This window comes from Zea mays, chromosome 7 (assembly GCF_902167145.1).
Source record: "Zea mays cultivar B73 chromosome 7, Zm-B73-REFERENCE-NAM-5.0, whole genome shotgun sequence".
Lineage (NCBI taxonomy): Eukaryota > Viridiplantae > Streptophyta > Magnoliopsida > Poales > Poaceae > Zea > Zea mays.
Window position 1 is genome coordinate 88,700,946 of NC_050102.1, and position 72,089 is coordinate 88,773,034.

General features: G+C 45.5%; 1 protein-coding gene, 1 non-coding gene and 2 pseudogenes across 2 annotated transcripts; 1 reads left to right on the forward strand and 3 right to left on the reverse strand.

Moving 5' to 3' along the window:
• Window positions 1-22,635: 22,635 nt before the first annotated feature.
• Window positions 22,636-24,607, reverse strand: LOC103633989 (cyclin-B1-3). The gene is made up of 6 exons (XM_020541595.1): window positions 24,146-24,607; window positions 23,920-24,046; window positions 23,558-23,809; window positions 23,317-23,475; window positions 23,057-23,235; window positions 22,636-22,822 (listed from the first exon to the last, which is right to left on the reverse strand). The coding sequence occupies exons 1-6, from the start codon at window positions 24,583-24,585 to the stop codon at window positions 22,636-22,638; spliced, it is 1,344 nt and encodes a 447-aa protein (XP_020397184.1). The 5' UTR covers window positions 24,586-24,607.
• A 2,934-nt stretch (window positions 24,608-27,541) lies between these two features.
• Window positions 27,542-28,945, forward strand: LOC103633990 (uncharacterized; annotated as a pseudogene).
• Window positions 28,946-29,657: 712 nt separating this feature from the next.
• LOC103633991 (40S ribosomal protein S8-like) lies at window positions 29,658-32,541 on the reverse strand (annotated as a pseudogene).
• On the reverse strand, window positions 31,482-31,575 carry LOC111589847 (small nucleolar RNA snoR31/Z110/Z27). The gene has a single exon (XR_004851679.1). It is a non-coding gene; the product is annotated as a small nucleolar RNA snoR31/Z110/Z27 (small nucleolar RNA).
• Window positions 32,542-72,089: the final 39,548 nt, after the last annotated feature.

The window sequence follows — 72,089 nt, forward strand, 5'->3', positions numbered from 1 at the left end:
TTTCAAAGATACTCGGTTCGTTTATGATTGACTTGCATTCTTACTTAACTCGGGGTGACCACTATGCCCTACAAACGGAGCAATCGACTTAAGTCGGCAACGACTTAAGGCGGTGCAACATGCTCACGCTTACTTAACTCGGGGTGACCACTATGCCCTACAAACGGAGCAATCGACTTAAGTCGGCAACGACTTAAGGCGGTGCAACATGCTCACGCTTACTTAACTCGGGGTGACCACTATGCCCTACAAACGGAGCAATCGACTTAAGTCGGCAACGACTTAAGGCGGTGCAACATGCTCACGCTTACTTAACTCGGGGTGACCACTATGCCCTACAAACGGAGCAATCGACTTAAGTCGGCAACGACTTAAGGCAGTGCAACATGCTCACGCTTACTTAACTCGGGGTGACCACTATGCCCTACAAACGGAGCAATCGACTTAAGTCGGCAACGACTTAAGGCGGTGCAACATGCTCACGCTTACTTAACTCGGGGTGACCACTATGCCCTACAAACGAAGCAATCGACTTAAGTCGGCAACGACTTAAGGCGGCGCAACATGCTCACGCTTACTTTACCTAGGGGGACCACTATACCCTACTAACGGAGTTATCGGCTAAAAGTCATTTACGGCTTAAACCGGTATAGCATACTCGCGCTTATGCAGTTCAGGGGATGATTTCCATATCCCACAAACAAACTTCATAATCATCATGTAGCGTTACCACAAATTCGAAATTCGGATACAATAAGAAAATGATGATGTCATTTGAATGATAAGCCGATAACCTCTAGCGAGTACTTGATCATGCTAACTGCGCGCTCAGAGCACGCGAACTGTTTCTTTATTTTCCAATGTCTTTCTCAGGAACGACTGACGAAGAAGGGCGATTCGAGGAGTCAGGGGCAGCATTCACATCGGCTCTTATATCTTCAGGGACAACCACGCCGGGTCTTCTCATCAAGATTCGTCCCGCCCGAATGGCCTTGTCCAAGGCCTTATCGCGCTGAGCTTTGAAAGTGGCAGCAGTTTCTTCGGCAACTTTAACAGCCTGCTGGGCAGTTTCTAACTCTTGAGCAATGGATTTCTTAGAAGCTCGGAGTCCCTTGATGATGGTATCCTTTGCTGATAGCAACTGTGTAAGGCGGGTCACTTCGTCCGAGGATTCTTGCAGCTGACGACGCTGATTGTCCAGCTCCTCCATCGTAAAGCGGTGGCTCCTCTCCAAGATGGTCAGCGAGTTGCTGGAATCTTGGTACAATCTGTCGAGGTTGTCGCGAGAAGCAGCAAGGATGCGTTTTTCTTCCTACAAGCAAAAAATCAACTCATTCAGAATCCAAGAGCATGATAAGGCGAAGCACGGGTTCGTAAGCTACCTTCTCAGAGTCAAGCTGAGCATGAAGAGAAGAACTCAGAGCGTTGGCATCATCCAAAGCCGCAGATACTTGACTCAACTCGATCTGACTCTGAGAATACTTCTCCTCGAAGCCAGCGCACCGTTGAGCCATTTTAGCTTGATCTTGGGAATGTTTTTCTTCAAGAACTGCAATCTGCCGAGTCATTCCTATCAAAGGGGAATCAAACGAAATAAGGTCAGAAGGTAAAACAATCCACGAGCAAAGGCAAAGAAGAAGAAGGAAAAGAACACCGACCAGCATTTGTTGCCTCCAACTCAGACACACGACGTTGAAGCGACACTGGATTCCAGCATGCAAGAGACGAAGCCACTTCCGGGACAGAAGCACCATGCAATCTCAGCTGGCTGGCCATCCCATTCACTAAAGCCTGATGAGAAGAACAGATGAGTAGAATGGCAACAGTTCATACAATGAAGAGATCAAGCTACAATACAGCACAATTACCTGGAGGTTGGAGAAGAACGAAGATATTCCCAAATCAGGAGAGATCAGTGGATAATCAGGTGTAAGACCACCACCCGAAGCAGCTTGCAGCAGACCAGCAGGAACGAGCTCAGTACATTCAGCAGAGCCTAACGCCAGACCAGTGGGGATGCTGCCCTCTAAAGCGACCCCCTGATCTGGAGTTTGAGCCACCACCATGCCGCCAGAGTGTGGAGGTGAACCCGCGTGAACGTCCATAGAAGTGCAGGAAGGAGACCCTGCTCGGGCACCCTCGGGGGCTGGGTCACAGTCGGCACTGCCCACCTGAGCCGGATCATCCCCGGCAACACCCTCGGGGGCTGGGCAGTGGCCTACACTCTTCGCCCGAGCTAAGTCACTCCCGACGACATCCTCGGGGGCTGGGCATATATCAGCGCCATTCTTGGGACCCAGGCTCTCTGCCGTGACCACCTCTAAGGTTGACGGGCCTTCAACTACTTCCATGGGATCAGAACGATCCAGGTCGGCATCCCGACCCTCGGGATCATGCTCTAAGGTCGACGAGGCACGGGATGACCTCAACCCAGCATCTGGCACGGCTGCACAAGTTTCTGTCGCATCAGCATCTGCAGGTTCCAACAACAAGTTCTCAGGGACCATATCCTCTAGAGCTTGATCAAAATTGGCCATGGACAGTTCTTGCAGACCAATAAGGGCAGACAAGGCGGGAGAAGGAACTCCACTACTTCCACCGCTAGCAACGAACCGCCGACTGTTTTTCCGAGTTAATGGAATTTCATTTTCTTCCTCCTCATCCTCCACAGTAACAGCACAAACAACATCCTCATTGGGGTCAGCAGCAGGCGGAGCACACCCATTGGGATCAATGTCAGCAAGGCCAGTTGCAGTCATTTCTTCGGCAGCAGGAGCTAAGGTACTGGCATCCTCGTCAAAGCTGGACACTCGCCGGAGGCGTCTTCTCTTCTTTTTCTGCTCATCAGCAGAAGGCTCGGGCTGACTGGTTCGGCTAGGGCGCCTCGGGCGAGTACTGACAGGTTTTGGGACATCCAAGGTCGCATCAACCTCTGGAAGGGGCACCACTGCCAGTGTACCATCAGGAGCAACATCGGATGAATCCTCAGCTAGCAGATCGAGCATATCATTTATGTCAGCATCACTGGGGTTCAGAGGCACTTCGAAATAAACCTGCCGTTCATCATCAGGAATTGCCCCGAGCGAAGCAACCAAAGCACTGACTTCCTCGGCAGAAGGTCGCACTCTAAGACCCAAATTGCTATCAGTCACGGGTGGATTGGACACAAAAAGGGTGAAAGCTTTGGGAGAAGGAAGGTTCCAAGCCGAGTAAGCCACTGGAGCACCAACGTTTGAAACTTTACCCCTGAGGATCAGTTCGAGTCGACTTACCAAATCAACAGAAGGAATTCTCCTATTGGTAACTCGGGTTGAGTCGGCCAGCCCTCGGTAAAGATATGCCGGATAGGCCCTGTCTTTCAGCGGCTGAATGTTTTTGAAAACGAAATCTGTGACCACCGCTTCGGCAGTCAGACCTCTCTCTTTCAGTAATCCGATTTCAGTAAGCAGCACACCCGCCTCGGCCACTTCTTGATCCGTGGGAGACTCAGTCCAACTCAGAGTACGAACATCTGGCTGTCTTCCTGAGCGGGGAGGGAGAGAATTTCCATAATTATCAATTATAAACCACTCCAGACGCCAACCTTTAATGCTGTCCTTGAGGGGTATCTCGAGATACTCGGTCTTCCGCCCACGGCGCATCTCCAAACTGGCACCTCCGACCAACTGATGTTGCCCCCCGGCCATCCCAGGACGACAGTGATACAGATATTTCCATAAGCCAAAATGCGGCAGCACGCCGAGATAAGCTTCGCAAAGATGAACGAAAATAGAGATTTGGAGAATGGAATTAGGGTTCAAATGAGTCAGGTTGATGTGATAAAAATCAAGGATGCCACGGAAAAAAGGAGATATGGGAAGGCCGAGGCCGCGAAGAAGGAAAGGAGTGTAAACTACTGACTCGTGGGTATCTTCGGTTGGAACAGTAGTCCCGTGGCAAGCCCGCCAAGAACAGAGTTCCCGCGGAGGAAGAACCCCGATGGAGACAAGGCGGAGAAGCTCAGCTTCAGAAATTACAGACATGTGGTTACCTGCGAAGGGTAACTGGCTGTTGGGGTCGATTGCGGGGATCACTGCAGCAGACGAGTTCGCAGTTTTTCTCTTGGGCGCCATCTTGCTTCTCACTGGCGAAACAGAGTAGGAAGCGGGTGGCAGAGAAGATTCAGATGCGGAAATGCAAGAACTAGGGCACGGAAAGCAAAGGCGACTAAAAGCGCGACTCTTAGGGAATATTCTTGAGCCAGATACCCTTTCAAAAAAGTGCCCAGTCATCACCCGGCGGTCATCTCCGAAATTCCAGCATGCCACGTGGATATCCGACAGTTATTTCCAAGAGAGCCGACGTGCCATCTCATCACTCGGTTATTTTCCTCAAAATAACTTATAAAGCTGGCTATCATTCGGCGTTACCTCTAAAACGCCAACCACGTGTTCAATCGCTCGGCATTACTTCTAAAATGCCGATGCCGACCTTCAATCACTCGGCGTTACCTCTAAAACGCCGACCACGTGTTCAATCGCTCGGCATTACTTCTAAAATGCCGATGCCGACCTTCAATCACTCGGCGTTGCTTCTAAAACGCCGACCACGTGTTCAATCGCTCGGCATTACTTCTAAAATGCCGATGCCGACCTTCAATCACTCGGCGTTACCTCTAAAACGCCAACCACGTGTTCAATCGCTCGGCATTACTTCTAAAATGCCGATGCCGACCTTCAATCACTCGGCGTTACCTCTAAAACGCCGACCACGTGTTCAATCGCTCGGCATTACTTCTAAAATGCCGATGCCGACCTTCAATCACTCGGCGTTGCTTCTAAAACGCCGACCACGTGTTCAATCGCTCGGCATTACTTCTAAAATGCCGATGCCGACCTTCAATCACTCGGCGTTACCTCTAAAACGCCGACCACGTGTTCAATCGCTCGGCATTACTTCTAAAATGCCGATGCCGACCTTCAATCACTCGGCGTTGCTTCTAAAACGCCGACCACGTGTTCAATCGTTCGGCATTACTTCTAAAATGTCGATGCCGACCTTCAATCACTCGGCGTGTCCTCTAACGCGCCGACCACGTGTTCAATCGCTCGGTATTACTTCTAAAAATACCGACGCCGACCTTCAATCACTCGGCGTTGTTTCTAAAACGCCGACCCTGTATTCTTTCGCTCGGCATTACTTCTAAAATGCCGATACCGACCTTCTATCATTCGGCATTGCCTCTAAAACGCGGATCTTGTGTTCGATTGCTTAGTGTTACTTCTAAAACGCTGATGACAACCTACACATCGCTCGGCGTTGTTTCTACTACATTAAAAGAATCAGTTCAACGTTCAGGAAAAGCAACGACAAGTCATCGAAAAGGGGGGATCAACGATAGTTCTTCATTAAAGGGAAGTTAACGAGTTTACAAACCAACTCTTCACGAGTTGGTACTTCCCTACTTCTACTCTACATTATTACTACTACTAAACTACACTAATTACTACTACATTATTCTAACTATACTAAACTATACTAACATCTAAGAAGACCAGTGGCGTCTAGCCACTGGCCCTGCCCCTGCCGCCGTCGCCGCCCTTGGTGCTGCCCTTGCTGCTGCCACCCTTGGTGCTGTCCCTGCTGCCGTCGCCGCCGCCCCTGCCACTGCCGCTGCCGTCACCGTCGCCGTCGTCGTCGTCGTTGTCATCGTCGTCGTCGCCTTCACCCTCGTCGCCGTCGTCCGAGTCCTCCTCATCAGAGGAGTACTCCGACTCATCCGAGCCTTCGAGCCCGGAGCGCTCGACGGCCCGGATGTACGTCCAGACCTCCGCGGCTATCCCCTGGGAGTCGTCCGAGTCATCGGACGACGCCGGGGGAGAGACGGGAGCCGGAGACCCCTCGGACTCGGAGGAGAACTCCTCCTCCGAGTATTCCGAGTCACCGAAATCCTCCGATGGAGGAGTCGGCTCGCGCTTGTGCTTGTTGTTCTTGCCCATGGCGGAAGCAGACAGAGGGGAGGAAAAGAAGGCAGTAAGGAGCAGCGAAGAGATGTGGAGAAACCAGAGAAGCAAAGGGGTTATTTATAGAAGGGAAAGGCAACCGCTCACTTCTAACCGCGGTCACTGAACAGTCGCAAGGCATTCAATAAGCACTTCCACCCATCTGAAGACACGTCAGACGGCGGACGCCGTTTCATGCAACACTACACCCATTGGGACTCCAGTCAACAGCGCAAAGGATATGATTACACTAGCCGTCCCATCGCATTACTACTCAGAGGCAACCGGCTAAAACACTCAGCGTACCAAGCCGTCCCTTGCCCACACCCATTGGGGGGGACGCCCAGGAATTATCAGTATATTTTTCAAAACGGTCACATCCGTGCAGGGCACGCAGTGAATACCTCAAGACAAAAATGAGATATCAGTAAGGATCAGTGGAAAGCCAAATATAGCCAGCAAAGTACAAGATATGGCCGACAGAAGCGACGTGAAGACTAGACAGAGAACGTCTGTCAAACGTCTAATCAATCACAGAAGCAAATAAATTGCACTACCTAGCAAGATATGGATGGATTGCAAACTCGGCTGCTCAAGACAAAATATACGCTGACCTCTGCAGCAAAATATTGATGACATAATGCTGACCTCCAAAGCATAATGCAAAATAGCCTCGTGCCAGTTTCCACAAGCGAAAGGAAGACCTTCGAATGGATTATCCTTAAAAAATCCATTTGAAGGTCGGGGGCTACACCCATTGGGTGCACCTCCGGTGCACCCCATGGAGTATTATTCTAAGCCGATATAGCGCCGACTTCTAAGGCGTAGAGCAAGACTGAAAAGACCGATCTTCAACCGAGATGCAGGAGCGCGAATGGAGATAACCTTGGGAAGAAGACCTTCGAGTAGATTATCTTCTAAAATCTACTCAAAAGTCGGGGGCTACACCCATTGGGTGCACCTCCGGTGCACCCAATGAAGTCCAAAGTCTTACAATCCAAAAATGCCGACCTCTAAGGCACAAGCACAAAACCAAGCTTTGGTCGAACGAGTGATCAGAACTAGAGAAGACAGCAGGAAGTCATTTTTTGGGCCTTGGATCTTTAAGTTGATTATTTCTAAATCAACCCAAAGATCGGGGGCTTGTGGGGGATAGATATCCCCTGGGTCCACCAAAGAAGTAAAAGGCCTCACGAAAGGCCCAGGGGCCCAATAATTCGTAAGGTCATTCTTTCGTGGGCCTAGGGAAGGACAGCCAGCAAAGAAAAGAAGACGTGAGACTGATCAGTGCAAACCCAGACGGCCCACAAACGTCGAACGAATGAATCGCAACAGAGACCAGACTTTCCCGCGCTGAAGCCCCCATGCAACAGAGCCATGCGAGGATAAGTCGGCGAGGGTTACGTAGGGATAAACTCAAGAGGTTCACTATCTTTTAGCTACTTGTTGTTATCATATCCACATGTACTGCCCCACGGTCGATTATATAAGGCCTAGGGGGCACCCCTTCAGAACGATCGCTCCTGTTCTACTTAGCCATACACATAAACTCTCTACGGAGGACCCTCTTGTAACCACGCTCATATACTCACCAGGACGTAGGGTGTTACGCACTTCTAAGCGGCCCGAACCTGCAAATCTTGTCTACTGTTCCTCGTGCGACCGGCACGAACCATTTTGCTACAGTCGTCGACACCGTCCTACTCCTAAAAACACCTTGAGGGGCAACCCCGGGTGTGCGGTCGGACCCAAAACACCGACAACTATGGCTACAAATTGAGCAAAGTCCCTCTCCTATGTGATAATGAGAGTGCAATCCGCATGGCGGATAATCCCGTTGAACACAGGCGCACTAAGCACATAGACATTCGGTATCACTTTTTGAGGGATCACCAACAAAGGGGGATATCGAAATAGCTTATGTCAACACCAAGAATTAATTAGCTGATATCTTTACCAAGCCATTAGATGAGAAAACCTTTAGCAAAATTAGGAATGAGCTAAATATTCTTGATTCTCGGAATTTTGAATGAAACATTGCACACATAGCTCATTTATATACCTTTGATCATATCTCTTTCATTTGGTATAAATGCATATTTCTTATTACTTATGTACCAAGGCTACGACTAATGTGTTTTCAAGTATATTTCTATACTAAGTTGTAGATTGAAAAGGAAAATGGAGTATGTGACGAAGACAAGGCTTCCACTCCACTCTAACCGTATCATTTACTCTTCGTCGTTACTCCACACACTCTCAATTGGTATAATCCTTCACTCTTATTTACTTGTACCAATGGGGAGAACGTAATAAGGGCTCTCAAACGTCTCTGTTTTTTGGTGATTAATGCCAAAGGGGGAGAAAATATTAAGCCCAAAGCAAAAGGACTGCACCACCATGATTTCAAAATTTTCAAAATAAAGCTTTAATTGACATTTGGCAATTTCTCAATTGGTATACATGCTTCACTTATCTTGAGAAAGCAAAATTTCAATTGGTATAAAGTTTTAAATTGGTATTTTTCACATTGGTATCTATGATGAACACCCCTTCAATTGGTATCTTTAGAAGTTCATCTTTAAATTGGTATCTACTTTAAACCCTCTTGAAAGCTAAGAGGAGAATTTTATTCAGGTGGAGTTTTGTTTAGTCAAAGGAAAAGCATTTGAAACAGGGGGAGAAATTTCAAATCTAGAAAATGCTTCTTGCAATCTTATTCATATACCTTTGACTATTTGCAAAAAGACTTTGAAAAGATTTTCCAAAAGAATTTGCAAAAACAAAACAAGTGGTGCAAATGTGGTCCAAAATGTTAAAGAAAAGAAAAGCAAACCATTCGTATCTAGTAAGATTATCAATTGGTTTAATTCCAAGTAACCTATGCACTTACCATATGCAAAGTAGTTCATTTCTGCACTTTATATATTTGCTTTGGTTTGTGTTGGCATCAATCACCAAAAAGGGAGAGATTGAAAGGGAAATAGGGTTAACCTTTTCCCACAATTAATTTTGGTGGTTGAATGACCAACGCAAACACATGGACTAACTAGTTTGCCAAGTATTCTTGTATTACAGGTGCATAAAGGTTCAATACAAACTAATAAATATTCAAGTTAGGGATCCAATTCAAAGGAGCAAAAGGAACCAAGTGTGCTGTGGTCTAGCGCACCGGATTGTCCGGTGTGCCACCAGACAGTGTCCGGTGCCCTAGGACCATACAGGGTCCAAGCAGCCACTCTCGGGTTTTCGCAGGCGCGCTCCGCTATAATTCACTAGACTGTCTGGTGTGCTACCGGACTGTCCGGTGAGTCAGCGGGCAACGGCTATCTGCGCGCAACGATCGATTGCAAAAGTACTGACGAAGTGAACAGTGCAGCGGCAGAAGTCAGAGCCGCGAAGTCAGAGGGCACCGGACTGTCCGATGTGGCACTGGACTGTCCGGTGCCGCAAGGAGACAGAGCTCCTGGTCGACTTCGCTCCGAACCCTAACGGTTGGGTGACATGGCGGCGCACCGGACAGTGAACAATGCCTGTTCGGTGGCGCATCGGACTGTCTGGTGCGCCCATCGCCAGAAGCCTCCCCAACGGCTACTTTGGTGGTTGAGGGCTATAAATACCCCCCCAACCACCACAACTCCAAGCATCCAAGATTTCTGAACATCACATTCAATACAAGAGCTCTAGCATTCACTCTTAGACACAATTCAAAATAACAAAGTCTATCCAAGTCCCAAATTCACCTCAAATACTTAGTGACTTGTGAGAGAGTGATTTCGTGTTCTTTTGAGCTCTTGCCTCTTGGATTGCCTTTCTTCTTTCTCTTTCTTGTTCTCAAGTGACTTGTAATCAAAGCAAGAGACACCTAAGAGTCTGGTGGTCCTTGTGGGGTCTTAGTGACCCGATTGATTAAGGGAAAGGCTCACTCGGTCTAAGTGACTGTTTGAGAGAGGGAAAGGGTTGGAATAGACCCGGTCTTTGTGTCCTCCTCAACGGGGACTAGGTTCTTTGGAACCGAACCTCGGTAAAACAAATCACCGTGTTCATTCGCTTGATTTTCATTTGATTTGTTTTCCCCTCTCTCCCGGACTTGATTTTAGTTCTAACGCTAACCCTGGCTTGTAGTGTGTGTTTAAAATTGTAAATTTCAGATTACGTCTATTCACCCCCCCTTTAGGCGACTTTCACAATCGATTCTAGTTTACAATTATAATTAGGCGTTTGTAGATAGCTGTAACGTGTTGATGCTGACTTGAAGGTTATATTTAACACTTGGTTAATATAAGAAAAACGACACAATTTAGTAGTTTCGCATGTCGAGGCGTTTTCGCGAGTCGCGCGCTGTTTGCGTGTTGCCGTTGTTCGTTCGCGCGTTCGCGCCGCGCGTCTGGTGCGCGTGTTGTCGTGCACGTTGTTCCCACGTGTGGCGCTCGTGATCGTCGTATCACATATTTTAGTTGAATAATTAATTTTTTAGTTTGTTCGAGGGTTAATAAAACAACAATTTAATTAGAACGAGTCTATAGTTTTAACACGTGATTTTATAAATATAAATGTTAATTAACGTGATTAATACCAACTGAAATACTTTTCATTAATTATTTGTTTGTTGTTCGCGCGCAACATCGTTTGCGCGTCATCGTGCTGTTCGCGCGCATAGTTGCGTTGACTCATGCGTATCGCGCACTGTCGTGCGCGTTGCTTTGCGAGTGTCGTGCGTGCCGTTCACACGCGTTGTTACATGTCGTGTGTGTGCATCGTCGCGTGACGATTACGTGTGTCGCGCGGCGTCTGCGCGTGATAATAAATAGTTTGCCGCTTATAAATACTCATGTTAACGATGTTAATACGTCATGTCATAAATTTTAGATAATTAACTTAAGGTTTGCTCGACTAATATTTATTAGATTAATATTTCAATTAGATTAAATGTGTAATGTTCCACTTGATCTTTTATAAAAAATATTGACATGACAAATATTAACTTAACTACTTTCTATTTATTTAACATTTGTTTAGTATAAACGTGTCATCTATTTAGTTTTTCTCGCCTATCGCGCGTGCTGTTCCGCATGTGGTGGCGTGCTGGTTAACGTGTCGTTCGCGCGCACTGTTTCGTGTGTCATCAGCGTGCTATGTCGCGCGTGTCCGCTCGTCGTTCCACACGCTGTCGTGTTGCTTCGCCCGTCGTAATTTCGCCTCGCTTAGAATCCCTCACTTTAATTAAAAAGTAGTTACAATTTATATTTGATAACACCGAATTAAATGTCCTAGTTCATATTCATTTAGCATAAACGCGATAACTTCTCGAACGTAGCTCCGTCTGTCGCGTTTCTTTTTCCTCGCGTGATCGTAGTAACGCGCTCTATTTCGTTTTGTATATTTTATTATGTTTTTATTTGAATGATATAATGTTCTTATGCATATATATATGTTTGTTTGTTTGTACCTGTTTGTATTCGCTGTGCGTCGCGAATAGATTGAGATCTGTGTCCGAGCTTCGAGGAATCGAAGATCAAGCGTTGGCGACCAAGTGATCGAACTCTTCGAGTTCTACGAGGCTGAAGATCCTGAGCATCTGTTTGGTAAAGGCAAGTGTCCTCTGACCTATTATGTCCCATTTACTTTATAATTCATCAACCCGCATACCATGATCAACCTAAGGATTGACTAGCTTTGTATTTACCTTGTCCTTTATTACCTTTTGGGTTACTATGGTTAGATTCATGCTATTGCTTTACTTTAATCAATGAACATGATGTGAACACTTACGATACGATGTTGTCATTATGATTATGATTTTGGACTGGTGATACTTTAGGGGGCTCGAGCGGTTTCTTGAGTGCCTCTCCGTAAGTACCTGTTCGTTGGATGACCGCCCAGGAAAACAGTGCAACCATGAGGGTGGTATGGGATGCCCTTAGCTAATTAATTAGAGGAACTGAGGTGTAGTTTGCTTCGCCGTCGTGCCATCAATGGGGCTCGGTGTATGCGGCTCGCTCTGCCGAGGGTGGATTGCCCCTTGGGAAGGAGTGCGATACATTTAGAAAACCTAACGGGTGGCTACAGCCTCAGGGAATCTTTGTAAAGGCTTCGTAGTGAATCCTTGGCCATTCACCTCGGGAGTGAATAAGGGTCTTGCAAGCCCTGGCTAGAGAGGGAATCACGGCTCGTGGGTAAAGTGCACAACCTCTGTAGAGTGTTATGAAACTGATATATCAGCTGTGCTCGCGGTTATGAGCGGCCAAGGGAGCTCCATTGATTAGAGACACATTGATCAGAGATACTTTGTTTACAAGTGATGATGAGGATAATGATGGTTTTGATATGATTATGATTATGGTTTCTGGTATTCTTTCCGTTTGGAAAGAGTACTTTTGGCTTAACAACTTGGGTTAATGCTAAAACCTGGCTCTATACTAGTAATAATTACATGACCATCTAAAAGCAACTGCTTGATCCTAACTCCACATAAAGCTAGTCCACTTCAGCCAAACGGGACATTTGCTCAGTACGTTGATGTGTACTCACCCTTGCTTTCACAAAACACCAGGTTGCCTTTGGTGCAATCTATGCTTAGGTAATGAAGGTGTCGAGGTGGATCTCCAGGAGTTCCAGGACTTCGACGAGTTCGAGGATTAGGCAAGCAACCTCCCCCAGTCAGCTGCCTATGGTGGGTTAATTTACGTTGGCTACGTTTCGATTATGTGTGCTTTCAATTATATTATGTAAATGGCTCTAGTATGTAATATTATTAGTTACTCCTTATAGGTATTCGAAGCATTATGCTATGATGAGTCATTAATGTAATCACTGTGTACGTGAATTTCTGATCCTGGCACGTACATGGTCCGCATTCGGTTTACCTTCTAAAACCGAGTGTGTCATAAGTGGTATCAAAGTCGTGTTAACTGTAGGACCGCTAGCCTAGAGTAGCATTGTCGTTTTATGGACTTATTGATTATTACTTCACCTCATCCTTGATGCTGCTTCAAAATATTAGTCACCTCGACTAATTCTATGCTATGCTTCTATATGGTCCCTTGCCAAAAGTAATTTTATTCTAGTATGGTCTATACTTTTCTCAATCTATTAGATCTGATCTCACTCTTGTGCTTGCGACATCTTTGTAGATGCCCCCTGACCATAACCTTCTTGTCTTTTGGGATTCTTTTCTCTTCCATTATTAAATTGCTACCATTTGACCATCCCTATTCCCTTGGTATTGACATGCTTGTACCCCTAGATTCTTCAATACTCTTGTTTCAAATACTTACCTCTGAAAACTTTGTTGCCTATTTAAACATTTCAGTTTATATGTCCATGATCTTACTGTCTTTTGAGACCCTTTCCTATTCTATTGTTAAGTCGCTATCTTTTTGGCAATTTGTACTCTCTTGGTCTTGGTATGCTCGTACCCTTGGAATCTGGCATACTCTTATCTTTATATATGCTTAACTTTATATCCCAATATCTGTGTGAGACATTTCGGTTAACATGCCCTTGACCACCCTTGTTTCGCGATGAACCATGAGCGGTCATTTTATTTCACACATTCCTGCTAATCTCGTTGTTCCTTATAACATCCCTCGGTAATGAACTTCTTTACTTCGATCATCCTGATGGAAACTTACTTATCTTGTCCTTGATTGTTTTCCGCACTTCGTCACTTTGCAAGTCTTGCCTTAGCTCTGTCCATTGATTATGTTTTTCATCATTATCACCTTTATCCTTATCACCCCTATATCTTACATTGATGTTTATCTTACACCAGCCCTTTAAAATCTCCTCTTTTCCATCTCAATCTAAGCGTTGTACTTTACCTACTTTTCCCTTGGTCGTATCCTCTTCCTCATCGCTTGTGAGTCTTCAACTCCATCCTTTGTTGTGCCTCTGTTCAACGTTGCCTTGACCTTTCCCATCTCTTGACCATACATTGGTGATTATGTTATGTCTATTATCTAAAATCCCCAATCTCCTATCCTAATCTGAGAGCAATGTTTTACTTATCTTATCCTTGGCAACATCCTATTCTTTCTCACGTGTAAGCCTTGACATACCTCCATTCTTTATTGTAATTATTCCACTGACTCATCTATACCTTCATCTTTTCTTTTATACCCTTGTCTGTTGTCGCCTTTGACCCTTGCGATATTGAAGCCATCTACCTAAAAGTTTACTTTGAACTTATCCTTTAAAAGTCTCCCCTTTCTTTCAACCCAGTTTGAGAGCTGTGAGTTACCTATCTCTCCCATGATTTCTTTTCACTCCTTGTCACCTTACAGGTTTTGTCCCAACTCCATCCCTTGCTGTGTTTTTATTTGCTATCATCCTCACCTTGTCGTACATCGATCTTGCCTTGATACTCATCTTTATTCATACTCTTTAAAAATCCCCTCTCTTCCACCTCAATTTGAGAGTGGCAATTTACATATCTGGCCCTTGGACGTACCCTCTCCTTTTCCATTTGCAGGTCCTGTCTTAACGCTATCCTTGATGGTACTTACATCCTTGGTTCTTATGCCCATTTACCTCATCTCCTACATCCTTGTCCGTTATCACCTTTAAACCCTTGCGACATCTATGCCCTTGCCTTCATGCTTACTTCGAACATACCCTTTTAAGCCTTTTTCTATCCTTGTTTGAGGGTAATGCCTCACCCAGTTCACCATTGATTGCTTCTCCTTCTTCGGCGCCTTGCATGTTTCATCTAAAAGACATGCTTTGTTGTGTGTTTGTCTGTTATCACCTTAATCCTTGTCATCCCTCGATATTTACCTTGATGCTTATCATGTACCCATATTTTAAAGCTTCCTCTCCCATTTTAGTTCAAGAGTGTTGTCTTACCCATCCCGCTCTTGGTCGTTTCTTTTTCCTCTGTCGCATTGCAAGTCTTAGCTTTTGTTTGATATCATACTTACCTTCGTAATCACTATATCTTGTTGTGATGCTTATTAGGTGTGCTTTTTGGGATCTCCTCTTTTCTATCTCAACTCGAGAGTGGTGTTCTACCCATTATGCCCTTGGTAGTGTCCCTTTCCTGGTCGCTTACAATGATTGCTTTAACTCCACCCTTTATTGTGCTCGTGCTCCTATCCTGCACGTCTTATTCTCCCCCTCGTCCTTTGACAACCTTAGAGAGTAGTTATTCCCTTTTCAAGAAAGACCACCATCTAACTAACGTTAACGTATAACAACGAGATGTTTGTTGTTGTATGCTTGTGTTGTTTGTCTTTGTGTGATGACTGATTTGCCTCTTTGTGATGAGTGTTGATGTGTTGTGGCCCTTGGTACGCAATGACATCAGTTTATTAGCTGAGTGCCATAGAGTTAGGTAGCTGGGTGCTCTCCCTTTTCTCTCTTTAATCCATCTATGCTTACCTTTTCTATCTATACTGTTGGGGCGAAGGCAAAGACGCCACCCTTCGCTCGAGGCCTTCGCTGCAGTCGCTGGCCCAACGGAGACAAAGCGGGCAGGGACACCCTTCGCTTTAACCGGCACCAGACGAAGGCCTGCGACGTCGTCATCCCACCATGCGGCCTCGTCCAGCTCAGAGGCCCACGTGTGATTCGGCCCATTGTAACGGGCCCTGCGTGGCCGCCGCGTGTTACGTGCCTAAATTGTAAAGGCATTCCTGTAATTACAGTCTGTAACCCTGCTTTATGGAATATTCTGGGGATAACCTAGGTGGCTGAGGGCACATGCGTCCTTAGCACAAGGCGCTGGGCGCTCAGACACCTATAAATACCCCCGCACAGTGCCCGTGAGAGGCCAAATTAACAGAGCTATTGCCCACACGCGCGAGAACCCTGCTTACGTCATTGTTCACCCTTGTTGGATCCCCTTGCAACTGAGAGCAAGTTCCAACATATACCCTTCCCTCTTGCACCTGTCCTATTGGCAGCCTACAACCTCTCTTAATCAGTCAAGATCAGAGTTGGCAGCATCTTCACCAGGTGTGTATCGATGCTCATGTTAAGGGGGTTAGCTGCTAACCCCAATGAAGACCATGCGATCAACATCAACCAACATGATCAGAGTGGCGCATTAGAAGCATGTCTGGGTCCTAACCAACAGGTCCAAGAGATCCTCAAGAATTGCATCGATCGGTCTCAAGCATCTGAAAGTCAAAGCAAACCAGTCCCCAAGTTAAGCTTGCAGAGTCAAAGTCAGCTCAAGAAAGTTGTGGACAACCTATGAACCAACCTAGTCGTTCTTGCTAGCCTCTTCTTGAATCTCGGGGACGAGATTCCTGTTAAGAGGGTTAGATTTGTAACACCCTGAATTTGGGAATATAAAATTTCTTTTCTAATATCCATCAAATTTAGGTGTTACCCTCTCTTTTATTTACTTTTCTTTTATTTTTCCTAAATAGCGAGGAATTATTTTATTTTTATATTGATGTGTAAGCCTAGTAAAGTAAAACCTTAGAGGTGCCTTGATTGTCGCATCATGCTGAAGCATATTTTCACTTTGTTTGATGAGCGAGTTTGTGAAGTATGTGTTGAATTAGGAATTCGATTCAAGGTAGTAGGAAATAGAAAAGGAAGAGAAAATAGCAAAATGGAAAAACAACAAAGAGGCCCAGCATTCTTTTTTCTCTCTCTCCCTCTCGGCCTGCGTCGGCCCAACCTCTCCCTAGCCCCTCTCGGTCGGCCCACACCCCCTATTCCCCGTGTGGCCCAGTTCCCCTTGGCCTGCTCAGCAGCCCAGCGTGTCCTCCCCTCCCACCCACAGCCAGCCAGCCTAGTGCACGGCCTGCCTTGTGCGGCCTGCGTCGCAGCCCACCCCGCACCCACCTCGGCCTAGCGTGCACGACAGCACGCACACGCGCTGGGCGCAGGTGCAGCCACGTCGTGCTCTGCCCAAGGTGGGACTCACACGTCAGCTTCTCCCTCTGTCACAACCCTCTCTCTTCTCTCAGCTTAGAACGTGCCCATGATCCTAGGATTTCTGGAGCTGCCAACCGATACACCCAATTCGACGCTCGATCCCACCCCACTCCCTCTCCCCCATGCCCACGCCCCACCCCCAGCCCCTCCATGGTTGCAACCGTGCAGCCAGCCTCGTGCGGCCCCCAGCGCCCAGGTGCGAGCTCGGTACCGCGATCCCCAGTGCAGGCGCGGCTCATGCCATGGTGAGCCGGCGCGGCCCCTGCTAGCCTCGCGCCCTAGCCCATCGTGCGGCCCCTGCGCGCAGTAGCCATGGCGCCCGGCACGACTCGACCGTGGCAGCCAGTGCGGCCAGCCGGTCTCGGCATCCGAGCATGGCAGCTCGGTGCCCAGCGTGGCGCGCTCACGTCTGACGTGACGCGTCCAGGCCAGTGCCCCGTGTAACACCCTAAAAGCAATTAATTTCCAAATGAAATATAAATATTTATGTTTTCAAATAATGAAATGGTGATATATATAAATTCAACAATTTCTTAAATATGTAAAATTTTACCAAGTGATTGATGCATTCATTTTTGGAACATGATTTTTGTTTGTTAATATATTGCAAGGATTTTATTTTTATTATTCCCTATTACGAAACCCAATCTATTTAAATAATAGGCTTTTAACTAAACAGATTTATTCTTTAAAATTGAGTATTCTTATTCATAAAATATTATCTTTTAAAATTTATTATATATATTTTTATATATATACATAAAGATTTATCTATTAAGAAAAAAAGAAAATTCTAAACCCTAACCCTAAAGGCCCACTAGGGGCCCATTAACAGCCGTGTCGCGCCCTCCCTGGCTCCCAGCCGCCGCCGCATCCTCCAAGCCGCGTGTCCACCTCTCTCTTCCTTCTCCTCCCTCCTCTCTCACAGATGTGCGGGCCCCACCCGGTCTCTCTCTCCCACGCCCTCGCTTCCCCTTCCCAGCCCCGCAACCACCCAACGATGCACCCTCCCAGCTCCCCGACCGCCGCCAGCCCGACCGTGGCCAGTGCCCCGACCGTGCCAAGAGCCCGACCCCGACCGCGCCAAGCGCCGCGCCCGAGCCGCCACCCCGCGTCGTCCGTTCGCTCCCTCGGCGTAAAGGAGCTTCACTGCGACCGTTACTCCCTCCCCACTTTCTTCCCCCATTGATGAACGCCATTGATGGACTTGAAGACCCCGGCCGCCCCTTCCTCTCTCCCCGACGACCTCTCCCCTCCCCTCCCTCTCTCTAAAATACAGGCCGAGCTCCTCTCTCCCTCCTCCCTACCCGAGCTCGCCCCCTTCTCTCTCCCACTCCCCTCGCCGTTCGAGCCATCGCTGCCGTTGCCGGAGCTTCATGGACCGCGCTCGTGCCCCGCTCGCCGGAGCTATGCCAACCGCCGTACCAAGCCTTCGCCTAGACGCGCCCCCAAGCCCGCCCGCCGTTCATCGCGAGGTTTAAGACGACCCAAAATAATTTTTATATTTTTGAAATCACTTTTTGATTCAGTTTGTGAATTTTATAATTATTGTGTTATAATATGAGCATGTTGTGATTCAGAATTCATACATATATGCGCTATGGATTTTTGGTAGATGTATGCGATAAATTAGTGCACCGTGATTATTCATGTTATTGGTTTACGATTTCTTTAGAATTTGGGATTGGAAAGAGGAATGACAGAATTTGGTAGATCATGTGTTAGTGATGAAAACACTAGATAAGTAATATCTTAGTTAATTTTGTTTATGACGAATTTTTAGAATTTATCTAAAAGTTTGTATACATAAGTTCATTTAAACCCACTAAATAGATAATAAAAGCTTCTCTTAACATATAATTAGTAAGTGGTATGAATGACAGAATTTGGTAGATCATGTGTTAGTGATGAAAACACTAGATAAGTAATATCTTAGTTAATTTTGTTTATGACGAATTTTTAGAATTTATCTAAAAGTTTGTATACATAAGTTCATTTAAACCCACTAAATAGATAATAAAAGCTTCTCTTAACATATAATTAGTAAGTGGTATACAATTCATAACAATACAAATATTATAGTATAAACAGTGGTTTAATGTATTATTAGATGTTTTGATCTCTGATTATTAATAACGTTTTTTTTAGAAAGAAAAGATAAAACTAAAATGAGATCACTATTCATAGTATAAATAATTAGTTTATTTCTATAGAATTGGTTAAGTCATTACACCTAGGCCACGTATGTTTAGTTAGATAAAAATATAGATTTTACTAGTCATGATAAATGTAAGTATAACACTTCATTACTTAGAATTAGTAAAATACTTGTTTATGTCATAATAACCATGATTATGTTATTAAAAGTCCAATTAGTAATTTACAATTAATTCTTAAAATATTAATGTTAGAAGAATTATAAATAAACAATTGTTAGTTATACGTATAATTTCTATTTAGAAAAGAAAGAAGAAAATAGAAAGAATAGAGTTTTCTAAAGATACTAAAATGATAGAATTGGTGTTCATATCTTTAAAATGATGACCTATCGATTTGAATGTAGTTTTCTCAACAAATATAGATTTAGTGTTTTCCTAATAGAATGATAATTATTTATTCTCCCTTCACATAAAACTCATTTAGTCTCATATTTAAGTATCCATAATTGTATGCTTTATAATAGAAATATGTCATATAACTTTTCTAATAATGATATAATGGCTTAATTAAGTGCTCACACCGTCATAACTAAAATGATAGTTAATAATATACCAATGAATATAGTATTCATTTTAAATATCTAGGTCATATGTTCCTAAACTAAAGGTAAAGATAAGTAATAGATTAATTATGTTTTCTCATAATCTAGTTAATTAGATTTATATTTCAATCTGTTCACAACTCGTTATATAGGCTTAATTAATCATTTAATCAAACTTAGTCCGTGTCATATATATATATATATATATATACTAGGTGAATGCCCGTGCGTTGCAACGGGATCATATAATGTCACGATAACTTATGTATAAATATATGTTATATTGTAATGAGAAAAGATTTTATAGTCCATTTGTGATCCTAGCCATGCATAACTTTTTGTTATTTTAATCTAGCTATTTCACCACTATATTGCAACCATCAGTACCATGCAGAATTCTATATATGATAGTTAATGTTTCCACGCGTTGCAACGATATAGCAACCATCAGTACCATGCAGACTTCTATATATGATAGTTAGGTTTCCACGTGTTGCAACGACATATACAAAATATTCGACAAAATGTTAGTTTTGTAAGCAGATTTGAGTCGAGGCGTAATGAAGTGTAATATTGTAAGTAGATTTAAGTCAAAGCGTAATGAAGTGCCTACTTGTTTAATTATGTACAACCTATAGCCTTGTCTACAACACACACCGAAGCAGAAATATTGATCATATGTTGACATAATAGAAATGTTTCAATCTTACCCCATCGAGAGTGTTTGTTCTTGTATTGTCTTAGAACAGTAGTTATAAACATTTTCTTTGCATGATATCAGTTCATTCAAAAGTGTAAGCTGCTAAGGAAAACAGGAAACCTACTTGAAGGAATCAGTGTTTTGGACGATAACTCTGAGTTTCCCTCGCACAAGCTTCTTCAATAGTATTAGCAGCTTCTCGCTCCTTAGCAAGCATTTTGCTTGTCTCATCCAGTTTAGCTTGTAATTCTTCCAAAGAGCTCTGCAGTTTTGACAACTCTCGAGCCTTTTCTTCTTCCAAGTCTGTCTGTTGCACATGAATTCATTTGTGTCAAGTAATTGAAAAATAGTCATTTGTCAATACCAGAGCTCATATTAAAACTACAAAAGTTGAAACATTAATACAATTATGTTTTGCTGCTTAGAAGTGCGAAGAAACAAAGAAGATAAAAGAAAAAGATACCCTTAGTCGTTTCTCTAACTACACGTGCCATGTAAGTTCTTCCATTTTCTTTTCGAGAGTATCCTTTGCTCCCTTGAGTGCACCAGTTTTTATTACACTAATCTCGTGCAAAATCGAAGGCTATATTGTTGTTCGTATTTCTGAATTTTGACAACATTAATGATCATTCATTATATTAAGTTGGTTCAAGTCTTCAACATGTCCCTATATATGGTCATGTGTTGTACTGTTAATTAAAATTAATCTGACTCTAGAACTTTATAGAGACAATTGGTTGTAACATTGATACATCAAGGGAAACACGGTCCGATAAAGCAAAAGGAATCTAGATTTTAGGGCATGTTACACATTTTGTCCAAAAACAAAATTTACATAACATGGGGTTAACACAATAAAGAACAGAAGGTTGAAGTTACCTTCCTTCACCATCTCTCACGCCATCTATTCTATAGTCCAGTGCTATGGCTTTACTAACGCTAAGCAACATGAAACAAAAGCATCTGATGCATCAAGAATTGGTGGAAGCCTGAACAGAGACATAATACTACATTTTTCATGCACGACCATCGCGGCAGTCCCTCCAAGTGTGCGAGCCACTGCAGCCGGCTGCTTATTGAGTCCTTCCATGATGCATGAGAATGCTGCAAAGGTGGCACAACTTTGAGCAACTCCTGTGGTGCTCCTGATAAAATAAAAGCAAACATGTAAGAGAATTATAAGATAAAATCCCCAAGGACTGAACATGAGTTTAGAATAATGGACTTTATTCTCCAAATAGCAGTTCAGGGAAGCAGATGCACAAATACACATTTCCACATAAATTTAGTACCTCAAGGATGCCCATCAACTGAATTTTCATTAGGTCAACACCAAATGTGAGACTACGGACACCATGAAAAAGTCCACCTGCATAATGAACCATCGCATGGAGTGGGATTTAGACGCAAATATATAGAAAATTATAGCATACATCTGAAAGCCTTTTTGTCAAACTTCTTTTTCAAACTCAATATATATTGGTCTGGCCATAAGCAGGTAATAACAATAAGCAGATAATATCATGTTCATTTACATAGAGAAGCTGCAAAATGTAACTTGTACGCCTTGCCATTTTACGACCGGATCATTTTACTGGATAATCAGAAAAACGTTTCATAATTAACATATGAACAAAATTACAAAAAATGATATGGCTGAAACAAAACCTCACAGTCAAGATTTAACAATTAATAAGGGTTTGTAATTTCAGGCTTTTAATCTGTTTAGTGATATAATGATATCTAGTAAGTGTGTGTACCTTGGAAAATCCTGGTCCAACAATAGGATCCTTGTACCAATAGAACATTCCTCCTTGAATATCCAGGCATAAATTGAGAGAAACAAAAATATATGCACATGGTCTACAGACCTCAGGGCACTTCAGTGTTCTTCCCATGTATTGTATTGCTTTATAGAATTTCTTGTGAACCTGAATTCGGATCAACCTTATGTTGCTTTACTGGATGAATTGAACAATTCAAAAATAGAAATGTTGTAACGCTTTCCATATATCTATTGTTTTAAGTAAAGATTTAGAAACTACTGGATTTTTTTAAAAAATATATATATATTAAAGACATGAAAGGATGAGAAGAAGTTTGAGCTTGACATCACATATCACATTCTCCCAACACACATACAACACAGGCTCTGCTTCAGTAGAAATAGAGTTCAGTAGTCATTTAAGCAAACTGACTAACCAACACAGGCTCTACTTCAGTAGAAAAGCAAAGAGCACACGACCCAAACAAATGGTACCATCGAAGCGATGATACAAAACAATGAGCAGCAGCGAGCCTCAACCTGACAACAGCTTCTTGACAGGGGATTGAAGCGCGACGGAGCCGAGCTTGGGCTTGGAGTACTTCCTGTACACCGCCTTCTGCTTGCTTTCCGGAGCCAGGGTATGGAAGCTGATAAGCCGCCTAGCGCACTCCCTGTGGTTACGGTTAAAAGCATCATCCTCAGCAACCAACAAGTTACTCCTAGCCAAAGAATTGAAAAGTAATCTACATTGTTTTCAGCACACAGGATTGTTTTTTTTGGGCATGATCATTCAGTTAATACTTGACAGAAATGGTTTGGTTGCAATAGCATGTCAAAATCACATTTTTTATTCCAGAGGCCCCTGATAACATGAAGAAAGCTAACTCATCAGTCAATGATTCGCGCTAGAACTGGATTTCGAAGGCAAGAGAGATAGTCATCGAAGGACGTACAGTAACTGTGGCTCAGCTAGGCCAGTGTGATGTTCCAGAATATCAGTCCACGGTGGATTCATCCCAAGTGTAGACCTGGCAGCATAGACGGCAGCGGCTGCGGTCACCGATGGAGGGTAAACCAGCATCGCGTAATGGACCAATGCCAGCTCGGAGTAGAAGAATGCCATGTTCTCAAGCTGCACCAAAAGCACCGAAGAAAATTTCAATATCTAAATGTGTGGTGTGGTGCTAAAACAACATTACTTGGACAACTATACCTCTGTGTCACACATTGCGGCTTTCAGGTACCTAACAATGAACATGTACATTGTTGGAACCGTTAGGTTCCAATGGAGCCTGTCCAGGATGGCCTTTTCCTTGGTCAGAACCTGGTCTCTGGTAAATGCGTTGTCACAGAGGCACATCAAGTCCTTAACCTGTAAAATATCGCTGCTTGTTGTGAAAGCTAATCGAAGAATGGACTATAGCATGTTTTAGAAACAAAATCAGCCAGCCTACCAGTGGAGCCCATATCTCTTCGTACTTGCTTGCTATCAGCATGGCACTTATGCCGACGAGCTGTAGCTCCTTTCTTGGTACACTCTCCATAGATAAGTACTGGTCGATGATGTAGACGGTCAAGTAAAGTGTCTCTGGCATTAGAGTAAGCCTGTACTGTACCTCGATAATCCAGTCGATAAGGATAGCTCTCATTCTCTCACTGATTTCAGCCTGTGAGCTCATGTAGCTGCTGAGAGGACGGCAGGTGCCCTGCACAAGCAAAACATGCCACAGATCAACAATCATCAGAAATGGTCACTTCGACAATCCACTGAATCAGCAATTGCAGCATGATAAAAATTACCGCTTGGAATTTTTACCTCAGTGCTCTTGTAGAATCTGTAAATGTCCTCAACATATTCAACGACTGCCAGCTCATTGCAAGAATCAGGTGCATCAATGTCATATGGATCCTTCTTCTTCGGGGTGGTAATCCCATCAGAGGCCTTTGTAAACACACACAACACACAAAAAGGGTACACGGGCATTCTTAGAATAAAAAAGAAAGAGACAACCTTAACCTTAGAATTTTGCTTGTGTTCATACCTGCTGCATTTTGTCAAATTGTCAAAAAGTGTTGGCACCCTCCTACAGACTCTCTGACCTCCAGGCAATTTGCCTTTCTTCTCCTTCTCGGAATCTGGAATGGTCACAATGACTTCAGGCTTCACCTTGCATTCCTTCAGCTTTACTGCCTTCCCGTTCCTGTTAAACACAGCATCTAGAGGCTTCTGACGATTTGCAGGAGCAGCACGGTCATTGATCATAAGATTCGTAACGTCGGCAAGGGGTCGCATGCCTCTTGCTGCTGCCTGAGGAACAAGTGGCTTCTTGTTGCCAACGTTGAGTGGTTTATGACTGGTTGCCGCTGCCGCAACCGCTTGCTTCTGATGGTTCACAAGAGAAGGCCGACCATTCATAAGATTGCCAACGTCGACAAGTGCCCTACGGCCTCTTGCCGCCGCTGGCTGTGGAAATGTATCCATTGGCTTCCTGACCAGTCTGGCGGCATCTGATCAAGTTGAATTTTTAGAAGACGAACATAGGTGCATTAGCAGAGAAAATCCCAATACCAAAATCACATGAAGGACCATGCAACATCAAATATTCAAACCTTTATTATGAGTGCTACTTATGGAATAACAATCTAAAGGTACACCAGATAAATTTTTTTGCAGAACTGAGATTACAATACTGACGATCACAGAAATGACAATCTGAATGATCTTTATTTGCTTAATAAAGATCATGGAGTCGTCAGCTTTCAGGTTCAGGATTAGTGAATAGTTAGTGTTTGTACAGATGAAGGTTTCTTATGGAGTACATGCTAGCAATGCAGAGATGATGGTTCCACGCATTGTCGTTGGTGCTAATAATCTGCATAGTATTTTGGAGTAATACGACCTGTACATGCATGTCGCTAGACCTTTAGATTTGCTTGTACCTGAAACTGAAACTCATAGGTGCGCACTGCGTGAGCTCCTCCCCCGCGTCGTTCCCGTAGGCGGCTCGGGGTGCCCTCGCCGCGCCGCCGCCGGGCGTCCTCCCTCCTCCCCCCTTTGCCTCGCCGTTGTCCGAGCTGGGGGCCAGAAGCCCGGCACCAGCAAGGTGGGCGGCGGCAGGATATCTCGGTCGGGAGGCGGCTGCCATGCGGGAGGTGGCGGCGCTCTTAACAAAAAGGAGACAATGTTAGCGGGTTTACATTATCACCAATAGATTTTCAATAAATATGGTATTTATTTTTTTATCAGCCCAAAAATATGCGATATGATTTGCCTGCCAACCAGTCAACCCAGTAGCTTGCAATATTTAAAACTCTGTTTGTTGTAAAATTTGGGACTGTGTTTACCAATGGAGTTTGGTATTCACTCAAAGTTATGTTTTTTACGGTGACACTCAAAATTAGGTTATGTGTAGGTTTTTAATGTTAACTTGTTTGGAAAGAATCTATATGGTTTTCTTGCAAATTGACAGTTCTTTCCCCAAATTTTGGTCTAAAGAAACCACATCACCGATAGAATTCAGATCCCATTTATCGGTCACCTCCAATGAATGTTTTCTATAATTAAGAAAGGAGACCGAACATGGGCCATATATGCTTTGTGTGTAGAGGCTGTGATATTGTCTTTTTACTCCTATCTAAGAAAGGACACTGATTGTGTTACTCAGAGAATGGAGCTTCATCATGTAATGGGGGGAGGAATGGAATTTCACCTTTTTGAACTTGCTGGCATTGCAAGAACATTGCGCTGTTCCAAGACTTGGCATAGCTTGCTCGGTGAAATGCGTGGATCCACTCCGAGTAGGAGAGCACTCCGTCGTGGATCGCGAACCAGCGCGACTGCCACCCCTTGCCGATGTTTGTCCACTTGTACAGCACCTCTGTGACTGTCGGTGCCTCCCTCATGTCCTCAGTCGATGTGGTCATGTGGAGCGGTCGCTGGCCACTCCCCGGCAAGGCAGCAGGGTAGGTTGTTTTAAATTAAAAAAAATACAAAACCAAGGAAACAATATATTGAGGTGGTAAAACAAAGGCGGCTTAACATGTAGACCATGGGCCAATATATCATAAATGAGTCAAAGGATGATCTTCAAGCCCTACAGAGGACTGGAAAAATCACATGGGAACAAATCATAGTATCCAATCTAAGCCCTATTAGCAAAATCAATATTGTTACCAGTCCTCATATTGTTTGTTCAGTCATATGTCATTCTACATATTATTAGTGCTAGATATTAGAAGCTCCTACTAAGCCTGTACGGTTGTATTGATACAACTTTATTGCTTTCTCTGCATTTTCAGTTTATGAAAATATTGGATGGTTTTAGCCATTTGGTCTACATAGCAAATATACTCCTACCGTTTAGTTTCATGTGTGGTACCGGGGTAAGGACAATGCATAAATGAAATATAAGGGAAGTCCTTTTATTAATATATACAGTTTGTCGTACACAATTTAGTTCCAGAAATGCAAGAAATAAAATATCTAAAAGAAAGCCCAAAACACAATGAATTCAGTGGCCCAATCTGCATCCCAAAAAATATGGATGTTACTGTGTATACTCAATTTTGTTTTTCAGTTTCAACTAATGTATTTCCCATTCAGATAATCAAGCCATATAACAATTTTCACCAAAAATGAAATATTTAGTCAGAGTTGTACCCTTCAGAAGAAGCTTTTGCTATAACTAAAAAAAGGTCAGCACAACTTTCACCATATAACAATTTCCTTTGTCAAGTACAAATATATTTGAACATCGACCAATGGCCAAACAAAGGAGTTAGTGTTGCTCATCTTATGTCACAACTAACATTATGTCATTCATTTACAATCTGCGCATATATGTTGTACGCACTGCTCATGTAAACATAAGGGCAATTACCACTTAGCCATGATATACACAGCGACATGATTCATAAATGCTTAAACTTAGCAAGACATGATATACAGAGCGACATGATGCATGGAAATTGATGTTTAAGGACTAACTTCTTTAATAGGATTGGCTGACAAAGGCATGGGAAGTTCTGATGGAAGTGGGTAATCCATCATGGCCAGATAATCGAATGAATAGTCGTAACATGTAATTTGGCACACAAGTTAGAAGTAGCTTTATAACACAATGGTCAGTAATCAAATGAAGGTCAAAGAAAACATGTAGTACTATGCATTATATGAAAGTATAATAATGGCAAACAGAGGGAGGGATCTGATCAGCTTATTAACCCATATCACCAGCTAAAATGCAAACATAAATAGCTAACAAAATGTATACAGTTGGAGGCCAACAATATTAGTTACTCCGGCATGCAGTTACCTCTGTGAATATCAGAACATCTGGATCTCTTCTTAGTCAGTAGCAAAAAAGGAAAACAACCATTTCACTTCCCAGCGATATGTTTCTTTTATCTAGTGTCAAATTTCTTATGTGAAAAGTTAATCTGTCTTCCATGCAGAAGCAAGGCAAATTTTCAAAGATTCTTGTTCGGTTCAGATCTACAGTATCCAGGCCTGTATTCCAAAAGATACAGCTATACTTTGGAATCATGAATTTGTGCAGGCAGAGGAGCTTTTCAACCAGCCTTTTGATTATGAGAACTGTTTGAGAGATAATAGGTATTGTTCTCTTAGCCCATTTGGTTTTCTCCCAAGTCTAAGGCATGCCCACGAAGGAATTGTAAGCAAAGACATAACCAGATGAGAATATACATAACCAAACACACATATAGATGGAGATAGATTTATATATAAAATAGTGAAATTTGTCAAAGATAATACCTTGATGCAAACCTGTGTTCATATGCATGTATATTTATGCAACTTTTATCCCTGATCAGTATTCTCATTTTCGTCACTTCACAATCATGCACAGGTTTTGTGGTGTTTTGAATTCTTTTGTCAAGCGAACATCCAATGGAAAGCATGTGAGTTCATTGCCACCAAAGCCCTTGAATAGTGCTGCAGCCGCCGCATAGTCTAAGCCTAGTGTTACTCCAAAGGAGCAGTTTGTTACTGCTCGGCGGCAAGATTTGCCTGTAAGTTCAAAGCAGGGAGCAGACACTAAGTCCGAGAAGGATAATTCCACAATATTAGATAAGGCTGGCAATGGTCCTGTTGTCAAAGAACAATCAGTTGATGCCTATGCAAGCAAAAGTAAAGCTCAAAATGGAAAGGCCATGCCTAGTAATGGTGGGATCGCTGGCTAACATGTGGGGTCGTGCATCAGCAAAACCTATGCCTCCAAGTACCACTAATTCTACAGCTGTAGCAAGTGTTGCAGGTATTATCTCACAAATGTTCATATTCAAATTCTTTGTGCTTTACTTTCTCGTCTATAACTCTCAGCACACATCTAGTCCTGTATATCAACCCTTTACAAGCATGCTAATATAGAACTAATGCTGTTAGTATTTGTAGCTACTGCTGATGCACAAATTTGTGTGAAGGAAGAAGCAGATGGAAATAGCAGCGATGATGAACATGGGATAAAGTACAAGAGGGGATCCACTAATGCAAATAACAGAAAGAGAACAGTGGTATTTGATTATTCGGATGATGAGGAAGATGACAATATTGTAAGCATTGCATCTCCTGAGCTACCAAAACAGCATACCCCAGACCTTGTTGTTGGAATTGCTACTATATCAGTAACCAAAAGCCCAATGATCGAAGTTGTTAGCTTGCTGCTCGTAATCTACCATTACGCAACAGTAGAGGAAATTGGATCAATACCATTCAGTGAGCCACTAACACACATCATAATAGCATTCAAATGTGTATACAAATCTTTAGTAACCTGTCCAAACTAACTGAATGCTTGTCTTAGTTTCACGTCAAGACCTAACCAAAGAACACTAATAAACATAAAATGGAAGGCTGTTGGTATATTAGAGGAAACAAGACAACAAAAACTCACCACCAATGAATAGCCTGGTGGACATGAGGAGCTTTGAACACTGAAGGAGACAAGCTACCAGTGGCCCTAAACCTAACTCAGAAGACCACCAAGCCTGCCTAAGGCCGCCATTTTGAACACTAAACCTGCACATACAAGATGATTTGATCAGTGTTAAGATACATTGAGATACAGAAGCATTTGTTATTGTTCTATGCTATGGTTAGCACCTTTTAAAGGTTAAGATTATTTACATAACTATATTTTTATCTTCATCAATAAAGATAAAATCCATAAAAATATTTCGTGATAGTTTGCTTTTCATGGCAGAGTATATATTTTTAAGGTATGTAAATAATCTTAACCCTTAAAGGATGCTAACAAGAGCATTAAACGACAATTAATGCTTCTGCACCTCAATGTATCTTATCATAACATGTTTACTCTATAACAACGTACGAGCATACACTTAATAATGGATGATGACACAATTATTGACCAAGTTGAGTTGATCGAATGATAAATATGCAAATCTGCTTACATGAAGCATGTGGCATTAAAAACAACAAATAACTATAAGTCTGGCCTTTCGCTCATTTGAAGCATGTCGTGCATTAACCCCAAGTAGAAGATATTCTGTTGTTCTAGCTAAAAGAATGCTCTAAGATGCAGCACCCTTGCCCTTCTTCCTCTGGAGCTTATTCATGTAGAACTCGACCACATTACCCTCAAAGATGTAGCTGACCAATAAAAGAAAATGCCATTGTAGGTTAGCCTCAAGGATGTAGCTCACCAATAAAAGGGAATGCCCAACAACTGTCAGGATAATTCATGTGTAAACTGTAAGCTACTTAAGCGAGGTGAAATGGTCCTATTTGTGACAGAATGCATAGATGCAACTCAACATATCTCCTACTGTCCACTTCTGGCTTTCTTTCATCCGTAATATAAGATCGACGGGCATAAATATCTTAATTCCATATGCTAATGCCATATGGCATGGACCAAAACACAAAATGAGAATTAATGTCTAAGACATGACACAAGAAATCTAGTATTCCTTACCCATCAGCTCGGCCACAGTCCAGGGCTGGAAGAAACGCAAGCCAACAATCTCCCACTACCAAATTGCTCTTCAATATGAGTGTCAAGTGCACGACCCTGCTGGCGCTTCTCAATCTTCCTCTGCACATGGTTGCTCTTCTTTGTTTCCTCGGATATAGCCTCACCCTCTTATCCCTACACAAACAATAAATGGTCAGTTATAGGAAACATCAATTGAGCTATAGAAAGAAAATTTTAATTTAACTATTGTTTTCCCTACAAAAAACATCATGAGATAATGATTGCAAAAATCAAAAGTAGCTAATGAAATACAACATGTTGATCATTGAGAAGGAAGAGATCATTGAAAAACCACAAGACAAATAAGTGCACATGTTAAAAACACTGCAGTAGTAAGATATCTAGCAAGCAACTATTCACCAAATACAACAATCCATAAACTATAAAGTCAACCCATTCTAAGGGCAAACATCAATTAAACCTTAAATTGCATGAATATACCTTAGCTGCATCCTTGTTGGCAACATGCATCTTCCTACCGATGTCCACTCTGTAGTGGGTGATGTACCACTGCTTGAAGGGAGCAACATCGACTTGTACAATGGCACTCGTCACAAGAGTTTGAAAAAATTTAATAACTTTGTAACTATATAAAAATTCCTAACAAACTAAAATTCAATAAGTTTAAGACAACTTTGGTTGCATGAACACATAAAATAAATTTAAAAAGGAACATTTAGTTAGAATAGACAAAAAAGCAGATCTATGATGGCACATAACCAAAAAATAGATGAATTTAGGAAGAATAAGAAGCAAGTGATTTCAGATGGTGAAATCTAGACTTTTGGAGTGGTCGACGAGCCTAAAGAATAGATGAATCACTATTGTTGAGGAAAGAAAAATGAAATAGAGGTGATCCTTATCCCAGCCAATCAAAATAAATTTGACATTGTTTCATACTACAGATTCAAACATTCAATTACATATAAGGAGTTTAATTAACTCAAATTTGGTACCCCAAGAGTTCAATTAAGGAAGAATATACTGGCAGGAGGATTGCGGATCTCACCTCGACACTAACAAAAAAAATCAAATTAGAAAGCAACAAAAGCTACCGACAACTTTTGAAGTGTCTTTTCATGATCTTCATTGTATTTTTTAGAGCAGTAGAATTCAGGAATAATGGTATTTTTATATGGATTAAATACTATCAAAAAATGCACATATGTATCAACGCTAATTTATAACCCACTCCCAACATTCGTCGTAAGTAACTCCAGATGTATAGCTAATCATCATTGGCTCACGTACGGATTAAATGCTAGTGCAATGTTGTAAAGAAACGACCTAGAGCAAACAATGCTAAAGAACAGAAAATACCTAACAACGTAAATAAAAGGCAGAATTGAAGTGTAATTGCAATATCATCTGAAAAGAATGTACTTCTCACTCACAGTGCTAACAATGTGTCCAAAGGTGTCCTAAGAGTGGTCGAGGTTTCGTCATCAGATACTACAAATAAAAATTAGTCGCTCAGCAGAAGTCAACCTCGGATCAAGTGTTGGATTATGCATCGGTTTATCTTCACTATCCAAAATCAAATTACAGAGCAGAAAAAACAACTAAAATCAAATTATGGAGCAGGGAAAAACAATGAAACAAGATTGGAGGGCCTGTAGTTATTCAGTGGTGGCAATTGGGTACCTCACGCTTGGAGGATGGCGCAAACTTGAACCAGCGGAGCGTGGTGTCCTCGAGCACGAAGTAGCGCTTGCACGCGTACTGCATCATTTGGCTAATTGTAACGTGACAAAACACCATAAGAACAAAGAAATCCAATCTGTGCAACCTAAAAACAAAAAACATGACTCAATTCTATTAGATCTATCTAGGTTGTCAACTGCTTCATGCTTAGGAGTTAGATCTATCCAGGTTGCCAACTGCTTCATTCTTGCTGAGCATCCAAAGAGTACCCACATGCTAACAATTTCAGTGCTTCATAAAAAATTAAAGGAGGGCAGAAACTGGGTAACATAAGCACAATCGTGCCCTAGAATGCATCGAATAGGAGCCAATCCTGGTAATTTCACAGCAATGGTAGATCAAACAAGCAGATGGGTGAGATGGGAAGGGGGGAAATGTGAGGAGGCGGCCACGATCTTGCACTCGAGATCGGGCTTGCCGGCGCCTAGCACCTCGGTCTGTGCCTCCGCGCCACCGACTTACGCATTAGCCTCCGCCTCTGCTTCCACCCCAGGAAAAGCCGGAGCTGTGTCCTCCTCGTCCTCTTCCTCTAGCCCAGCGCGATGGGTGAGATGGGAAGGGGGGAAATGTGAGGAGGCGGCCCATGGCGGAGCGAGGTAGTGGAAGGGGGCGAGTGCGACGAGCACGGAGAGGAAAAGTCGAAGGATGCACGAACAAACTCGTCGGCGCAGATTCCTATGATGGACTGCCACCAGCAAAAGAAGTCGCCTTCGCATGGCGTCGTGGAGCCACAGAAATAGGAGGAGGCGAGGAGCACGAGCCTTCTTATCGCAGTGCGTGCGGCGTGTGAGGCAATGGGCGGGCGGGCGGCGGAGAAGACGGAGTGCGGGAGCTGTTTGGGGCAGCGGTTGAGGAGCGGATGGCGTGCGGCGTGTCCTGAGCGCTTGGGTGCGTGCGGCGGAGAAAGCAGAGCGCGGAACTGTTTGGGGGCGGCGGGGCATCGCGAGGAAGGAGGGCGTGCGCGGCGGCGGGCATCACGGCGCTGGGGGAGAGGGAGGCGGGGCGGCGGCGGATCGATCTCGACCCGGGCGACCTCATATAGCTTTGCCGCCGGTTACCGTGACTGGAGGGGGGAGGCGGGGCGGCGGAGACTCACGCGGGGTGGGGGATGGGGAGGGGCGGACGAACGTGGGCGTGGCTGGGCGGACGGTGTAGATTTACGGAAGCGAGCGGACGGTGCAGATTGGCTGAAGGCAGAACCAGGGGAGGCAGCCTACCCCTTAGAGCCTTAATAGGTAGTATAGATATATATACTACTCTATTAAGACTTTATCGTCAGCGTCCACACCCAACGCCCCCGCCTCTGCCTCCCTCCCACGCCCACGCACAGGCACCGGACATTGTGGAATTCTCACCATTCAAGGACTAGAGCCTAGAGCCTACGTACAGGACAGGGTACATACAGTTCACACATGCTGCGTACGGATACGGAAGGTAGAGGGTCATAACCGCCATTTCACCTCCTTGGACCTAGGAAGACACTGCACGCAAGTATTTCCTCTCTGTGATAATCCCTAATTATAATTATATTATTATATTATAATTATAATTATAATTATATAATAAAAATAATAATCTCTACTACTCTATATGTTGATACCGAGGGCGTCCACCGGCTTCACCACGGCTCCGCTCTTGCCCTCCCCCACAAAGCACGTATACGGAGTCTCCGCAATCCCAGCCACGAGAAACCGCGTCCGCTTCTGCGCCCATTCCCTGCTCTCTCCATCCACGAATCGTGTCCGCTTCCTCCTGGTGCAATCCTTTTCATCCACGAACCGCGTCCGCTTCCCTGCTCTCTCCTGGCGCAATCCTCTCCGTCTGTGAATCGCGTCCGTTTCCATGCTCTCTCATGGCACATTAGATCTAGATCACGCAGGGCGTTTCCTGGGGCACCAAGCCAGAGCCCACCGGCTATGGCGCTGCGTGGGAGAGGAGCAGGGCGGTTAAGCGGGCCATGAGGAGGACGCAGACGAGGAGTACGACGGCCTCGTCATTCGCGCCAAGCGGACGAGGATGGGCGGGGACGGGGATAAGGTATGGTTCCATCGATCCATTGCAGGGACATTGCAAGCGGCTGGATCCGGCGACGGAGACAAAGCCGAGGAAGAGAAGGCCTTCTTGGTGACGAGCGCCGCGGCCTTCCCCCACGGCATGTCCGTCGCCGCCGCGGGCCAGTCGATGGCTGTGGCCAAGAAAGAGGAGTTCAGCAAGTCGCCGTCCAACTCGTCGGCAAAATTTTGAAAACAATTCCGAAAAAATCCTGAGACAAAATGCCGGAAAATACCGAGACACAAATCCGGTAATTTTCGACAAAAACCGGTAACCGAAAGAAACAGTCGGTAAAACAGCACGCCGATTCCGATAGAAAATTCTGAAAACCGATTCCGTTTTTGAAAAATACCGTTACCGGTGAATCCGATCGAAAAATTTCGAAATCGGTTTCCGGAATTTCGAAAAATTCCGAACCCGTTTTCATCCCTACTCACGTTGCGCGTGGTGCGCATGTGGCCCAGCCGAGATCTGGTCATTAGATTCAATAGTTGTGGTACTGGTAGCATGTGGCCCAGCTGAGATCTGACAGTTCTTAGAAAAATTCAGCTTTCATTTCCAATCGTTACAGCTTTAAACTATTATGATCGTTAGTTTTTCCTTGGCATTATTACTTGGAGAAACTATTCAAAGCATCCACTTTGCTTTTGATAACCATGAATTTCTAGGTTCATGCAAAAGCATTTGAGTTTGCTAAGTTGCATTCTAAGAACATATATCAATAACGATTGGAAATGAAAGCTGAATTTTTTACCAGCGAGGGGCTACTGAAGTTTGCACCTGGTGGTGTGAGCTGCGCACCACCTCCTTCAGAAGCAGATGTCCTGTATATGGAAGCGGCAGGAGGTGGAAGCACTATATATGACACATCTATCGCTCTTGTTGATTGCTGGGGTTAGCGGGTGTCGCTGCTGCACTTGGTGGGCCTAGGGAATTCTAGGACTCTCGGCTGGTTTGGTGGACAGGAAAATTTAAATAGCAAGTGATTTTCTCTTTATGGATCCCATCTATTTTCCTGTCCACCAAACCAGCCTTAAGATTTGTTCTGTCTGGATAGCACAAAAATTGTCCATCTTGCTTGCACCCATAACACTGCCCTGAACAGAAGATGCATGATTACCTGCATGCATTGAACGACATACCAAATAAGTGCCACCAATACCACAAAGACATACCAGATAAGTGCCACCAGTACCACAAACTTACATCTCGTAGACACCTTACTATATAATTTATGTTGTCACAACACACGGGTATTATACTCACTTCTTAGAGTTGTTTTTTATATTTGTATTGCAGTATAATTTGATTTGTATTAGTTTAGTTCTGTATTGGTTATTTCTAAAAAAATCGTTAGATTATATCGATAATATATGTGGTATTCGTTTTTACGTAATCATTGTGCACTAACATTTTGTTGAATATATTATATATCGTTGCAACGCACGGGCACCCAACTAGTATATATATATATATATATCAATTAGTTTTCTAGACATACTTAATATTATCCATCAAATTAGTCCATATTATTTAGATATATATCACTTAGTTTTTCCTAAAAGATAAAATAACTAAAGTAGTGTTCATGTTCTTTTATATTTAAAATATTAGTTTATATGTTGTTTTGTATATAACTTTCTTAATAAAAATAGAGGCTAGTGTATTCTTAAGCAAAAGTAAAGATAATTAATTGTTTCATTATTTCTCATAAAAATCTATTAGGCCATGTATTTTCTTAATGAAAATAATATAACTATTTGTTTAATGATCTTTTCACATAAAACCTGTTTAGGCTTATATCTTAAGGTCTTTTCAAATAAATGTTTTATTATATGTTCCATAATGCTTCATAAATTAATAATGTATCTCATAATGCATTAACCTTAGATATATAACATATATCTTCTCTAAAAAGTTAAAAAGGTTTAATATTGTTATAACGTGTTTTAACATCCTATAAACCCTTAATCTTAGACATATCACATATGACGTTTTATAAAAGATTAAATTGGTGAACCTAATATTTGTATATTTTAATTAAGATACTTTTAAGCTCATGTCTTGTTTTATAAAGTATAGATCACACATTTTTGAAAAGAATACCTTTTTATTATAACCCTTGCATGTAATGTTTTTGAAAAGCGAATGCTCTTTTCGTTACGCTTTCTTTTAGCTTTGCGTATTGTGAATGTTGTATGTTATTGAGTGGTGTTTGTTTTTTCTTGTTCGTTTGTGTGATATTTAGTGGTTGATCTAGTAGTTAAGAATCAAGATCTATTCCGATCCGTGGAAAAATCTCAAGTTTTCTATAAGCAAGGCAAGTGGACTTCTCCCTCTGCATACTTTGTTTGATCCCAAACAATACATTTAATAAAGTTTATTCTTGGATATATATGCATAATTTGATGGGTTACCTATTTAGATACACCTAACCTTTCCAACCTTATTCCTTGTTTAACCTGGGTTTATGATTTAATCTAGTAGCTATGCTACTGTTACAACTTTAACTTTATGATGGTACTCCTACTGATGATATCAATGTTCCAAATGGTAAGTTTATATTATTGTTGTTAATCCAATGATTAATCAAGATCATATTGTGATAATTGGAACATGGAGTGACCACCCAGGAAAACAGTGCAACCACGAGTGCTATCATGGCTCTGGCTTTGGTAATTAGCTTTATATGCTTAGTGCCTAGCAACCTTACCTAAAATATGGGCAAGAGGGGGAGTGGCAGTGACGGCAGCTCACGTTAACATGGGGATGTATTCTTGGCTAAGGTACCTCACCTAGAGGGTCACCACACTGACTTGGAAACCTTAGCGGGTTGCTTAGTATTAAGAGTATTCTGTGAAAGCCTCATAGTGGATCCCTAGCCATTCACCTCGGAAGTGTTTACGGGTTTTGGCTGACCCAGGCTAGAGGGGATACACGGCTTATGGGTAAAGTTGTACCACCTCTGCAGAGTGTAAAACAGATATATTAGTCGTGCTCACGGTTATGAGCAGTTTGGACCCTCACATGATAATTGAACTTGAAGATGAAAATAAATCGTGGTCCTTTTTGGTTCAAGTGGTTTTGAGCTTATGCTGGTGATTTATTTATGTTGATGATATATATGCTGAAGATTATCGCTTATGCTTAAATGGGTTTGATATATACTTATACATAGTAATTAGGTGTTGATAATAAAATGTTGACCAACTAAAATGCTAACCGCATTGAACTTTAGCCTTACCTTGTTACCTTGCATTTTCACCCCACTTGCTGAGCCCTGACCATAAGTGAGCTCACCCTTGCTTAATTTTGATCAGAAGTTTGCAGATGAAGATATGATGGTGAACTCGATGGATGCTAGTCTAGTGATACCCCCGGTTATCTTGATGTGGAAGGATGTCCATGTTTCGCTGTACTTTGATGAATAAAGGTTAAGACATTATGTCTGTTCGAAGTGTAATATGTTAATATAATCTTTATTTATGATTTTATGCATTGTTCTTTTGATATATTACACTTGTGACGTCAACATATGTGTGGAAATAGATCATGGCACACATATGCTATGCATTCGGTTTTGCTCCCTTAAAACCGGGTGTGACACCCCGGCTTGGCCTATGCCCGACGCAGCAACAGTCTTGCCATTCTCGTGCCTCGCCACGAGTTCGTTTGGCTGTCCGCCGTCGTTGCGAGGCGAGCATCGTCTACGCGTTGGTAACCTTGTTTCACTATGTCGCGCGTTTTAAATAATTAATTATATTTTTGTTTAACTAACGTTAGTCAATTCGACTTTTCAATTAAACTAATTTATAGTAGTTAACTTACACTTTATAAATCCATGTCGACGTAATTGATAGTAACTCAAATGTGTTGCTCTTATATTTGTTTAATATAAATGTGACGACTATTTAGTTTTTATCGTGTTTCGCGTGCGTCGTTCGCGTGTGTAGCGCGTGCTGCTCGCTCGCTTCGTCGTCGCTCAGTAAAACGTTATTTGCACGCTTTAATAACATCACTTCGCCATATCGTTCATGCTAATCACTTGATTAATTGTTTAGTTGTCAGTTATTAAAACAACAGCTCGATCGAATCTAGTTTACAATTATAATTAGGCGTTTGTAGATAGCTGTAACGTGTTGATGCTGAATTGAAGGTTATATTTAACACTTGGCTGATATAAAAAAATGACGCAGTTTAGTAGTTTCGCATGTCGCCATTGTTCGTTCGCGCGTTCGCGCCGCGCGTCTGGTGCACGTGTTGTCGCGCACGCTGTTCCCACGTGTGGCGCTCGTGGTCGTCGTGTCCCATATTTTAGTTGAATAATTAATTTTTAGTTTGTTCGAGGGTTAATAAAACAACAATTTAATTAGAACGCGTCTATAGTTTTAACACGTGCTTTTATAAATATAAATGTTAATTAACGTGATTAATACTAACTGAAATACTTTTCATTAATTATTTGTTTGTTATTCGCGCGCGACATCGTTTGCTCGTCAACGTGTTGTTCGCGCGCATAGTCGCGTTGACTCGTGCGTATCACGCACTGTCGTGCGCGTTGTTTTGCGTGTGTCGTGTGTGCCGTTCACATGCGTTGTCACACGTCGTGTGCGTGTGTCGTCGCGTGACGATCACGTGTGTCGCACGGCGTCTGCGCGTGATAATAAATAGTTTGCCGCTTATAAACACTCATGTTAACGATGTTAATACGTCATGTCATAAATTTTAGATAATTAACTTAAGGTTTGCTCGACTAATATTTATTAGATTAATATTCCAATTAGATTAAACGTGTAGTATTCCACTTGAGCTTTTATAATAAATATTGACATGGCAAATATTAACTTAACTACTTTCTATTTATTTAACATTTATTTAGTATAAACGTGTCATATATTTAGTTTTTCTCGTCTGTCGCGCGTGCTGTTCCGCACGTGGTGGCGTGCTAGTTCGCGCGTCGTTCACGCTGGTCGCGTGCACTGTTTCGTCTGTCATCAGTGTGCTATGTCACGCGTATCCGCTCGTCGTTCCACACGCTATCGTGTTGCTTCGCTCGTAGTAAATTCGCCTCGCTTAGAATCCCTCACTTTAATTAAATAGTAGTTATAATTTATATTTGATAACATCGAATTAAATGTCCTAGTTCATATTCGTTTAGCGTAAACACGATAATTTCTCGACAGTAGCTCCGCCTGTCGCGTTTCTTTTTCCTTGCGTAACCGTAGTAACGCGCTCTATTTCGTTTTGCATATTTTATTATGTTTTTTATTTGAATGGTGTAATGTTCTTATGCATATATATATATATATATATTTGTTTGTGCCTGTTTGTATTCGATGTGCGTCGCAAATAGATTTCGATCCGTGTCCGAGCTTCGAGGAATCAAAGATCAAGCGCTGGTGACCAAGTGATAGAACTCTTCGAGTTCTACGAGGCTGAAGATCCTGAGCATTTGTTTGGTGAAGGCAAGTGTTCTCTGACCTATTATGTCTCATTTACTTTATAATTCATCAACCCACATACCAGGATCAACCTAAGGATTGACTAGCTTTGTATTTACCTTGTCCTTGATTACGTTTTGGGTTACTATGGTTAGATTCATGCAATTGCTTTACTTTAATCAATGAACATGATGTGAACACTTATGATACGATGTTGTCATTATGATTATGATGTTGGACTAGTGATACTTTAGGGGGCTCGAGCGGTTTCTCGAGTGCCTCTCCGTAAGGACCTGTTCGTTGGATGACCACCCGGAAAAACAGTGCAACCATGAGGGTGGTATGGGACACCCTTAGCTAATTAATTAGAGAAACTAAGGTGTAGTTTGCTTCACCGTTGTGCCGTCAATGGGGCTCGGTGTATGTGGCTCGCTCTGCCGAGGGTGGATTGCCCCTTGGGAAGGAGTACGGTACATTTAGGAAACCTAACGGGCGGCTACAACCTCAGAGAATCTTTGTAAAGGCTTCCTAGTGAATCCTTGGCCATTCACCTCAGGACTGAATAAGGGTCTTGCAAGCCCGGGCTAGAGAGGGAATCACGGCTCGTGGGTAAAGTGTGCAACCTCTGCAGAGTGTTATGAAACTGATATATCAGCTGTGCTAGCGGTTATGAGCGGCCAAGGGAGCTCCATTGATTAGAGACACATTGATCAAAGATACTTTTTTACAGGTGATGATGAGGATAATGATGGTTTTGATTATGATTATGATTATGGTTTCGGGTATTCTTTCCGTTTGGAAAGAGTACTTTTGGGTTAACAACTTGGGTTAATGCTAAAACCTGGCTCTATACTAGTAATAATTATCTGACCAACTAAAAGCAACTGATTGATCCTAACTCCACATAAAGCTAGTCCACTTCATCCAAACGGGACATTTGCTGAGTACGTTGATGTGTACTCACCCTTGCTTTCACAAAACACTAGGTTGCCTTTGGTGCAATATATGCTCAGGTAAAGAAGGTGTCGAGGCGGATCTCCAGGAGTTCTAGGACTTCGACGAGTTCGAGGATTAGGCTAGCGACCTTCCCCAGTCAGCTGCCTGTGGTGGGTTAATTTACGTTGGCTACGTTTTGATCATGTGTACTTTGATTTATATTATGTAAATGGCTCTAGTCTGCAATATTATTACTTACTCCTTATTGTTATTCGAAGCATTGTGCTATGATGAGTCATTTATGTAATCGTTGTGTACGTGAATTTTTGATCCTGGCACGTACATGGTTCGCATTCGGTTTACCTTCTAAAACCGAGTGTGACACTAACCCACGCCTAGAAATCATCATACTCTAGGAACTCCTGGAAATCCTCCACCATGACTTCATCTTCTCCTAAGCAGTGGTTGCAATGTGGACAACCTAGGGGGCGGGGGTTAGTGTGTAAAGCAAGGGTGAGTACACATCAACATACTCAACAATTGTCCTGTTTGGCTGTAGTGGACTAGCTTTTTGTGGGGTTAAGATCAAGCAATTGCTTTTAGTTGGTCAGGTAATTATTACTAGTAGAGAGCCAGGTTTTAGCATTAAACTCAAGTAATTAGCCCAAAAGTACTCCTTCCAAATGGAAAGAATATTAGAAACCATAATCATAATCATACTCATCAAAACCAGAATTATCCTCATCATTATTTGTAAATATAGTATCTCTGATCAATGTGCCTCTAATCAATGGAGCTCCCAAGACTGCTCATAACCGTGAGCACGGCTGATATATCAGTTTCATAACATTCTGCAGAGGTTGCACACTTTACCCACGAGTCGTGATTCCCTCTCTAGCCCGGGCTTGCAAGGCCCTTATTCACTCCCGAGGTGAATGGCCAGGGATTCACTACGAAGCCTTTACAAAGATTCCCTAAGGCTGTAGCTGCCCGTTAGGTTTCCTAAATGTACCGCACTCCTCCCCAAGGGGCAAACCACCCACGACAGAGCGAGCCGCATACACCGAGCCCCATTGACGGCACGATGGCGAAGCAAACTACACCTCAGTTCCTCTAATTAATTAGCTAAGGGTGTCCCATACCACTCTCATGGTTGTACTGTTTTCCCGGGTGGTCATCCAACGAACTTGTTGGGGACTTGTTCTCAAATGCTATGAGTTAAGAATAAGGCAACACAAAATGTTAATGGTTAAATACCTTCGTCCTTCGAAGCATTATCTCCCTTAGGATATAATGATCTTCAGACGAAGGTTATGGAGGACATACCTTCATCATCTCAGTATATAATAATGAAAGTAGAAGCATATGAAACATGGAAAACAACACGAACAATCATATTGAATTTTAATATTATTTATATTCTCATTATTTCATCATGGGCAAACATCAATAACAGTAAGTTACATTTGTACCTTCGGCTTGACAGAAGATTTCAGTCCGAGAGTGACGTGCGGGTGAATACAATTCAGCGTGAATAGTACGGTGCTACTATTCATCTATTTATAGGCACAGGACGCAGTCTCTGTAGAATTACATCCATGCCCTTGATATCTACTGTTGACTTAAGGACAAATCTATCGAGGACTAGATAGCCTTTTCCTCTTTAAGTCGGTTTGATTTCCCACCGCTAAGCCGAAGCTTCTTCACCCGTATCTTCGGAATTGGTTCATCCTTCTCCCAGACCATGTTTTTTATATCGTGTAAAGCTTCATTCCAAGGCTGAAGATCCCTATGAATGCATTATACTTGGAAATCATGTTAGTCGTGTTTTTGAGGACCTTCGGAAGATGAAGGCCCCCAACAGTAGCCACTCGCAGTATTAATTTGTTGTAACAACGAATTCAAACTGCGACATGAACGAAGGCCTTAAGCAGAAGGTCCGAAAAAACACCTTCCCTTCGCTAGAATAGCGAAAGTTAATGACAAACGGGCCCGCCAAGTTGCAAAGCGCTAGGCGTATAAATAGGAACCCACAGCGGCGGCATTTTATACGCCATTTCTGTTGTTTGCGTTATTTTCTTGAATTTTTAACTCTTGCTTATCAACTCTCGCCTAATTTTTGAGCTTCGGTTTAAAGACGTGCTTGCTCCAAGTCTGAGGAGAAGAAGATGACTGAGGAGAAGATGACTAAGGAGAAGAAGCTTACTGAGGAGAAGAAGTTGTATGAAGAAAAGAAAGTTGTAGATCCTTATATTGATGGGTTTTATGAGTCTATGGCAAAAACGAATACAGAGAAAATTATTAAGGAGATAATGGAGGGTTTGTCTGAAGATTCTGATGACAGTGATAGTTATGATGTGGAAAGTGGAGATGAAGATTCTGAGGACCGGCCCTGGCGGCCAAGCCATACCATCTTCGGAAAATCGACCATTAAACAAAGTCATATTGACGCCATGAGAGGGAGATATTTTCGCGACATGTCTATTGTGAGGGTTGGAGGAGACAACACTGCCCCTGCTCCTGAGGAAAATGAAGTTGTTATTTACTGAAGCTTCTTGAAGGCAGGCCTTCGGTTCCCATTAAGCAAATTTGTGGTTGAAGTGTTAAAGATATTCCAGATCTTTCTTCATCAGATTACCCCTGAAGCTATAATTAGGATGGGGATGTTTGTCTGGGCTGCAAGAAGCCAGGGGTTGGAGCCGAGCGCAAAGTGCTTCTGCAATATGCACGAGCTATTATACGAGACGTAGGCTACCGGCAAGGAACAGTAGCACAATAACTTCGATTGTTACGGATTCATTGCTCGCTCTAATGCAAGCTACTCGGTGCCAACATACAGGAAAAGATGGCCCGAGGCCTAGATGGAGGAATGGTTTTATGTTAAAAATGATCTGATTGAAAGGAAGGATATCAAGGAAATCATTCAGCGCCCCATCTGGTCTCGCTCCGGCCTCCGAAGGCCGAAGGTGGCTATTGAAGGTGACATCGAAGCATGCCAGAAGGCCTTTAGCAATGTTTGTGCCTTCATTAGCACAAGAGATATAATCCAAGAGCACATAGCCTATAGGGTGTGGCCACTTGTGGAGAGCTGGGAAATGCCAAAGGAGACTACTGCTGAATCCAGTGAAGGTGGCCTAGTTCGATTGAAATATACCTTCAGATTCAGAGAGAAGTTTGACGAACCAAACGATGACTGGTTGAAATGCATTGAAGCTACCAGCGACGAGCTGCTTGGGACATATTCGAAGGCCGAAGATGATGCCTTGTCCGCAGCCTTCGGGGGTCGGGGCAAGAAAAGATTGAACAGGGTGTTTGATGCAATTGGCTTCGTATACCCTGATTATCACTACCCACTACTAAGGCAAGGAAAGAAGAGAAAAATTGTCACTTCGGCCAACACTGTTGTGCCGAAGGGCAAGAAAATGAAGGTTCTGACCCACCGGCCATGATATATTGAACCGGCCGTAGTGCCTGAATTTGGTGAGGGGACCTCTTCAACTGCCGAAGCAAAACAAGCTGCTCCCACCATGCAGAGCGCTGAAGAATCGATTGTAGTACCGAAGGTGCCTACAGTTGGGCCAGCCGAAGCCAAAGATGATGCGCCCGAAGAGCCAAAATTGGAAAAACAGTAATAATGCCAGAAATTCTGAGCCCATCGGCAAAGACAGAATTGCCGAAAGTGCAAAATGCTCCTGTTGCAACTCCCAAGAGAAGGAGGATGGCCAGCGTGTTAGACGCTGTCATGGAGACCACAAAGTCCTTGAGCCCTGCTCCTACTAAGAAAGTTGCCAAAGCTATCAAAGTCCAGGCCGAAGCCGATGCTGGGCCTTCAGTGCCCATTGAGACGAAGGCTGCCACGCCTGAGGATAAAGCTGAGCAACAAACTTCAGATACTGGCATGGCAGCGGGGCAAGATATGATAGAAAAAGCAAAATCTCCTGCCCCCAAAGCTCTGGCCGAAGATGTTGATTACATTATTCGACATGCTTCGGGGAAAAAATTATCCAAAGAGGAAATCTTAGAAGCCAGACACTATGCCCAGAAGCTAAAATATCCGAAGGGGGCTTTGGTGTTCAATGGCACTGACGAAGATGACTTCCTATACTATCTCCTGGACAACAAAGAAATATTCGTTTGCCGGGAGATAGCCAAAAGTATGGGATTTCCGAAGATTGAGGACGGCCTTTCGGCCATGTCGAAGGATGATCTTGCTGATAGCCTTGCATACAATAGTATAAAGGTATAGAAGTTAACTTTAAAGTTGGAAATGAAGTATTTCATTGTCATGTTTAATTCTTTTCTTTTTCTTTCAGGGCTTAATTCTTAGCAATGCCTTGAGGGCTCAAAAGAGCGCCGAAGATGAAAGCTGCACAATGGCTCTCAGTAACCTTCGCTCAGAGGTAATTGAGCTGAGAAACGAAGGGTTGGAGAAAGACAAAATTTTAATTTCATTGGTGAGTAAAATGAAAGAAGACAAAGCTAAATACAATGCTCAGGTCAAAGCCCAAAAATCTGAGGTTGAAGACCTTCGGAAACAATTGGCCGAAGCCAAAGAAAATTGTGAAGTTGCAAAGGCCAGCCAAGAAATAAGTGAATGGTGGAAGGCTAGGCTAGAGAAAAATATTGAGGAGCTTCGCGAATCCAAGGAAAGATGCTTCGAAAAATCCTTGGATTGCGTGAAAAATTTGAAAAACAGCTTTGCAAAGGTAGGTGCCTAATCCTCTGAGGAGAACTTCATTCGAGGCGACCCCGAAGGTGTTATTGAATGGATAAGCAGGGAAGCCGAAGCTTTTGAGGAAATTATGAACGATCCCAGAGATATTTGTGCTTTCTCCGGCGCCCGGGGAATCGCAGCTATTCTGGAGAAGGCTGGATGCGATCACGTGAAAATTGCGGCTCAAGCCGAAGCCGCCTTCTCCATAGGCGACACAAAGGACCCGTCAGCCGAAGCAACTTTAGTGGGCGGAAAGTTTTGTTCTGATGTCTGGGTGAACGGTGGCTGAGAATTGGCCCACGAAATTATAAAAAAGAATGAAAAAGACACCCATAACGCCCGAGAAGAAGCTAGACGAACTGAAGAGGCTGCTGAACGAGAAAGACGCATAGGTATTGTTTTTGAATTTTAACTTCGGTACTTAGTTTGTGGCTTCGAACTAATAGTTTACCTACTACAACTGAGCTATCACCGCTGCCGGAGCTGTACAATCCCCTGGCTGATCCGAAGACGAAGGAAGCGCTGGATGTTATAAGCATTGCAAATTCTATTATCGACGAAGTTGTCGACAAGTTACTAAACGAAGCCACAGAAAAGATCCTTAGAGAAGAGTAGACTTTGTTGTAATAATAATTTATAATGTTTGATGTATGGAACAATTGATGAGACATGTAAATTACTGTAATATATTTCTTTACGATGCGTGAAATTTGCACACATACCGTTTTTGAGCCTTCGGCGAAAAAACACATTCCCTTCTTTTCATGCTTTGTAAAGAAAGAGCCCTTCTATGGCAAGTCTGATAAAACTGTATTTCCCGGAGCTTACTTCATGCCTCAGCACATTTTCATTTTAACAAAGCATTTGCCGAAGTTTTGCTTTGTATTCAATTTTTGTGTCGTTAATGTGATATGATGTATGATGTAATGTTATGCGAAATGATACGATGATATGATGCAAAATGATGACTGTCAGGGACCATAATTAGGGGTACCCCCAAGACTCCTAATCTCAGCTGGTAACCCCCATCAGCACAAAGCTGCAAAGGCCTGATGGGTGCGATTAAGGTCAAGGCTCAGTCCACTCAAGGGACACGATCTCGCCTCGCCCGAGCCCAGCCTCGGGCAAGGGCAGCTGACCCCGGAGAATTCACGTCTCGCCCGAGGGCCCCCTCAAGCAACGAACACACCTTCGGCTCGCTTGAGGCCCAGTCTTCGTCGAGAAGCAACCTTGGCCAAATCGCCACGCCGACCGACCGTATCGCAGGAGCATTTAATGCAAGGATCGCCTGACACCTTATCCTGACGCGCGCTCTTCAGTTGACAGAGCCGAAGTGACCGCAGTCACTTCGCCGCTCCCCTGACCGACCTGACAAGAAGACAGCTCCACCTGCGTCGCTTCGACTATTGTGCCACTCGACAGAGTGAGGCTGACAGCAGCCAAGTCCGGCCTCGGGCGCCATAGGAAGCTCCGCCTCGCCCGACCCCAGGGCTCGGCCCCCGTCTCGGCCTCGGACGATGGACTCCGCCCCGCCCGACCCCAGGGCTCGGGCTCAGCCTCGGCTCCGGAAGACGATGAACTCTGCCTCGCCCGACCCCAGGGCTCGGACTCAGCCTCGGCTCCGGAAGACGACGAACTCCGCCTCGCCTGACCCCAGGGCTCGGACTCAGCCTCAGCTCCGGAAGACGACAAACTCCGCCTCGCCCGACCCCAGGGCTCGGACTCAGCCTCGGCTCCGGAAGACGACGAACTCCGCCTCGCCCGAGCCCAGGGCTCGGACTCAGCCTTGGCCTCGGACGACGGTCTCCGCCTCGCCCGACCCAGGGCTCGGACTCGACCTCGAAAGACGGACTCGACCTCGACCTCAGAGGAGCCTCCGCCTCGCCCGACCAAGGGCTCGGACCGACCACGTCACAAGGGGGGCCATCATTACCCTACCCCTAGCTAGCTCAGGCTACGGGGAACAAGACCGGCGTCCCGTCTGGCTCGCCCCGGTAAACAAATAATGATGGCACCCCGCGTGCTCCATGACGACGGCGGCTCTCAGCCCCTTACAGAAGCAAGGAGACGTCAGCAAGGACTCGACAGCCCCGACAGCTGTCCTTCCGCAAGGCTCCAGCGCTCCTCCGACGGCCACGACATCACATGAACAGGGTGCCAAAACCTCTCCGGCTGCCACGACGACATGTACTTAGGGCTCTAGCTCCTCTCTGCTAGACACGTTAGCACACTGCTACATCCCCCATTGTACACCTGGGCCCTCTCCTTACGCCTATAAAAGGAAGGTCCAGGGCTCTCGTACGAGAAGGTTGGTCGCGCGGGAGGACGGGCCGGCGCGTAGGGCTATCTCTCTCTCCCACGCGGACGCTTGTAACCCCCTACTGCAAGCGCACCCGACCTGAGCGCAGGGCAACACGAAGGCCGCGGGTTTCCCCTTTGCCTGTTTTCTTCCCCCCTTCGTGCTCCGTCTCGCGCCGACCCATCTGGGCTGGGACACGCGGCAACAATTTACTCGTCGGTCCAGGGACCCCTGGGGTCGAAACGCCGACAGTTGGCGCGCCAGGTAGGGGCCTGCTGCGAGTTGACGAACAGCTTCCCGTCAAGCTCGAGATGGGTAGTCTCCAGCAACCTTTCCAACCCGGGACGATTCTCCATTTCGGGAGTCTTGAGTTCATGTCCCTCGACGGTGGCTACGACATGATACTCCTTCCTCCGCCGCGCGACAGCGTCAATGGCGGCCGACAGCCCGCCCGCCGGCGGCGGAATCAACGACGTCTTCCCCACGTGGCGGAAGAACAACATTCGGGTTTGTCCCGTCGCCTCCCCCGCCGACGGAGGAGGAGGCGGGGCAACCATGACCAAGCAGGAAGCGGCACCTTGTCGGCTGTCGAGCGAGTCGACGACGCCGGCGCCCCAATGGGGGACACGTCGGGCGATGACCTTGCGTCTGAGACGAAGACGAGCGTCGTTTCCCCGCAACACGCCAACTCCAAGCGAACGAACGACGCCAGCACGCTCGCGAGGGACTTGCTGGGCGTCACCCTCGTACCTGAGACGACGGTGCAGTCCGCCCCTGACGCGACTTCATCACCGCCCATCGACCAAGAGGTACCGACCGATTCCCATCTCGTGCCTTTTGGATTCAGCTTCGACCCACCAAGCGACCTCGCTTCGGTGGAAGCCTTCATAGAGGCACGTACCAACCCTCCGGGGTACCATATACGGTCGCCCTGGGATAGACTGACGGCCGTCTCGACCTACGGGCCCTCGGGTTCCGAGGAAGATGACGAGCCCGACTTTTGTTGGGATTTCTCCGAGCTCGGTAACCCCAGTGCCATGCGGGACTTCATGACCGCATGCGACTACTGTCTCTCCGATTGTTCCGATGGTAGCCGCAACTTCGGCGACGAGGACTGCGGCCCAAGTCGTGAATGTTTCCACGTCGATCTAGGGGGTCCCGGCGAAGGCAACCATCTTGGTATGCCGGAAAACGGCGATCCCCCTAGCCCTGCGCCTCGCGTTGACATCCTTCAGGAGCTAGCCGTGGTCCCAGTCCCTGCGGGAGGTCAGGACGCACAGCTCGAGCAAATCTGCGAGACGCAGGCCAGGCTCGACGAGGGAGTAGGAACACTTGAGCCATTCCGGCGGAACATCGGGCAGGAATGGGCAGACCGAGCTCCGGCCGGAGAAGCGCGTCATCTGCCCCAGGGCATCTAGCTCCGCATTGCCGACGACGTCAGGGCAAGGCCGCCACCGGCTTCCAGTGGGGTCGGCAAGAACTTGGCTGCAGCAGCAATACTTCTCCGCGCGATGCCAGAACCATCGACCACCGAAGGGCGGCGTATCCAGGGAGAACTCAAGAATCTCCTGGAGGATGCCGCGGTCCGACGGGCCGAAAGCTCTGCCTCCCGAAGGCAGGGGTACCCCTCGGAGCATCGCGTCGTGACTTCCCGATTCATGCGGGAAGCCTCGGTCCACACCGGGCGCACGCGCAACACAGCGCCTGCGGCCCCGGGTCGCCTCGGCAACGAGCACCACCACCACAACCGTCGAGCCCACCTCGACGAGAGGGTGCGCCGAGGCTACCACCCCAGGCGTGGGGGACGCTACGACAGCGGGGAGGATCTTAGTCCCTCGCCCGAACCACCCGGTCCGCAGGCTTTCAGCCGGGCCATACGATGGGCGTCGTTCCCGACCCGGTTCCAAACCCCGACTACCATCACAAAGTACTCGGGGGAGACGAGGCCGGAACTATGGCTCGCGAACTACCGGCTGGCCTGCCAGCTGGGTGGAACAGACGATGACAACCTCATCATCCGCAACCTCCCCCTGTTCCTCTCCGACACCGCTCGAGCCTGGCTGGAGCATCTGCCTCCGGGGCAGATCTCCAACTGGGACGACCTGGTCCAAGCCTTCGCCGGCAACTTCCAGGGCACGTACGTGCGCCCTGGGAACTCCTCGGATCTCCGAAGCTGCCGTCAGCAGCCGGGAGAGTCTCTCCGGGACTACATCCGGCGATTCTCGAAGCAACGCACCGAGCTGCCCAACGTCACCGATTCGGATGTCATCGACGCGTTCCTCGCCGGCACCACCTGCCGCGACCTGGTGAGCAAGCTGGGTCGCAAGACCCCCACCAGGGCAAGCGAGCTGATGGACATCGCCACCAAGTTCGCCTCTGGCCAGGAGGCAGTTGAGGCCATCTTTCGGAAGGACAAGCAGCCCTAGGGCCGCCAGCCGGAAGATGTCCCCGAGGCGTCCACTCAGCGCGGCACCAAGAAGAAGGGCAAGAAGAATTCGCAAGCGAAACGCGACACCGCTGACGCGGACCTTGTCGCCGCCGCTGAGTACAAGAACCCTCGGAAACCTCCCGGAGGTGCCAATCTCTTCGACAAGATGCTCAAGGAGCCATGCCCCTATCATCAGGGGCCCGTCAAGCACACCCTCGAGGAGTGCGTCATGCTTCGGCGCCACTTTCACAAGGCTAGGCCACCTGCGGAAGGTGGCAGGGCCCACAACAATGACAAGAAGGAGGATCACAAGGCAGAGGAGTTCCCCGAGGTCCACGACTGCTTCATGATCTACGGTGGGCCAGTGGCGAACGCCTCGGCTCGGCACCGCAAACAAGAGCGTCGGGAGGTCTGCTCGGTAAAGGTGGTGGCACCAGTCTACCTAGACTGGTCCGACAAGCCCATCACCTTCGACCAGGGCGACCACCCCGACCGCGTGCCGAGCTCGGGGAAATATCCGCTCGTTGTCGACCCCGTCATCGGCAACGTCAGGCTCACCAAGGTCCTCATGGACGGGGGCAGCAGCCTCAACATCATCTACGTCGAGACCCTCGGGCTCCTGCAGATCGATCTGTCCTCGATCCGGACAGGCGCGGCGCCTTTTCACGGGATCATCCCCGGGAAACGCGTCCAACCCCTTGGACAACTCGAGCTGCCCGTCTGCTTCGGGACTCCCTCCAACTTCCGAAGGGAAACCCTCACATTCGAGGTGGTCGAGTTCCAAGGAACCTACCACGCAGTACTGGGGAGGCCATGCTACGCCAAGTTCATGGTCGTCTCCATCTACACCTACCTCAAGCTCAAGATGTCGGGCCCCAACGGGGTCATCACCATCGGCCCCACGTACCGACACGCGTACGAATGCGACGTGGAGTGCGTGGAGTAGGCCGAGGCCCTCGCCGAATCCAAGGCCCTCATCGCCGACCTGGAGAGCCTCTCCAAGGAGGCGCCAGACGTGAAACGCCATGCCGGCAACTTCAAGCCAGTAGAGACGGTTAAGTCTGTCCCTCTTGACCCCAGCAACGACACCTCCAAGCAGATACGGATCGGCTCCGAGCTCGACCCCAAATAGGAAGCAGTGCTCGTCGACTTTCTCCGCGCGAACGCCGAAGTCTTTGCGTGGAGTCCCTCGGACATGCCTGGCATACCGAGGGATGTCGCCGAGCACTCGCTGGATATCCGAGCTGGAGCCCGACCCGTGAAGCAGCCTCTGCGCCAATTCGACGAAGAAAAGCGCAGAGCCATAGGCGAGGAGATCCACAAGCTGATGGCTGCGGGGTTCATCAAAGAGGTATTCCATCCCGAATGGCTTGCCAACCCTTTGCTTGTGAGAAAGAAAGGAGGGAAATGGTGGATGTGTGTAGACTACACTGGTCTAAACAAAGCATGTCCGAAGGTTCCCTACCCTCTGCCTCGCATTGATCATATCGTGGATTCCACTGCTGGGTGCGAAACCCTGTCTTTCCTCGATGCCTACTCAGGGTATCACCAAATCAGGATGAAAGAGTCTGACCAGCTCGCGACTTCTTTCATCACATCTTTTGGCATGTACTGCTACGTTACTATGCCATTTGGTTTGAGGAATGCGGGTGCGACGTACCAAATGTGCATGAACCACGTGTTCGGAGAGCACATTGGTCGAACGGTCGAGGCTTACGTCGATGACATCGTAGTCAAGACGAGGAAAGCCTCCGACCTCCTCTCCGACCTTGGAACGACATTCCGGTGTCTCAAGGCGAAAGGCGTAAAACTCAATCCCGAGAAGTGCGTCTTCGGAGTCCCTCGAGGCATGCTCTTGGGGTTCATCGTCTCCGAGCGGGGCATCGAGGCCAACCCGGAGAAAATCGCGACCATCACCAACATGGGGCCCATCAAGGACTTGAAAGGCGTACAGAGGGTCATGGGATGCCTTGCGGCTCTGAGCCGCTTCATCTCGCGCCTCGGCGAAAGGGGCCTACCTCTGTACCGCCTCTTATAAAAGGCTGAGTGCTTCACTTGGACCCCCGAGGCCGAGGAAGCCCTCGGGAACCTGAAGGCGCTCCTCACGAACGCGCCCATCTTGGTGCCCCCCGCTGCCGGAGAAGCCCTCTTGATCTACGTCGCCGCTACCACTCAGGTGGTCAGCGCCGCGATCGTGGTTGAGAGACGAGAAGAAGGGCATGCATTGCCCGTCCAGAGGCCGGTCTACTTCATCAGTGAGGTACTGTCCGAGACCAAGATCCGCTACCCCCAAAATGATCCAACCCACATAGGTGAGCCGGAGGTCGGTCCGCGGGTAGCGCTGACAGGCTTGTCGGTGGAGAAGCTTTCTCCAGCTGCCACCACGTCAGCACCGACGGCGGCGTCCACCTGTCCACCAGCGCCGCACCAGCGAGCGCCGGCCGCCCTAAAGCGCACCGGCAGGTCCTCACTCCCATCCTCGCCACGAAAGCGAGGACAGAGGACGGAATGTTGCATCCTAGCTGGGCAGCAACAGTTCGCCTTCCCCGGCATGGCTGGAGGACGCCTCCTCCGCAGAGCTGGAGGATGGTTTCCACCCCCAGAAGCTGGAAGAAGAGGTGGCCAGCCGACTCGTGTGGGAGGTAGAGCTCCGGCTCACCTTGCTCTCCACCCCAGCAAGGATGATGAAGATCCTTGAAGCTGAGAGCGGGGCAGAGGCCGCAGCCCGGCTTGCTTCTCCCCACCATCGAACTGGTGGTCACCGCCTTGGGTGACCACCGGTGAGGGGATGCGGCCGGGCTGCCTGATGAAAATCCTTGAAGCCGAGCGATGGCTGAAAGGTACCAACTTCCGCGAAGTTGCATTCCTCCAACGACAGCAAGACGAAAGCGACGCGAGTGCTCCCCGTCCGGGGGCTCGGAAGGTGGAAGGAGGCAATGCATGAAGGGAGTGCGAAGACATGGTTGCCTTCCAAGGGGGTCACCCTCCTTTTAAAGGCAACTCTCCCCACTTGCGTCCTCAGCCGGTGCGGACCGAGTCTTCTCCAACACGCTCCAAGGTCCTCCCCCTACGACACGGGGGCAGGGTCCCACGCGTCATGCAAGCTGGCCCAGGGCAGAAGAAGCCAAACCGCCGCGCGCGGTGCGCGTAACTGCCCAGCGGTTACAAGCGCTCCTCCACTTTCGCCCAAACCAGCGGGTGAAAGGGCGGACCGCCATGCAGGCGGCATGCAACCGCACCAAGGGGGCGCACCCTTTCGACTTCGACGCGTCCAGCATGGAGGCCCAGGCCCACACGTCATGTAACCAGCGCGCCGGTTACTACGTGCAAGAAACTGCACCGCCACTCGCACCTGTACCGCGCCTTCTCGACTGTGGAACCGGTGCCGCGACTCGAGGCGACCCTGCGCATGACCCAACGGTGCCAACCGAGCACATCGGTCATGGGTCAGACAGCTGCGGGAGAAGGCGCGACGGTCGATACGGCCAGAAATGGGCCGGCAGTAATGGCGGTGGCAGGCGGGCAGAAGCAGCAGTCAAGTCGTCAGCAAGCTCACGCCCGCTCCTAGGACAGCGAGAGAACCCTCTCCCACGGTGTGAAGACGACGCGCCCGTGTTCCGTTCCTCGAACGGCTCGCGCACGCACAACGGCTGCCCCGCGAACCACTCGTCTCGTCGCACTAACTCTGCGGCAGGACAGGCGGCACCTTTGGCAGGCGGAGCAGGCGACGCTTCACCTCCGCCATAATGACCGCGTCAAAAAAGGTGCGCCACGTCGTTCGATTTCGTATCCTTTTCCACTTCCTCTTTCTCTCTCTTGCCACAGGGACCGGGAAAGGGGATACTTCGAAAGGGATCCTTCTCCGCGAAGGAAGCGGGCCCCGAGCCCCCTACTGATCAGAGGTTCGAAGGCTGGCCCCTCGGAAGGGTTCAACAGCCGCCTCAGAGCACTCGGGCTCCGCGCCCACTACTGGTCAGAGGTTCGAAGTCTGGCCCCTCGGAAGGGTTCAACAACCGCCTCAGGCCACTCGGGCTCCGCGCCCACTACTGATCAGGGGTTCGTAGGCTGGCCCCCAAAGGGTTCTGACAGTCGCCTCAGAGCACGCAGAGCGAGGGATGACCCTGGGTACGTTCGATACATAACCAAGGCTCGGGCTACGCTCCTGAGGTACCCTAGGACATTTCTGAGACCCACGGGAACGATTTTGTAACGAAATCCCACCAGAGGGAGGCATCGAGCCCTCGGACCCCGTCAAAAGGGGACCGGGTCCAGCGAATCACCCGCAGGTACTTTTGGAGCGCGCCTCCGGGCCACTAGCCGACCCCTAACGAATGGGGCACGGGCGTCCACTCGGATTACCCATTAGCAACTCTCTAGAGACACCATGTTCGACGCCCTCCGAGGGCAACATGGCGCTTTCCCCCCCTCCTCCTTGCGGAAAGGCGACACAGGGGCGTATGAAAAAAGCCGAGTCTGTCCTTGACCGTCCTCTCGCTCTGTGCGGAGGCTCGGGGGCTGCTCTCGCAAACCCGGCTCCGGCCAAACCATTGACAGCGTCAACATACCAGCCCGAGAACTTGGGACCCGACTATGCACCCGGGCTACGGCCAGTTCGCATGAGGGAACAACCAGACCGGCTGAAGCATCACGAAACGCGCTAAGACCTCGAAGGAGTCAAATCACTCCTCCGAGGCCTCGGGGGCTACACCCGGCGGGTGCGCTCGCGCGCACCCACCGGAACGAAACGCAACAGAGAAAGGTCGGTCCCCTTGCAAAAAAGTGCGACAAAAGCCTCCAAGAGAGTATCAACACTCCCTTCGAGGCTCGGGGGCTACTGTCGGGGACCATAATTAGGGGTACCCCCAAGACTCCTAATCTCAGCTGGTAACCCACATCAGCACAAAGCTGCAAAGGCCTGATGGGTGCGATTAAGGTCAAGGCTCAGTCCACTCAAGGGACACGATCTCGCCTCGCCCGAGCCCAGCCTCGTGCAAGGGCAGCTGACCTTGGAGGATTCACATCTCGCCCGAGGGCCCCATCAAGCAACGAACACACCTTCGGCTCGCCCGAGGCCCAGTCTTCGCCGAGAAGCAACCTTGGCCAGATCGCCACGCCGACCGACCGTATCGCAGGAGCATTTAATGCAAGGATCGCCTGACACCTTATCCTGACGCGCGCTCTTCAGTCGACAGAGCCGAAGTGACCACAGTCACTTCGCCGCTCCCCTAACCGACCTGACAAGAAGACAGCGCCGCCTGCGTCGCTCCGATTGTTCTGCCACTCGACAGAGTGAGGCTGACAGCAGCCAAGTCCGGCCTCGGGCGCCATAGGAAGCTCCGCCTCGCCCGACCCCAGGGCTCGGCCCCCATCTCGGCCTCGGACGATGGACTCCGCCCCGCCCGACCCCAGGGCTCGGGCTCAGCCTCGGCTCCGGAAGACGACGAACTCCGCCTCGCCCGACCTCAGGGCTCGGACTCAGCCTCGACTCCGGAAGACGACGAACTCCGCCTCGCTCGACCCGAGGGCTCGGACTCAGCCTCGGCTCCGGAAGACGACGAACTCCGCCTCGCCCGACCCTAGGGCTCGGACTTAGCCTCGGCTCCAGAAGACGACGAACTCCGCCTCGCCCGAGCCCAGGGCTCGGACTCAGCCTTGGCCTCGGACGACGGTCTCCGCCTCGCCCGACCCAGGGCTCGGACTCGACCTCGACCTCAGAAGACAGACTCGACCTCGACCTCGGAGGAGCCTCCGCCTCGCCCGACCCAGGGCTCGGACCGACCACGTCACAAGGGGGCCATCATTACCCTACCCCTAGCTAGCTCAGGCTACGGGGAACAAGACCGGCGTCCCGTCTGGCTCGCCCCGGTAAACAAATAATGATGGCGCACCGCGTGCTCCATGACGACGGCGGCTCTCAGCCCCTTACGAAAGCAAGGAGACGTCAACAAGGACTCGACAGCCCCGACAGCTGTCCTTCCGCAAGGCTCCAGCGCTCCTCCGACGGCCACGACATCACATGAACAGGGTGCCAAAACCTCTCCGGCTGCCACAACGGCATGTACTTAGGGCTCTAGCTCCTCTCTGCTAGACACGTTAGCACACTGCTACATCCCCCATTGTACACCTGGGCCCTCTCCTTACGCCTATAAAAGGAAGGTCCAGGGCTCTCGTACGAGAAGGTTGGCTGCGCGGGAGGACGGGCCGGCGCGTAGGGCTCTCTCTCTCTCTCCCACGCGGACGCTTGTAACCCCCTACTGCAAGCGCACCCGACCTGGGCGCAGGGCAACACGAAGGCCGTGGGTTTCCCCTTTGCCTGTTTTCTTCCCCCCTTCGTGCTCCGTCTCGCGCCGACCCATCTGGGCTGGGACACGCGGCGACAATTTCTCTCGTCGGTCCAGGGACCCCCCGGGGTCGAAACGCCGACAATGACGATGCTGAAGATACACACCCACGCACCCACACTGGAATACACAAGACGCTGCATCCCCTTAGGAACGTATTTTGAATCATTAAGCTCTGCATCCCCTTAGGAACGAATTTTGAGCTTCTTCATCTTCTATTTCGGTGGCATTTAAGCTCTGCATCCCCTTAGGATCAACTTTTGAGCTTCTTCACCTTATATTTCGGTGGTATTTGGCTCTGTATTCCCTTAGGAACGACTTTTGTGCAGAAAACTTACACTGTGCTCCCTTAGGAATGACTTTTTTGTAGCTTCAGATCGTAATTTTTGGCTCTGCATTCCTTTAGGAACGACTTTTAAGCAGAAAACTACACTGCGCTCCCTTAGGAACGACTTTTTTGCAGCTTCGGAATTTTACTCTGCTTTCTTAGACATCTTTCGAGCTTTGTAAATCCATAAGGAAGATATATTTCACTCTGGTGCAGGCACAATTATTACAAGAAATTGAAATTAAGTTCTTCATTACTTGTTTCTCACACAAAAAATAAAATGGCATAAAAGATAAAAATACTTCAAAAGTAGGATATTCCTCAGTATATATGCTTCGATTCTGGTACAGTGTTATTGACTGTATGAGCTTTAGACTCCTCCCTGAAGTCACGTTGTTGTTGGGCGTGTGGTGCCCTTCTGGCTGCTGGCTTCGGGTATGAGTAGGTGGCAATGGTGGTGGTAGTGGGAGCTGGGGCCAGGAAGCTTGTGAATGACTTGCCGAAGCAACAAAAGCTGCAAGTTGATTACCCACGTATTCTGGTATATAGGGAGAGTAGCACAAAGCATTATGTAAAACCTGCTTCGGCTGATTCTGCCACGCTTCTGCTTCGACAATCTCTTTTTGCTTCTGAATGGTGACCTGGCATGTTCTTGTAGTGTGGCCCTTGTCTTCCCCACAGAATAAGCAATAGAGTTTCCTAGGCTGATCCCCATATCTTCCTCCTCTGCCCCTGCCTCCTCTGCCCCTTGGAGTTGGTGGCCTAAAAGAGCTTTGCTGGTGACCTAAAGATTGTGAGCTATGTTATGGTCTCTGAAACTGGCTTCCTCTGTCATCACTCTGACTGGAGTTGTGGATTGATCTGACATGCCTAGGGTGGATTCTTCCTCCGAAGCCCCTAGTCATCTCAGAAAACCTATAAGCTTCTTCTCTTCTCTGGCGGAAATCATTATCGGCCCGGATGTACTCATCCATCTTCTGAAGCAGCTTCTCCAGAGTTTGAGGGGGTTTCCTGGCGAAGTATTGAGCCATAGGTCCTGGCCAAAACCCTTTGATCATGGCCTCAATGACGATTTCATTGGGCACTGTTGGCGCTTGTGCTCTCAGACGCAAGAACCTTCGGACATACGCCTAGAGGTATTCTTCGTGGTCTTGCGTGCACTGGAACAAAGCTTGAGCAGAAACCGACTTCGTCTAAAACCCTTGGAAACTAGTGATCAGCATGTCCTTCAACTTCTGCCATGATGTGATTGTTCCCGACCGAAGAGAGGAGTACCAGGTTTGCACAACATTCTTGACTAATATGACGAAGGATTTCGCCATGACTACAGTATTGCCCCCATATGAAGATATGGTTGCTTCGTAGCTCATCAGAAGCTGCTTCGGATCTGAGTGCCCATCATACATGGGGAGCTGGGGTGGCTTTAGGGGCCATTGGGTAGCCTGCAGTTCTGCTGACAGAGGAGAAGCATCATCAAAAGCAAAATTTCCATGATGGAAATCATCATACCACTCATCATTATCGTAGGATTTGTCCTGACGAAGCTCTCTGCGTTGAGGTCTTCGGTCCTGGTCATCTTGAGTAAGATGACGCATTTCCTCGGTAGTCTCATCGATCTTCTTCTATAGATCGGAGAGACGAAGCATCTTCTCCTTCTTCCTCTGTACCTGCTGATGAATGGCTTCGAGGTCCCTTATTTCTTGGTCCAGCTCCTCCTCCTGAGGCGTTGGACTTGTAGCCTTCCTTTTTTGGCTTCTAGCTTCACGCAGTGTTTCTTGGTTGACGTCCAGTGGCTGCAATGCAGCCCCCAGCGCTGAAGCTTTCTTTGGCAGCATGACGAAGGTCACAGCTTGCCGAAGGTGGTCGAATGAGTTCACCGGAGGTGGGCGCCAATGTTGGGGACTTGTTCTCAAATGCTATGAGTTAAGAACAAGGCAACACAAAATGTTAATGGTTAAAGACCTTCGTCCTTCAAAGCATTATCTCCCTTAGGATATAATGATATTCAAACAAAGGTTATGAAGGACATACCTTCATCATCTCAGTATATAATAATGAAAGTAGAAGCATATGAAACATGGAAAACAACACGAACAATCATATTGAATTGTAATATTATTTATATTCTCATTATTTCATCATGGGCAAACATTAATAACAGTAAGTTACATTTGTACCTTCGGCTTGACAGAAGGTTTGAGTCCGAGAGTGACGTGCGAATGAATACAAGTCAGCGTGAACAGTATGGTGCTACTGTTCATCTATTTATAGGCACAAGACGCAGCCTGTGTAAAATTACATTCATGCCCCTGATATCTACTATTGACTTAAGGACAATCTATCGAGGACTAGATAGCCTTTTCCTCTTTAAGTCGATTTGATTTCCCACCGCTAAGCCGAAGCTTCTTCACGCGTATCTTCGGAATTGGTTCATCCTTCTCCCAGAACATGTTTTTTATATCGTGTAATGCTTCATTCCAAGGCCGAAGATCCCTGTGAATGTATAATACTTGGAAATCATGTTAGTCGTGTTTTTGAGGACCTTCGGAAGATGAAGGCCCCCAACAGAACCAGTCCTTACAGAGAGGCACTCGAGAACCCGCTCGAGTCCCCTTGAATGTAACAATACCATCATCATAATCAAAAGGTAATCATCGTATCATAAATAATCTTATCATGTTTATTGATTAAAGTGAAGCACTAGCATAGAGCTAAATCAAAATGATCCAACCCACATAGGTGAACAAGGACAGGATAAACAAAGCTAGTCGATTCTTAGGTATAAATTATGTAAATGTGGGGGGATGTGATTTATAAAATGTATGGGATATACATAGGTCAAAGGACAGTTACCTTCACCAACCAGTTGCTGTTCAGGGTCTTCACCTACAACTCCTCCACCAACGGACCGTTACCTATACGAGTTCAAACATACATTCCACAAACTTAATATAAAAAGAAACAATACACTACACAATAAAATATAACAAATAAACAGGCGCGTGGCGCAGGACTCGCATATACGACTATACTATAAAGAAATTACAACGGTCCAGGCTACGGTCGAAAGGTAATTACGTTAAGCAACTATGGATTACAATACTTGTTTAGACATAACCACATTAATTTAACAATCGTGCTATAGGGACGAGCTAATGGAAGCCCAGGGCTTCCATTAGTACCGGGAAGCCCCAGCCAATTTGCTGACTCGGGAAGCGCACAGGTTTTCTGGGTTGGTCGAACCAAAGCGTAAATCATTCACAAACAAAACATAAACGAGTTTGAAGTTTAGCGTAAACGGTATACGCGATAAAATCACAAACCATAAATGGTAGTTCCCGAGAATATTGCATGGCATGCACGTCAGCAGAAACTCGATCCATAAATATGTATAGAAAATTGTGTAACTGGTTTCATTTAGTAGAGTAAATACAAAACTATTTCAATAAATTGAGATAAAATCTACCGGGTTGTTGTCACGTTTCCGATAATATCTCCGTGCATGCATGAACAAACTTTATAGACCGTAAATGACCACAAAAAATAGCGTAAACATGGCTACCTGAGATTGGACAGCGTGGTTTATATAAGAAAGGGTACTGGCGGCGTCGCTGCATAGTTGACCCATAGCTAACGGCGGAGAAGAAGAAACTGGAGATGTTTCTTTTGCATCATTTCACAGAGCTGCATCAGGTACGTTAATATTTGTATAGTTACATCGGTTTGTAAAATACAAAGTCAAATATGGTGGCCAGCGTGCAGACTCATGCAGTGGTCTACCAGCAGCGCCCAGCCTAACACTTGAATATCCGAACTGTGCTGCGAGTCCACGGAGAAATATTGTAACACCACCTGCAGAATTACGAGCGTCGGGGGTCAATGATGACAATACAATGGAAATTGAAACAATGGGAGCAGCAAATCAAATGGTGCCTATGAGGACCATTAGTGATCATGAACAAGATACACCTAATATCCTACGGAGCCATGTAAGTTGTTTATCTTTGATTATGTCTATTATACAATTTAATCAAACTTATATATCATGACATTAAGAGTATAACTAATATTATATTTATTGTATTTATGATTATGTTAATTCACAGCCTGAAAGTATTGATCCAAGCATGGTGCGTAGGATCGGTATGCCATTTGGAAATGTCGATGAGGCATACAATTTTTATAGTTGTTACGCATATGAGGTTGGTTTTCCACTTAAAAAGTATAGGGAGAGGAAGAACTGTAAGTGGTTAAATTGTTCAATGGAGGGTAGAAATACAGAAAGGTTAGCTAGTAATCCAAGAATTCGTAATACATCCTCAAGGAGAACACAATGCAAGGCTGGTATGAAACTAAAAAAATTATATGATGACTCAAAAGAAAATATTGTAGTGTACGAATTGATCTGGTACACTTAGAACATAATCATGATTTCATTAAGAAGGATACTGTAAAGAAGCATCTACAATGCAACAAGACTCATGATCCTGAGTACAGGGAGTTTCTAAGTTCAATGCAGCAAAGCAGAACCCCGTAGCACTGTATCATGGACTTCGTGTCTAAGATACATGGTGGTCCTGAAAATGTACCAATTACAACAAAGGACATTGCTAATTTGTGAGCAACGTTTTCTTTATGAATTTAGGATATAAAATTTAAAATCCATGTCAAATTAATGAGTAATAATTATAATTTTTTTGAACTATACAGGAAATAGGCGAAGCAACGAGAAAAAAATGTCAATGATGTGTCTAAGCTTTTGGCCTTTTTTCCTTATGCAAAAGGGATAATCCACAATTTTTCTCTGACTTCCAGCTAGACAACGAAGGAAAAATATTGAGTATTTTTTGGTCTCATGCTAGTCAGCAAGGAGAGTATGTTGATTTTGGGGATGCAGTTACCTTTGATACAACTCATAAGACTAATTTGTATGGAAAACCCCTAGGAATGTTTGTTGGTGCAAACCACCACCTACAATGCACAGTGTTTGGGTTCTCATTGTTGGGAGATGAAACTATTGAAACATTCGAGTGGGTGTTTAATGCATTCAAGACATGCATGGGGACTGAAGGACCAAGAGTAATGTTGACAGGTATGATTTATGTATATATAATAAATATGAACTCAAAATACATGGAGTATAAATTCAATAACTTGTGCATATTTACAATGCATGTGAGTCATGTTTTGGTATGTACCATACATTGTTTACATAAATAATCATCTAATAATGTCTCACAATGTATATTTACAGATCAAGACCCTGCAATGCCAGTGGCATTACATCGGGTCTTCCCAAACACAGTCCACATGTTGTGTCTATGGCATGTGCAAAATAGGTACATGCCATTTCTAAATGAGTTGTATGCACGTTATGCTGGAGCGGATTTTAAGACAAAATTCCAGTCTATAGTACATCATCCATTGACTGAAATAGAGTTTGAGGCTGCATGGACAATGTTGCTTGATGAATTCAACCTGCATGAAGATGGCACTCTTAGAAAATTATAAGAAATGCGTAAGGAATGGATTCCTGTTTTTTTCAAACATGACTATTGTGGGCTTATGGTCTCTACACAACGTAGCGAGAGCATGAACAAACTTGTGAAGAGCGCTCGTGTCGATTCAAACACCCCACTTCATGAGTTTGCGAAGCAATTGTTGAAACTACTGCATAGCAGGAAGATGCAAGAAGGAAAGGAGACGCTAGGTTGTATGGTATGTAATATTATTTATGCATTATACTGTTTAGTATGCTCACAATAAGTATCTAATTAGTACATATGCAGGGTCAAAAAGATACCACAACACTATATATGTTTGAAATTAGGGTTGCAAGGGCATACACAAGGGCTGTGATGAATAGGTTCGAGGAGTCAATAAAATACGCTACTGCGTATAGGATATCACTTGATCCAGATGGAGGCGCAAATGATTGGTTGGTGCAGCATACATCGAGATCGAAAAAAATCGTGTGGGGCAACACCAATTCAGAGTGATGGCAGATGTAGAGGCTGGGAAGTTTAAATGTGAATGCAAACAGTGGGAGCACACAGGTAAGCTAGAGTTGTGATATAACGTCATATGATTTATACGCTAATAATTAAAGGTGAATGTGAAATGTTGCCCCCTTGTTTAAATGTAGGCCTATTTTGTGTGCATCTTATCCAAACATTCATGCACATTCAGCTAGAAAGGATACCTAAGAAATACATTTTACATCGTTACACATACTCAGCTAGGCAAGATGTGGTATTTTCAAGAGATGACAGGGAAATGAGTGGAAAGGATGGAGAAACAAAATCATATAGGCAGAAAATGATGCTTAAAAAGGCAATGAAGGTGGTAAACCATGCTAGTATGTCAAAGGCAGGGAGTGATAAGGCCTTGGACACAATGGATAAACTATTGGAGATGCTTGGGCGTTTGGAGCCAGATATAGGATGTGATGATGCTGGTGGTGCAAGTACTAGAGAGGGCAACCATGTAGGTGTTGTTTTATATACAATTATTGTACATTTTATTCAGAACTTAATTATTGCTAATTGTAATAATTAAACGTTCCAGGGCGAAGAGGATGCCGTTGGAAACGATGAAGGTGAACATGTATCGCAATGTGATAACGAGGAGCATGTGACAGTACATTCACTGCAACAGGTAATATTATGGCAAAAAACAATGGCAATTTATGTATAATGCAAACACATGTGATGATTTGTACATTATTAGTAATATTGACTATAATGCACTAATGAGTAGGATGGAAGCAGAAATATTGATGCACATCATCAATCTGAGTTGCAAATGACGCTTGTTGGAAATGATGATTGTGAAGGGACACAATATGGGGATGTTAGAAAGGTTTGAATTTTAATTTTATTAAATTGCAAATATTCTGTTTATTTAATGTTTGTAAATATTTATAATCTGACATCATAACATTTGTCCTTATAAATACTTCTTTGTATGGCATGTAGAGACTGGAATATGATGTAGATGGCATAAGCTTAGTGCGCCCAAATAATGCAAGGCCAAAGGGAAGGACGATCAAAACTAGTGAGCAAAGAGTTGTGAAACTGGATGCGAAAGGAGAAAAGAAGAAGACTCGAAAGTGCCAAAAATGTGGCATTGCTGATGGACACAACAGTCGCACCTGCCTGTCTGTGGAGGAAAATAGGGTTAAATTGGCTAGCCTTGCTGATAGAAAAAGAGGACGACCGCCTGGGTCTAGAAACAAGAATTCAACAATGGCCCCCCAGTGGAATGAGACATTCACATCAAAGAAGCATAAACTGGTTGATTCTAGAGAACATGGATCCGATGACGATAATTTGACATGATTGTGAAACATACATGCAAAAATATTCTATAGGATTGTATGGAAATGTTATGATCATGATACTATATGATGATTATTTACGTTAAATGCTCACTGTATGGATTATATCTATTAATCCAACGTAATTATTTCCTATGAAATATGCTAATGGTGGATTTGTTTGGCCATATAAGCAGATATTCACTCCATGACATAAAGTATTTATATTGAAAAAATTTAACAGTTGAAGTATTGAAGTCACTATGTATATACTGGCGCATATCGTAAAAAACTAAATAAAAAGGCGTAAACCATTACAGATATTTGCATAATCAAGACAGAGCAGAACTGAAAAGGTGTACATAGCTGAACATAAAAAGCCAGAGCATTGAAGTCACTATATATACAGGCGCATATCGTAAAAAACTAAATAAATATGCGTAAACCATCCCGGATAAATGCATAATCACGACGGATCATAATTGAAAAGAGTACACAAATGAACATAAATAGTCGGCGCATTAGGTCACTATGTACATGCTGGCGCATATCGTAAAAAACTAAATAAAAAGGCATAAACCATTACAGGTAGATGCATAATCATGCCAGAACAGAAATGAAAAGGTGCATAACTAACATATAAATATGTCCATATAAAATATAACTAGCCCAACATAGCTAGGAGTTTGCTAAGAGCGCATATGGACAAAAGTATTATTTGTATGCTAACATAAGCCAACAGACCATTATGTACATAAGCACCATTCAGTGACAGTAACATAAACTAGGCTACTGCTGAGATAAGTTGAAGCCAACAAAAGCCAACAGACCATCATATTGAGACTACCATTCAGTGACAGTAAACTATACTAGTCTACTATTGAGAGAACTTGAATCTTTCCAGATATGAAAGCATGGAGTTGTTTTTGTTTAGGCAATGGAATATGATGTAATGCAATACAAGAGAGCGAATGTCCTCTGAATTATCCTGCAAACCAATATAAGGGAAAATGTGAGTTAGACATAATTATACATACATTGTGTCATAACACAAAAAACAAAATCTAGCTATTAAATACGTATCGATTCAAAGACTGCATTGATAGCTCCATCCATGTAGTTGTAGTGCTGCATATATCTCATAACAAAAAATCCACAATCATTAGACCCGGCTTTCATTGTTGGACAGTTCATGGGGAGTTCAATAGGGTACTTCCAAAAAGCAGGGAGGGATGTGTAAGGAAAATAGACCCCGGGCCATTTGGCTAATTGAGTTTTGGTGTTTGATGAACAACACAATCCGTGAACTAATAAGTTTCCTAGTGTTTGTGTTTGTAGTTCACAGGATGCGAAGAGAATTGGACCAAGGCAATGAGGATGCAACACCTCGAAAGAAGACATAAAAAGATGCATAGAAGTCTAAGACTCAAGAACAAAGAAGCCCGAAGAAATCAGTGAAGAAATCCAAGAAAGGGCTGTCAGCCAGCGCCAGGTGGCGCACCGGACATCGGTGTCCGGTGTGCACCGGACTGTCCGGTGTGCACCGGACTGTCCGGTGAGGCACCGGACAGTCTGCGCAGAGAGGCCGCAGACAGGCGCTCTCTGGCTGTAGCACCGGACTGTCCGGTGTGCACCGGACTGTCCGGTGTGCCAACGGGCAGAAAGGCAACGGTCGGATCCAACGGTCGACTGCTATAGGCGCCAACGGTCGGCTGACGTGGCGGCACCGGACATCTACTGTTCAGTGTCCGGTGGTGCACCGGACTGTCCGGTGCACCCGACGACAGAAAGCTGCTGCTTTCTGTCCAACGGCTAGTTGGGGGTGTGGAGGCTATAAATACCACCCCAACCGGCCATTCTCTAGTGTGAGAGCCCAAGCAACATTCCAATACACATAGTGCATATTTCCAAGTGCTCAAACACCCAAGTGCTTAATAGAATCACTCGGTGATTAGCGTAGGTGCTTTGCGAAGTGCTTAGGTTAGTTAGACCGCTTTAGCGCTTGCTCTAGGTGAATCCTAGTTAGTTGAGTGAGTTTAGATAAACCTCACAACCCCTCGGCTCTTGCGCGAGCCGTTGTAATTGTACCGAGTGGGGCGAGAGTCTTGCGAGACCGTGACAACCGCGTTTGTGTCACGGCCGCCACCGTGTACCGGAGGGAACGAGGCCCGCGACGTTTCGGCCGGAAGCTCGATAGTGGAGACGGCGGGGAGCGTCCGAGAGGAGCCGGAAGCGGAGCACCACTTGCGCGTGGAGAAGGCCCGCGACTCTCTACGGAGTTACTCGACCGAGGTGCTTGGCCCTCGCGTGGGCTTCCCTTTGCGTAGGGGCACCAACGAGGATTAGTCGGGACCTTGCGCGGTTCCGGATACCTCGGTAAAAATACCGGCGTCATCCACGAGAGTTTGCTTCTCTACTTAGCTCTTTACATTCCGCATTTATATTAAGCATTTAAGTTTCAATCTTGTTGTCATACTTATTTAGTGTAGATTGAAACTTAGCCTTTGCGGTAGAGATAGCAACACTTAGACAAAACCTAGTTTGCACATTCTAGTTTTGATTCTTGCATAGGTTTTGCTCTAGGGATTTAATTGTGGTCAAGTTTAGTAAAAGTTTTAGAAGTCCTAATTCACCCCCCCCCCTCTTAGGCGTCACCCGTTTCCTACAATTGGTATCAGAGGAGGTTTGGCTCATTTGAAACGTTTTAGCTTCACCGCTAAAAAGAGCCGACGCTTTTTAGAGGAAGGGATGGATACCCATAGGCCACCACACTTCGACGGCACTAACTTTCCATATTATAGTGCTAGAATGGCTTGTTACCTAGAGGCCGTTGATCTAGGTGTTTGGAGAGTCACTCGTGACGGGATGAAACCTCTCAAGAATCCCGAGAAACCCACCACGAGTGAGGAAAAAGAAATTCATTTAAATGCTAGAGCCAAAAATTGCTTGTATGAATCTCTTAGCATGGATATTTTCAATCAAGTATTTACCCTGAAAACTGCTAATGAGATTTGGCTAAAATTGCATGAGCTCCATGACGGCACATCCAATGTCCGTGAGCAAAAACATTGCCTAGTCTTAAATGAGTATAATTCTTTTGCTATGAAAGATGATGAGCTTGTTAGAGACATGTATTCTCGCTTGAATCTAATAATCAATGAGCTCAACTCTATTGGCATTAATAAGCTAGGTGATGCGGACATTGTGAGGAAGATTATCTCCCTGCTACCACAACAAAAATATGGGAGCATCATCACCATCCTCCACAACATGGAGGACTTGAGCAACATGACCCCGACCATTGTGATTGGGAAGATCGCGGCCTTTGAGATGTCGCGAAAAATGAGTCGGGGAGAGGAGCCAACTTCCTCAAAGCCATATGCTTTTGCATGTGATGAAAGGAAGGGCAAAAAGAAGGCTCCCACTCCAAGTTCCTCAAGCGAAGAAGAGGAAGAAGAAGAAGAAAGTGATGATGATGAAGATAATCAACCATGCACATCATCCTCCGAGGACGAAGAAACAATCCGACGCGTCGGAAAGGTAATGAGGATGATCCGCAAGATTAATCTAATGGGTGTGCCCCTGCAGGTCGAGGATCTTCTCTTTAACATTGACAGGAAAAAGCAAAGGAAGAGAGGATGCTTCGCATGTGGGGAAAAGGGCCACTTCAGGGACAACTGTCCAAATATGGCCAAACCCAAAAAGGAGAGGAGCAAAGGCAAGGCGCTCACAAGTGTTAGAACTTGGGATGACTCTTCAAGTGAAGATGAATCTCCAAGGACGCGCAGCCACCGGTCCTTGTCTCGATCATCACGGTCATCACACAAATGCCTTATGGCAAGAGGTAACAAAAGCATTCCATCCTCTAGTGATGAAAGTAGTAGTGATGATGAAGGTGAGGGAAAGGCCTCTCTAGAAGAACTTGCGGAAGCCGTTAATTTTTTCCAGGATGTTTGCACTAAGCAAAAAGCTCAACTTAAAACTTTGAAAAATAAGTTGATTAGCTCTCAAAATGATTACAAAGGTTTGCTAGAAAAATTTGAAACTTTTGCAAACTTAAATATTGAGCTATCAACTAAAATTGAGCTATTAGAATCTAGTGCTCCATCCACTGCTACCGATGATAGCCTTATTAAAAAGAATGAAAAACTTAAGGCTAAGTTAGCCAGCTCCCAAGAAGCTATTGAAAATTTGCTAGAGAAAATGGAAATTCTTAGCATACACAATAATGAGCTAACTACTAAACTAGAAAACATTGGTAGCACCCCAGCAGCATCTTTAGTTGAAATACCTGAAATAATTAAGAAAGATGCTTCTACTTCCTGTTTTGATTTAATTGATGATTCTAACCCCTGCAACCAAGTTGTTGAGAATATTGTTGTAGAGACATGTTCTGATGAGGTTGCAAAGGAAAATGAACAATTAAAGCAAGAAGTGGCTCGTCTTGGCAAGGCTTTGTATGACAAGAAAGGCAAAGCCAAACAAATCCGACCTCCACAGGATAACACCACTGCGGGAGTGAACAAGCCTGTAGAGGGAGAAACTGTGATTTGTAGGCTGTGCCACAAGGAAGGCCACAAGTCTTTCCAATGCAAGGCGATGACCGGGGATAAACAAAGGCAAAAGCTCAAGCAAAAGCCAACAAGCAAAATCTCCAACATCAAAAAGGTGAACAAAAAGGATGCTACACCATATTTGATCAAGAAGAAAAAGAATGGAAAGGTGATAGCAATCAAGGCCAACAAGCAAGCCAACAAAGGAAAAGGGACCAAACGCATCTGGGTGCCAAAAGAGATAATTTCAACCATGAAAAGCACCAAGAAGGTTTGGATCCCGAAAGGGAAGTGAGTGGACCGAAGGTCTGCGGGAAATTTGGAGACTTGGCAAAATTGGGATGTATATCATGGGATACTTCATATTGGATCAAGTTTATTGCCAAGCGGGTTAGTGAAAACTTTGGACCCAAATTTCCCACCCATGACTTAGGTAACTAGTTTTATTGTATTCTTTGTTTTTACAATTGATATCTATTTATCTTTTATCTAGTTTACCTTTCTTGCCTAGTGTTACATTTGTTATTTGCTTTTATACTAGGTAAATCATATGATAGGATTGCCTGTTTTCAATTCATATACTTAAGCAAACCTACATGGCTTAAAATGTTTATTTAAGCATGGCACATAGCTCTTATATCACTCCATAGTAAATGATGCATTTTGATTTTTACAAGTGTATCATTTAACTTATATGTGCCAAAGTTTGGATTATAGATAATTTGCCCCTCTTGATATCAAATCAAAGTGCATGTCTCCTACAAGCATTCAAAACTTGTATGCACACCTTTAGGGGGAGGTTACTCTATAATCTAACACTTTGAGACTAACACCTTTTCAAGTCTATTTCATGTGATAGTCTCATTGTAAGGAAAATGAAGTCCCCGGAGAAAGACAACAATCTTCCACTGCAAAATCTCCAAGAACTCTCATGTCTCACAAGCTCGCCATTGATCTTCAATTGGTATCTCTTGAGACTACATTCAGTATAATTTACATGTCTTCTCCAATATTTGATTAAACTATATTTCATATCATATGCTTCCTTGTTGCTAAAAATGCATAAGTGGTTAACTCATATTCTGTTACCTATGCATAAGGGAAGTTAGTCTTTTCAAATCATGTCTTGCACCTCTAATTTTCACATGCTTTTAATGTCTTCCTTTTCGGTGGTTGATGCCAAAGGGGGAGAAGTTTAGGGGCCAAAGCAATGAAAACTATATCAAACACCAAACATCACCAATTTAAAATTTTATCTACAAATGGCTTTTCAAGTGGTTTTGGTTATTTGGTCCAAAATAGGAAGTAAGTGAATTATGGAGTTAGGGGGAGGCTTAAGTCCATAATATCACACTGAGGGGACAATCATGCATCTTAGCAAGTAGATTGCACATTTTCATTCAAATACTTGTATTATTTGCTTGCTTTGGTTGTGTTGTCATCAATCACCAAAAAGGGGGAGATTGTAAGGAAAATGGACCCCGGGCCATTTGGCTAATTGAGTTTTGGTGTTTGATGAACAACACAATCCGTGAACTAATAAGTTTCCTAGTGTTTGTGTTTGTAGTTCACAGGATGCGAAGAGAATTGGACCAAGGCAATGAGGATGCAACACCTCGAAAGAAGACATAAAAAGATGCATAGAAGTCCAAGACTCAAGAACAAAGAAGCCCGAAGAAATCAGTGAAGAAATCCAAGAAAGGGCTGTCAGCCAGCGCCAGGTGGCGCACCGGACATCGGTGTCCGGTGTGCACCGGACTGTCCGGTGAGGCACCGGACAGTCTGCGCAGAGAGGCTGCAGACAGGCGCTCTCTGGCTGTAGCACCGGACTGTCCGGTGTGCACCGGACTGTCCGGTGTGCCAACGGGCAGAAAGGCAACGGTCGGATCCAACGGTCGACTGCTACAGGCGCCAACGGTCGGCTGACGTGGCGGCACCGGACATCTACTGTTCAGTGTCCGGTGGTGCACCGGACTGTCCGGTGCACCCGACGACAGAAAGCTGCTGCTTTCTGTCCAACGGCTAGTTGGGGGTGTGGAGGCTATAAATACCACCCCAACCGGCCATTCTCTAGTGTGAGAGCCCAAGCAACATTCCAATACACATAGTGCATATTTCCAAGTGCTCAAACACCCAAGTGCTTAATAGAATCACTCGGTGATTAGCGTAGGTGCTTTGCGAAGTGCTTAGGTTAGTTAGACCGCTTTAGCGCTTGCTCTAGGTGAATCCTAGTTAGTTGAGTGAGTTTAGATAAACCTCACAACCCCTCGGCTCTTGCGCGAGCCGTTGTAATTGTACCGAGTGGGGCGAGAGTCTTGCGAGACCGTGACAACCGCGTTTGTGTCACGGCCGCCACCGTGTACCGGAGGGAACGAGGCCCGCGACGTTTCGGCCGGAAGCTCGATAGTGGAGACGGCGGGGAGCGTCCGAGAGGAGCCGGAAGCGGAGCACCACTTGCGCGTGGAGAAGGCCCGCGGCTCTCTACGGAGTTACTCGACCGAGGTGCTTGGCCCTCGCGTGGGCTTCCCTTTGCGTAGGGGCACCAACGAGGATTAGTCGGGACCTTGCGCGGTTCCGGATACCTCGGTAAAAATACCGGTGTCATCCACGAGAGTTTGCTTCTCTACTTAGCTCTTTACATTCCGCATTTATATTAAGCATTTAAGTTTCAATCTTGTTGTCATACTTATTTAGTGTAGATTGAAACTTAGCCTTTGCGGTAGAGATAGCAACACTTAGACAAAACCTAGTTTGCACATTCTAGTTTTGATTCTTGCATAGGTTTTGCTCTAGGGATTTAATTGTGGTCAAGTTTAGTAAAAGTTTTAGAAGTCCTAATTCACCCCCCCCCTCTTAGGCGTCACCCGTTTCCTACAGGATGATCTTGGTCGAACATTTTGTATGGCTAGATTGAGCGTACTCATTATTAACCTGGACCGTGAAATCTTCCTATCACCCATATCCATAGGTGTACAATGGTAATTCTTCCAGGTAGTCCCACCAAGTTCTGGACCATATGGGTTGGAATCTAACACATGTATGCGTCCAATCTGAAAATTAACAACATACAAGGTCCAATGTCCTGCACGTAGTATGGGTACCATTATCTGCATGTACAAAACGAAAAACCCAAATGTTGAATACACTATGGTTGATATGCATGAATGTGATTGAAATTTAAATGCAGCAAAGATGCAGTGACAATGTGATGGGTCAGGGAACAAAAATTTACTGATTTGTACTCATCCAGCTTCTTGAAGGAAGGCAGTGTCTTCAAGAGGTAACTCTCCAAAATTGAAGGGTCAAATGGACGAGGAGACTTACTATGTTGCTCCTGCTCCTCAAAGTTCAATATAGCCTAATAGGATAGAGTACTATTATGTATTTTCCATATATGCTATGCATTAAATAAAAGTGGTATAAATGTAGAAGTCATACCCCAACATTAACATCTAGTATGAGCTGGTGAGCATTCAATGAAGGAATATGTTTAGACGAGTCACCGCGGACACACTCAATGAAGCATTGCATAAACACATTGTCGATACACGCGCCATCAGCAAGGGATTGTTGAATGTCACGACAATTGCCACGATGTTCACCAAAGTCAATGATATTTCTACAAATGAAAAAATTGAACATACAACAACGGAAACAACTGTTATTTGTAGATATGAGGTACTTAATTACATAATATATCTGCAAATACTTAACAATGTATAAACATTGAATTTAATCTACTAAATGGGAAGAATGATTTATTGCATTCAAACATTGAATAAAACTTAACAGTGTCTATACCATTACCACAATGTTGATCAATCAGAATACATAAGAATTAGACAGTATGCCAG

Coding starts and splice junctions, on each gene's coding strand:
- LOC103633989 (XM_020541595.1), bottom strand. CDS start 24,585: ATGGATACATTTCCACAGCCAGCGGCGGCAAGAGGCCGTAGGGCACTT. Junction 24,047..24,145: donor AATTTGACAAAATGCAGCAG/GTATGAACACAA, acceptor TGTGTTTACAAA/GGCCTCTGATGGGATTACCA. Junction 23,236..23,316: donor CCGCAATGTGTGACACAGAG/GTATAGTTGTCC, acceptor CTTTTGGTGCAG/CTTGAGAACATGGCATTCTT.